At 42.2% G+C, this 60948-nt stretch overlaps 4 protein-coding genes across 4 annotated transcripts; 1 reads left to right on the plus strand and 3 right to left on the minus strand.

Annotated features, from left to right (window-relative positions):
• Nucleotides 1–27425: 27425 nt before the first annotated feature.
• Nucleotides 27426–30782, plus strand: cmtm8b (CKLF-like MARVEL transmembrane domain containing 8b). The gene is made up of 4 exons (XM_030782609.1): nt 27426–27630; nt 28888–29061; nt 29178–29297; nt 30125–30782. The coding sequence occupies exons 1-4, from the start codon at nt 27493–27495 to the stop codon at nt 30233–30235; spliced, it is 543 nt and encodes a 180-aa protein (XP_030638469.1). The 5' UTR covers nt 27426–27492; the 3' UTR covers nt 30236–30782.
• A 1747-nt stretch (nt 30783–32529) lies between these two features.
• LOC115819754 (zymogen granule membrane protein 16-like) lies at nt 32530–35930 on the minus strand. The gene is made up of 3 exons (XM_030783256.1): nt 35927–35930; nt 35190–35316; nt 32530–32848 (listed from the first exon to the last, which is right to left on the minus strand). The coding sequence occupies exons 1-3, from the start codon at nt 35928–35930 to the stop codon at nt 32530–32532; spliced, it is 450 nt and encodes a 149-aa protein (XP_030639116.1).
• A 2228-nt stretch (nt 35931–38158) lies between these two features.
• LOC115819756 (zymogen granule membrane protein 16-like) lies at nt 38159–39096 on the minus strand. The gene is made up of 3 exons (XM_030783257.1): nt 39030–39096; nt 38719–38845; nt 38159–38516 (listed from the first exon to the last, which is right to left on the minus strand). The coding sequence occupies exons 1-3, from the start codon at nt 39094–39096 to the stop codon at nt 38159–38161; spliced, it is 552 nt and encodes a 183-aa protein (XP_030639117.1).
• Nucleotides 39097–43692: 4596 nt separating this feature from the next.
• LOC115819757 (angiopoietin-1-like) lies at nt 43693–57355 on the minus strand. The gene is made up of 9 exons (XM_030783258.1): nt 57002–57355; nt 52758–52913; nt 52477–52598; nt 51511–51743; nt 51076–51212; nt 49636–49737; nt 48797–48963; nt 45593–45723; nt 43693–43853 (listed from the first exon to the last, which is right to left on the minus strand). The coding sequence occupies exons 1-9, from the start codon at nt 57353–57355 to the stop codon at nt 43693–43695; spliced, it is 1563 nt and encodes a 520-aa protein (XP_030639118.1).
• Between the last annotated feature and the right edge of the window lie 3593 nt (nt 57356–60948).

Genomic DNA, 60948 nt, shown 5'->3' on the forward strand with positions numbered 1-60948 from the left:
GTTCTGGGAGGGAGCACAGGTGGTTCAGAGCAGAACGGGGAGCGAGGGAGTGCATGCTAGCATGTGGCACTGATCCAGGACCTCAGACAACATATGCCTGGGTACAGAGAGACAGAGAGAGAGGAAGAGAGAGAGACAGAGAGAGAGAGATAGAGAGAGAGAGAGAGAGAGAGAGAGAGAGAGAGAGGAAGAGCATGTTTGACACAAACACAAATGAGCTCCTTGTATTGGTGCATGTTGCATGTGAATGCATTCTCTGCGTCCTTGTATGAAAGGGTTTTGTTACTAAAATATAAACATAATGCATGCTTTGTGCGCAGGTTTCCCCATGGAAATCAAATCAGTTTTTTAATAATAATAATTTAAGCCTCCAAAAATCGGGTCATCGTACACTGATGGTCTGATGGTGTTACTGATGGTCTGTTTGCGTTCGTAAATTTGCAAATTGATTTGGTCTTAGAAGTTTTATTATGAGAAAATGAAGTCTTTATTCTCTGAGTTATTGATTAGACCAAAAGAGTGTCTGGCACCATAACCCTGTGCTCAGTCATCCTCTGGCAGTTTTCCCTTTTGCTCTAATATGACTGTTGGGAAGCAGCACTGGTGGATTTTTGTTTATTTTAAAAGTGGTTCAGGTAAAAGTGTTGAGCCACTGAAATATATACATCTTTATTTGATTTAACCAAAGCCCTTAACTTCAATAATGTTTAAAAGAAAATGATCAAAAATGAATTGGTTATGCTGCAAAAAATAAACAAATAAACAAAATCAAATAAAATGTTGCTCACCTGACCTCAATTAAAAACACAAATAAATGTATAGCACAGGTAAAGGTGAGAGAGACAGTTCTCTTGTCACAGGCAACAGGAGACGCGCATTATTATAATTCTCATTTGTCTACTTTCAGTTTGTTAAATTGGCTCCAAAACCCACAAAAGCTAATACAACACTATTAGAACCACTATACCAATATGATCATAAGATGATAAGATCCTCTCCTCTCCTCTCCTCTCCTCTCCTCTCCTCTCCTCTCCTCTCCCATGAGCATGGCTTCGAGGCCTGACTGGGCCCTGTCTCTTAAGGCGGTGCTGTAGCCTGTCGAGCCAAAAGCTGGTTGCATTATTATCATATTTCATCAATTATGTAAAGCATGGTCTTCTGAGAAGGCCCTCCACACAGCACCATCAGGTTCCGCCCCAAAACGCATGCAAATGACAGAGCCTGAAGGGGTTGGCTGACCTCCGCCTCGCCTCCCTCACCGCGCACCGTGATTCGCTCTCCTGAGCGTCAGACAGCAGCGTTACCGCGGCAGCAGCGCGATCTGACAGTACTTCACCCTGAGGGGGCAGACAAGGCCTCTGTTTGTACACGCGGGGCGTTCTAGGCAAGCTGTTGATCCCCAAACATTTTAAAATTTAAATTCCACAGCGTGAACCTGATCTAGCAGTCAGCACAAGCCAATTCCATGTCAAATGCTTTGCAATTTTTATGTTGCCTGAGCTGGAAGGGTACAAACGCTTAACAAATATTTATATTCAATGAGAGAGAACCAGGACGGGGGCTGGGGTGTGTGAGGGAAACTGAACAACAATATCAAACCTTCCAAATGCATGAACTGAATGATGATTTGGTTTCAAATGTGAATACACTAAGGTGATTTGGTTTCAAATGTGAATACACCAAGGTGCATTTAGTGTGCTTAATATACAAACCCGCTGCCTCTGTTGGTAAACCAAGTCTTATACGTTTAAGCGTTTGTAAATCTGATGTTGTATTTATTCCAAGTGTACAGTATTGCATGTGGTTTTGCCTGTTTCTCTACACATCTCTGACATATGACACTGAACACAGCAACTGTGAGGGGAGAACATGAAACCATATTTATTTTTTCAATAACAAACATTTTAAGTGTATGTGTCACAGCGAAGTGTACTAGTATCTCATTTCAATAATTACATTTATATTAAATTAACTTTTTAAATACATTTTGACTGCCATTTCAGGCGAATTATTCAAAAACAATTTTCCACCCTCTGTTGATATAACAAATAATAAATAGCAGTGTATTTATTTAAGACTGGTCATCTGCTTGTTAAATTTTGAAGCAAAAATGCCTCCATTTCCAAGTGAATTTCTCGGATGAGACGACCAGGACCATTGGTACCCGAATCATTTCTGCGGAGACTGTGAAATTCTTTGTCTGGCAGATCTAACGTCAGTCTTCAGTGGCAGAGGGAAGGATGTCCTCTCTCAGTCTGCTAACTGGAGACTCCTATTTGCCAGAGTGCACTTGGGTCCTGCCTATCTGAGCCTTGTTTGTCTGAGACTGTGTTAGTGCCCCGTGTTAGTGCCCTTAGACTGTGTTAGTGCCCCGTTAGTGCCCTGAGTCTGTGTTAGTGCCTTGAGACTGTGTTAGTGCCCCGTGTTAGTGTCCTTAGACTGTGTTAGTGCCCCGTGTTAGTGCCCTGAGACTGTGTTAGTGCCCCGTTAGTGCCCTGAGTCTGTGTTAGTGCCTTGTGTTAGTGTCCTGAGTCTGTGTTAGCGCCCCCGTGTTAGTGCCCTGAGACTGTGTTAGCGCGCCGTGTTAGTGCCCTGAGTCTGTGTTAGCGCCCCGTGTTAGTGCCCTGAGTCTGTGTTAGTGCCCCCGTGTTAGTGCCCTGAAAGTAAGAGTGGAGTCAGGACTTTTAGTCAGTGTAATCTCTGATCTGGTTGCACTGTCTCTCCTGCACTGGTTAACAGAGAGAAAAAAAGAAAAAGAATAAGATTGGTGCTGGTGCTGAGTAGGGGCTGTGGGGACACTGGCGTTGTATACATGGTGCTGGGCAGGATTCCGGACGTCTGTGTACCGTCGGCAGAGTCTGACTGGGTCAGTTTCACTTGAACATGTAAGGGACACTCACATATATCAGCTGGGACTGCAGTTTAACCCACATCTCAGTGTAAAGTCTGATCTGGTTTGTCACAGGTCCTCGTACAGGAGCACACCACTGGTTACTGAGGGTGAGGGAATCGCGCTCGTGGGGAGAGAGTTGTAAAAAAAATGATGTCTGTGTATAAAGTAGCTCTGTCGAAAGCTATCCTTTGCCAAAAACAAACATTTTCTTTCATTTTCTAACAGGAAAATACATTTTGAACAAAAAATTAAATTATTTTCTCTGTTTCACTTAGCATGAATAACATCTCTGATCCCCAATCCTCTCTTTTTTCTGAACTCTGACCTATTTTTGGTTTCAGGGGCTGAGGGTTAGGGTTAGGGTCAGCTTTTTGTTGTGGAAGTTACGATGGCTTGTTGGAAAACAAAAGAAACACAGAAAGAGACACCTGTTTTTTCTCTCTAAATTGCAGGTAGGGTTACAGGACTGACTGTGACATGTGACGGCACTTCACCCCTAAGTCAGGGGTCACCTAAGAAACAGGAAGTGATGTTATTCATAAGCTGCTCTGGAAAAAAGCAACAGTTAAAGGAATTTAAACATAAAAGCATTTGGTCGTGTGGAATTCTTCTCTCTCCTGAGTGAGATCTCTCTGTAAAGATAATTCTGAGCCACTTTGGCGGGTAAAAACACCGAACAGTTCCCTTTCCAATAAAGACTGCATCTCTTTTTAATAGTGCTCTCTCTTCAGCTGTGGTGAATTTTGCTGTGACTTATTGCTGTGGGTTTCAGGCTGATAGACAGACTGATTACAGACACGCAGTAAAACTTATCACAGGGAGAATCGACCAAAGCACCAGTAACAGTACAGTCAGACGGACGCGGAGGCTTTTTGCTTTTCCGACGGACCTGGGGGCGGGCAGACGCCTGTCAGTCGGAACAGGAAAGAGGGGAAGTCACATCAGTCGTGCGTTTGCATCATGACGTGGTAGGGAATCCCTCTGTCTGTCTGATTATCAGAGGTAACAGGAAAAAAGAAAATGCTAGGTGAGCAGACACACGCCTGCCTGACTGACAGCCTCCACCGCGGTCTGTCATCAGAACGAACCTGTAATCTGTGGTCACCCGACAAACACTCAGACAGACTGAGGGGAAGGTGAGCTAAAATGAAACTTAAAGGACGAGTTTCTGTTTTGACTCACAGTGAATGTATGGGAGGAGTTTCCCTGTTAAAGTAATGGCTCTTTTCTCAGGTAAACTGAGGTGACTTCAATACATTACTTAGAAACAGAAAGTCCAGAGAGATGAAAAAAAAAACAGTTTTAAAAATGGTTTTGGTATTAGCACCAGTGAACGACTTGCATCATGCTTGTCTGGCATGGAAAAAGAACGGGAGAGAACGAGACAGAGCCGTAGATTAAATCCATACAGCCTCAGAACAGATCTAGGCTCAGTGTTGCAGCAGTTCTGTTTACGTGATTATCGATTGGCAGGTCAGCGAATAGGTCTTCCACACATGTTTACGGGTTTACCGATTGGCAGGTCAGTGAATAGGTCTAGGTCTTCCACACAAACACACCTCCTCCAAGATTCAGAGCGCAGAGCAGACGATGGAGTGAGATAACCATGCCGCGTGTTGTGTGCGTTCAGCCATGCGACGCTAAAAGGTGGTCCCGTGCCGCGGGTCGGGCCAAACGCACACACACGGGCCCTGAACTTGGCACGGACAGAGGTCCCACCTGGGTGGGATTATTCTGGACTGTTCTGAGCGTGAAGGGGATCAGCTGTGGGGAACCCACGTACATTGCCTGGATACACAGAAAGAAAAAAAACACTTTCGGGAATAAGGTCGAGGTCTTCCCTGTGGTGAGGACCCTCTAGAATAACGAAAAAGACCGAAATGTCACAGTGTAACTCTTGGATTGGAATAGACTGTACTCTGTAGTATACTCCTAGTGGCATAAATATCCACATCCATCATCTATAGATCCATTCACATCTATTATCGTTTAATGACAACTCATAACACTTGCCCTGATGTAAAACTTTAAAAATGTAACAATTTTAATATAAAATAAAATTATAATATTAAAGAAATTGGTCGCATATAATTTCATTCTTTATATTTATGCACACACACATTCATACTGATAGACAGTCAAATAGATAGATAGATAGATAGATAGATACATACATAGATAGATAGATAGATAAATAGATAGATAGATAGATAGATAGATAGATAGATAGATAGATAGATAGATAGATAGATAGATAACATTGGCATAACCTTTACATATTGAATTTTGCATCTTCAAAAAAACATGTTATCTAGATGAGCAAAGTTGGCTTCCAGCGTAAAGTTAGTTATTCATTAGTGAAGTTAGGATGGGTGTAGCTGATGGAGTGGCCAGGGAAGGGTCGACAGTCCACTCATCTGTGCACGCGTTACCATTCAAAGTGATGGGCCTGACATGGCTAATATACTTTATGTCCCCATGTTTCATATTTCAGCTCCATAAACAAACCACGGATGATGACTCTGGTATCGATTTCAGCCCTACCAGACAACAGCCTGTGTTAAAACTATAGGAAATCAATGATGGCTTGGCTTTGATGGACTTGCGAATGTTGCTAGTATTGTGAATGTGTGTGTGTAAGTGTGTGTGTGTGTGTGTGAGTGCGTGTGTGTGTGTGCGTGCATGTGTGTATGTGTGTATATGTGTTCAGTGTGGTTAGGGAGGATGTCTATTGAAGGTGACGCGTACTGTGACTCATGTGGTCCCCATGCCATTGGCTCTGTTCCTCTGCTCCCTCCATCACCCTCCGACACTCTGATCTATGCATCTGGATGTTTGTAATGACGCTCCAACTGTCTGTCCTCCGTCTCTCATGCTCTGCTCTACATCACAGGCCAGAGACAGGGGCTGTTGACTTAGCATTGTTAGAAAAATGAAAGGCAAGCTGGCACCATGCTCAAAAAAAAAAGAATCAACTCTGATGTTTTTTTTTTTTTTCTGTTTGTCTTGTTTTTTTTGCGGGGGGGGGGGGGTGCTTGGGGATCAGAAACCAAACCAATTTAAAGCCAAAGGCTATAGGCGCTTTGCCCTGACACATGTTGTTGCTTAAATATTTAGAGTGGTGAATTTGGAATTCTGTTTGTTTGGTAAAGTAAGTGAAGAGAAATTCCCAGAGACCTTTAAAAGGATGGTTGCATGCTTTTTCCATCCGTCGAGATAGCTTTACATGGAGTGGTGAACACATCTAACTTATAGGAGATTTTCACTCAGAGATTGGCCCAATGGTTAACATATCTTACAGGGAAAACAGAGAAAGCTTACTGTGTTTGAAGTTATTAGCCAAGGCCCAGTAGCTAAATGAAGACATTTAAATGATTCAGTCCAGTCAAGCAATCTGATTCATTGTTGCCCAGTGGGGAAGGTTTAGAACAAACAGTTCCTAAAGTTTCTTTTCAGAATATAAAATCAATGGCAAGGTTCAGGTGGGTGAGAACACTGGCGGTGAAAAGTACCCCAAGGTTGAGTGTTGAGATCACTTCAGATGTGCTCACCTTGAGGAACAAGGCTCTGGCTGCTATGTGACATTTCGGTGTTAGAATTACAGTTAATCACTTCTCTGAATATATACCACTCAGATGGAAATGTAAAGGCCTGTTTTTCTCTTTTTTTCTTTCTCTTCTTGTCTTGATAAACAACACCTTACTATGTGTGTATCTATATATTATGTATATTAGCATTAGTATTAATGGCTTTTTTATCAGAACCTTACACTTCACTTGCTGAATCCATGACTGGCACAAATAGCATAAAATCACTATATGAATTTCTTTAGATTATTTTATTATTTTATTATTTAGTATGTTCTATACAGTGCCTGTTCTGTTGTACATTTACAATAAATGTCATAGAACATTTTTGTAACTATTCTTACAAAAGGACAAATATCTAAATACCTGCATTTGACCCTGAACATTAATTAATTTTAGTGCATTCTGTGGGAAACATATTGCTTTGCTTGATGGCTGTAACTTTTAGAGGAAAAACATGCCTCATGACTATTGTCATGATGAAGTATTAATATAATATGGACCTGTGCTTGCTTAGTTACTATATGCTGTAGAATGTATCTGTGTGTTAGAACAATGAGCATTTATTATGTAGAAGACAAGGCCTCTGTGTGGAGCAAACACCAAGTATCCTGTGCTCCATGAGAAAAATGATCTTGCAAACCTCCACACATGACCTTGGACTTGTTTGCCTCACTGTATGAAAAGCTCTGCACTCCTTTACCTCAGTGAGAACTCTGAGGTGTGCTTCTCCCATGCACATAAAATAAAAAAGAAATGATTCATCACATCTTAAATTTGTTGTCTCTTAATGGTGACGAGGATTGGGATGGACTGACCATCTCCTGAAGGTTAACTATTCACGGGGGTCTTAAACTCAGAGGGACTTGGGGAAAGTTCCGCTCTACCAAGGAGGACCGGATCCCACCTGACATTGGGTGCGGGCAGCGGCCAGTGGGTGCTCCATACAAGGATGTGTTGCATTTATTCTTGTATGTCTGGTACATCAGCACCTGTATTGTCTCATACTAGAGTTGGCACATTTATTATTATAACAGAACGTTAAGGCACTAGCACTGGGCTTATCTGCGTATGCTTACAATCATCCCAGGGCTTTAACTTTTTCATTTATTATTTTGTTTAAGTTTTATCTGATGATTTAATTAGGAATATATGTTTGGTTCACACAATTCTGATGCTACCAAAGTCAGATTTGGCCCAAGACCAATCATGATGTTAAGAATATGTCAAGGCAATAGTTACCATGACATTTGTATTGAAATAAATTGCTGTTGATTAATTAATTCACTAAGAACAATGTTGGGATTATTATTGTCATTTTGATTGTTGTTTTCTAAACTAAGTCCTTATATACTTTATAGGGTAATATTTGTGGTTAGAGGGCTGAACTGATTATGATGATATTCAAACTGCTGTGTTGTTGCTGAGTTTATGTTTTTTAACCTGTTACACTTAGATTTTCCTGGTGTTTTCTTATTAAGGCCCAGGGGGGTATTCCAGAAAGCGGGTTTAGTGAAAACTCAGTTAACTCAGAGCAAGTAGTAAACCTCCTAATAGAAGAGCCCTATGACTTTGTTTTACTAGGAGAATAAAGCCAGAGAGCTCTTCTATTAGGAGGTTTACTACTTACTCGGAGTTAACTACACCCCCCAGATGTGAACCCCCCACCCAAAAAAAAAAATCCAAAAACAAAAACAAAAACAAACAAAAAAAACAAAACAAAATAAAAAAGCAAAACAAAAACAAAAACAAAAACTCTTACTTTCACCTATTTGTTATTTTTCCATTTATTGTTTTGTTTAGTTTTTGTTTGTTGATTTAATTGCATTGCAAAAAATGGGAAATAAGGCTGGCAAATAAGAACCGCTCCCAGACCCGCTAACGGGTCCAGTCAAAATAATGGCAGAAAAATGGGATAAGGGTGTAGTTGAGAATGTACCGCTCTGGCACCATGCGACAGGAGGTATATTCCCCATGACAGGAACACTTAGTGCTGACTGCTTAGAAAGGAGTCGAGTTCTATTAGAACAGAGTAAGAAAGGAAGAGAGGATGAGTTGACTGGTGTTTACACAGTTTACACAGTGGGAAGCTGAAGCAAAAATACAGAATAAGAAAGAAAGTCCACTGCTGGGATAAAGGTATAGCAGGCAGGAGAAGACAAGGGAGAGAAAGCTAAGATACGTAGGGAAAAAGAAAGGGAGCCTAGGGACCTGTCTCCCCCATATGCTGACCAACAGGGCGCTCCAGTCCCCGTTCAAGTGCAAGGAGGTGCAGCTGGAGGAGACGAGGATGATGGAGAAGGCGAGCTAGAAGGAGTCAAACACCTCCGCACCGATGCAACAGCCAAAACCAAAGAGGAGCAGTACAAACCAGGACCGTACAGCGAACCATACTCCACCCTCACTGAAACCACGGTCACCATGCAGCCTCTCTCTCCATCTCTACAGAAGGTAAAGACCTCTGGCCTTTTGTCCCTAACAGGCGTCAAGTACATTCCGGGAATGAGCGACATGGCCCCGGTCCCTCCGAGAGGGGGCAGGACTTGCATCTGAAGTCGAAACACCAAACTAGATCCGACTGTCCATTTGCACCCTTTGATGGCCTTCCCAAATGCACAACCTCAGCCTCCTGCTGACCAGCAACCAGCACCTGCCCAACAACCATGGCAATCGTGGGTCAATGTGGTAAGAATGTGGCTGCCTGATGAACTCTAAACCACAGCTAGCGAACTGCCAAACCCTTAACAAAAGAGGGGTGAGGCTTGGGTCACCACTATGGGTGATCTAGTTGAAATAAATAAACCCACTCTTGCAGAAGTAGTGGGTGTGTGTCGTAGGTGTTTTAAACTCAGGTGGAGACAGCTCAAACCAAGAGACTGGACAGCAGGTCCATGTTGGCCACCCAGAGGAGGTGGAAGAGGAGGACGAGGGCGAGGAGGTCCACACCCACAAGAGATTCAGCAGCAACCATAAGGGCAGCGACAACGTGACATCAGGCGAATGATCTGTCACGAGTGCAGGGGCTAAGGACACTTAGGCCCGTGACTGCCCAACCGGACAGGGACCGAGAGAACAGACATTGGCCCCGCCTGACCAGTGGACACATGCGCCACCAGCTCACGTTTCCATGACCGCACCAGGATTCCCTGGGGACCAGCAACAGGAGACAGCGGAAGCAGACCGTAGAGCAGCCATACATGGACTGCACCACCCACTGCTCTGAACACACACATACACGTGTAGTGACATGTCAGCAACATGTACAGCTTGCTGACAATTCTAGATCTACCCCTGAAGTTACAGTAATAGTAATAGGTAACTGTGTGACATTTCTCGTAGGTGGGATTTCATTCAATCACTTATAACCATTGTTGAGTACCCTAACTCACTCTGCCATACCCCCATATTGCCAGTGAAGCAACCAAATGGCAGTTGGAGACCTGTGCAAAAGCTCAGAGCAATGAATGAGGCTGTCCAAACATCCTGCTCCAACTGTCTCCAAAGTCGTAACTCTGTAATGTCTCAAGTTCCATCGGATTCCTGTGTGTTTATGTTAATGTTCCTGATTTAGCAAATGTATTTTGATTCAACATGTTGATGATTTTCTTTTGTGTTCTCCTAATGAGCAGGCCTGCCAAACTGACACTGTATCGTTGCTCTGTTTTCTGGCAGAAAACGGTCACAAGGTATCAAAGACAAATTACAATTGGTGTCACAATCTGTTCGTTATGTAGGTCATATTATAACTCCGAAGGGGCGCAAACTAGGCCCAGAACATATCAAAGCAATCTCGAATGTTCCAAAACCTATAAACCACAAGTCACTCACTGAAAATCTGCTCATTGCTCTCTCTGCGACCACTCTCTGTTGCTGTGTGTAAATGCACAGCCTGCACTGGGTCCACTGATTCTGTTTCTCAAGGTAATGTTATGGCTGATGCAGCGGCCAAGTCTGCTGCCCTCTCTCCTGCCTTCCCTATCTTACAAATGCACCTCTCCGCCCAGCAAAATGCGTTCTCGTCTATTGATGTCTCACTGTTGTAATCAGGAGCTGATAAGACAGAGCTTGCCTCCTGGGCCAAGTACGACTGCATTCTCAACTCCTCTGGTGTGTGGGCGAGCCCAGATGTGCTCCTCACGCTCCATCTGCCCATGTCTAGCCAAACTGACCCGTGGCCCTGACCATGTGTCAGAAGGGGGGATGCTGAGCATTGTAAATAAATTGTGGCACCTGCCAGGATTTCCAACCAGAAAAAGAAAAGTGTAATATGTGTTACTAACAATGTAGGCAGAGGCACTGATATGCCCTTGCCTGCGCACCCAAAGCCCGAGGGCCCTTTTGAACATTTAATGATGGATTTTATTGAACTCACTCCATGCAAAGGGTATAAATATTGTTTGGTCACTGTTGGATGTGTTCTCATAGTGGAAAGTTTATCTTCCCTAAGGTTAAAACTACCCTATCTGAGCCAGCCTCAGCACAACTTCACAACATCCAACCAGGGGATTGGGTGGTGTTAAAGGACCTAAGAAGGAAGCGTTGGCATCAACCACGCTGGACCAGACTGTTCCGAGTGCTGCTGACCGCGCCAGCCGCAGTCAGAGTAGCTGAGAGGGACACCTGGACCCACACCTCCCAGTGCAAACCATTCCCTAAAGATGGAGAGTAGAGAGCGACTCCTGGTGGTAGGAGTCATCATCTTCCTCCTGACGGTCTCGCTGATCTACCAGCTGCCGGATGAGATGGATGTCAGCGCCCAGCCAACGGCACCAACGCTGGGCCGGAGTCGTGCCCCAAAAGAAGATGATGACTGGCTTCAACGAGACGAGACTGGATTCATTGCTACCAGGTGAAGTGCTTGTAACCTCTCCCTGGCAAGCCATGCTGCTGGTCTACAACTCTCAGAGGGTCACACCAGCCAGAAGACAAGACAAAGACCTTCACCATCACCATCCATCATGAAGGACATTATAGTGTTTTTGGTTTGTTGGTCTTTGGTGTTGACATATAATCCAAAAGATGATTACTTTGAGAGCATACTCAACAAAATATGTTACATGCTGCATATTTTTAAATTGTTTATTGCCATGTGAGTGTCAAAAAGGGGAGGATGTGGGAAACATATTGCTTTGCTCGATGGCTGTAACTTTTAGACGAAAAACGTGCCTCATGACTATTGTCATGATGAGGTACTAATATTATACGGACCTCTACTTGCTTAGTTACTATATGCTGTAGAATGTATCTGTGTGTTAGAACAATGAGCATTAAGTATGTAGAGGACAAGGCCTCTGTGTGTCTGTAACACCTGGGAGCAAACACCAAGTATCCTGTTCTCCATGAGAAAAATGATCTTGTAAACCCCAACACGTGTCCTTGGACTTGTTTGTCTCACTGTATGAAAAGCTCTGCACTCCTTAACCTCGGTGAGAACCGCACTTCAGCTCTGAGGTGAGCTTCTCCCATGATCATGTAATAAAGGAAAATGACTCATCACATCTGAAGTTTGTTCTCTCTGAGAATTAGTGACTCTCATTACCGGAGACTCCAAATTTCCCCTTACAGCAATTTCATATGACGACTGATCTTTTGATAGCAATTTTTAAATGGAATAAAAAAAACAAAATAGAGTGTTTGGGAAAAAAGATACAGGCTTTTACACTATGTTATAAGAACTCTGAAATAATAATTCTGATAGTGTGCAAAACCCCACATCAAACTAAACATGAGAATACAGACAGTGTGGGTACAACAGGACTAATCATAAGATACAGAAACAATCACAAATACAACACGACTATGTGTGCTGTCTGGACAAGAAAAGACATCTTATTAAAAAAAAACAAAAAAAAACAAAACAAAACAACCCCCATAAAGTTAAAAAAAAAAGAAAAAAAAAGAAAAGACATATATGTATGTATGTATGTATATATGTGTATGTATATATATGCTGAAGGCATACAGTATTGCAGTATATATTGTAGTATATATAGTATTTATATACATATACCTATACATATATATATGTGTGTGTGTGTATACAATGGCTGTTTTTTCTGTTCTTTTTTTGTTCCATATTTCATTTCCTGCCTGTCTTCTGACTGTCATGCCTGTTTTCCAATTCCCTCTCACTTAGCATTTGTGTTGCCAGAGAGCTGGGAGCCACAAAGGGACCTGGTTCTGACCACAGTGTTAGCACATTCTTTTTGATCGGGCCGTACCAGGCCACGGCGTGTCTTCCCCAACCCCCACCCCCCCCCCCACCCCCGAGTGTCGCATTTGGCTCATGTGGCTTTTATGTTGAATGAGGCACAATAGTCATTGTTAGGCTTGCGACTGTCTTCTTTCTTTGTTCCCTTTGTCAAAAATCATTATGTAGAACGACAAACAGGTTCTCAGTGGCCTGCTTAGGTCAGCGTCAAATTGTTAGGCACAGCCTTACAATCAGGCTGCTCTCTTTGAATAGAGGTTATTGAGTGTTTGCACTCTTGTCTGTTAGATGTATATGAGGGAGTTTGACTCTTTCAGAAAAACGCACACAAACAAAAAGAAAAGAAAAGAAAGAAAAGAAAGAAAATTCTAAGTGAGTGAATTTGTACCAAGAGGACTGACTGTGTGAGGAACTATGATGTCAGTGACATTTTATCAGAAAAAATCGTCATCAAATATGAATGTAGATCAAGCCACCAAACAACAACAGAGTGTGTGCTACGCAAAGGAAATGGTTTGTATTTTTCCTAATTTGAATGATGCAGTAGATTACTGAAAACCTGCTCAACCTTTATGAATACTGATAAATATTACAAGCCTGTGTAAAATAAACAGCCAAAACATGCAACGAGCTTTGTTCTCCGAGGTTTCTCTTTGTGTGTGTGTGTGTGTGTGTGTGTGTGTGTGTGCATGTGTGTGTGTGCGCGTGTGTGTGTGTGCGTGTGTGTGTGTGCGTGTGTGTGTCTGCGTGTTTTTAAAGAGAAAGTGAGGCAAAGCGATCGATATGGTGCAGTATAGAACTCAGCCCAGGAAGGTAATGTAAATTCAGCCAAACCCCAATGGGTCAATATGGCACAATAAGATTTTCTCTCAGACCTGTCTCCTCTAGAAAACACACACACACACACACACACACTTATCATCTCCAGGACAATCTCAGCCGGGCACTTTCACTTGGCTTGGAAAAGGCCAGTCAAGTTCCTGGCAGATCCATCCTTCCCACTTCAGTGACACTCAGGTTGGGAACGTCGGGGGAAATCATTCTGGAATTACGCGTCCTTGGAATTACGCATCCTTGGAATTACGGTGCCCTTTTCATCCTGATGAGCAAATCTTGTAATACAGACAGTAAAAACATTTTTCCTCTTAGCTGAACAATCAGTCTAATGAATTACTAATTCCCTAATTAATCAACACAACCCAAAACAGGTAATCTCTGGCCACAACAGGACTGGAACAGAGTTGAATATAAAAGGCCTCTGTCAACAGATTATAACGGATTAACTGTTTACGGGGGAAAAAATCACCTTTCCCTCAATAAATTCTCATTTAGAAACAATTCAGGGCTGTGATGTGTTGTGATAAATATGTTTACTAATCTAAATCCCAAGAAAAATGAAAAAATCTCCCATACATTTAAACTCTGTTCTGCACATAAAACATAAATTGGAGTGAGTATGTGCATGGACAATTATGCAAACGAGGTCCAAAAAGTAGATGTTGAACAGAGATGGTACCAACCACGCTAAAACAGTTAAGAATAATGACACAATTATGGATTGCTCTCTCTCTCTCTCTCTCTCTCTCTCTTTCTCTCAGTTTCAAAATGGCTGCAGAAATAGAACATGTAATTCAAACGCGGGCTGAAATGCCCTGATTTGTGGAGTTAGCAGGAGTCAGTTGTGTCTCTGACACTGATAATATTGTCAATGTCAGTAAAATCTGCTCCAAAGGAACTTAATGTTTTTCACTGTTTCAGACTCTAGAGAGTGTGCAGCACTGTCCTAGTATGCGTGTGTGTGTGTATGTATGCACCTGCGCTGTGTATCTGTGTATGTGTGTGTGTGTGTGTGTGTGTGTATGTATGCACCTGCGCTGTGTATCTGTGTATGTGTGTGTATATGCGTGTGTGTGTGTATATGTGTGTGTGTGTGTGTGTGTGTATGTGTGTGTGTGTGTGTGTGTGTGTAAGGACCAAGGCGAGCACTAGGTCTACTGCAGACCCATCTGATGTGTGTTATCAGTAGCGGGCAGATGCGGCAGTCCCAGTGGCGTGTGAGAGGGAGCGGGATGGGCCATTAGACTCATAAAACACTGAGACAGACCCATTATCAGCACTTTGATTCTGCACAGCCTGTAATGACAGAGGGCCTGGATGTGCAGGCGGCCAGGCCTCACGGCGGAACTGCGTCTCCGGACAAACCATCCACTCCCATACTGACACGGTTTAGGAGCAAAACATGTCTAAATGGAATTTTTCACTGAGAAAGATTGGGGTTATAGCATCCATGAGAAGTTGATCGTGAAAGATAGAAGAGGTTAAGAGAAATATATGAGTGATGCACATCTTAAGTGCTTAGTGACTCTTTTCTTTCCATAGGGCTGTTTTCTGATGCCACATCACATATTGCCAAGAGTATTCCTGTTACCACCTGCCCCAGGCGGCACGGCAGTCCCTGGCACACCACACACACACACACACACGCCAGTGACTGAACACTGGAAACTGAATTAGGGCACTTCTGATAGCAGTATGATATGAGTGAGTTATCTGGGTGGAGGAATTTACTCTTTAGCCCTGGCCCCAAGCCATGATTACAGTCTAATGCACATATTTACTGTTCAGTCAACACTGAAAACCAATCCCCCATTGAAATAATCTCTATTAAACTAGCAAAGTTATTTCAGAATAGCCTTTTTTAATGACACTGGATGGATCTGAGCTGCAGCTGCTACAATATTTCAGGAGGTGTCGCTGCCAGATTTTGTGAGCTGCCTGATTTTCACGGAAGTATGAAAGTCCTGAAGTCCAGTCTGCAATACGCAGGCAGGGTACCTGACCGATTTTTGCAGAAGTACAAAAGTCCTGAAGTCCAGTCTGTAATACGCAGGCAGGGTACCTGACCGTTTTTTCGCAGCAGTACAAAAGTCCGTAAGTGCGATCTGCAATATGTATGCACAGTATCCAAAGTGAGCACACGCTATATGACATGTTCCGGCAATGCCAGATCTGTACTACTCATGCGCGAACATTTTTTTTTTTTTCAAAAAAAGTGTTTTCATTGAGAGACAGAGTGTTAGCCTATACTCCTGAAAACGTTACTGAAGTACTGCTTTTTTGCAAAGATTCTCTCTCTCTTTAAAAGATACTTATTATCAATAAATTCAGTATTTTTGCTGAGCCATCATATTTCCAGAAATTTATAGTTTACTAGATATTCTAGAAAACTCTACAGTAAATTGTTAATAGTAATTGGTGAATTTCTTAATATAAATAAAGTTGTCTATTTGTTATGTGATAACACTGTCCATTCTTACATTACAATGAATATGTGGTGGATTTGAATGAAGTTGTTTGCATTTTTAATTAAATATAAAACACACAAAGTACATATGTAAGGTGAAACCGTTTCTTTAGGTTTTCCAAAATAAGGACATAATTACTAACCTTGATTATGCACACTCTCACATTTTGTCTTATGACTCCCATACGATTTTTTCTCTCAATGTTGTTAAAAACCCATAAAACAGAGTATATTATATTTAAAATTCTCTCATATTAGAGATCGAATGTCTGTTGTGACAGAAATAAGATGTAATGTTGTAAAAACGCCATGCAAGTCAGGTAATGTCGTAAAGTATTCTTGTTGCACATGCGTGTCGCAGATCGGACTTCTTGACTTTCATACTTCTGCAAAAATCCGGCAGTGACAGGATGGATAAGACCGGAAGAAGAAAAAGAAGAAGGAGAAGAAGAAGAATTAAAATAACCAATTTATTTTTATTTTCAGCGTATTCAAGTGTAATAATTAAAATGAAATTTATATATATATATTATATATATATGTGCATGTGTCTGTGTGTATATGTATATGTATATGTGTGTGTGTGTGTGTATATATATATATATATATACACACACACACACACACACAAACAGATATAAATATATATTCACACATTCTTGATCACACCTATCACACCTACTGGCTGTAATATAATATGCCTTTTTAAACTGACATACTGCGGGACAGGATTAATTAACCCTAAACTCATTGTTAAACTGAAAAAAAGACCAAGAGCCTGATTACTTCTCAGTTAAGCATCAGAAACACTTTCAGTGTTTATTTATCTCCTGCACTGAGGAGAAACAGACTGGTTGGGGTGAAGAAGGGGTGAATAACAGTTCAGCCTTTTGAAGCCTTTTTTTTCCTGTGATCCTAAAGGCTTTATTTTATTATTATTTTATTTTATTTTATTTATCCAAGCTGTTTGATTTATTATTCTGTATGGAACGGGACTGCACTGTAACATCAGAGTTATGGAAAAATAAACTTCACACAACCAAAGTCAAGGCTGACAACAGTGAACCAGAACATATTATTATTATTATGGTTATTATTATTATTATTGTTATCATTATTATTGTTGCTATTATCATCATCATCATCATCATCAATATTATTATTATTATTATTAATAATAATAATAATAATAATAATAATAATAATAATAATGATAATGTTGAATTTTCAGATATACTTGATTCTGGAAAAGATAAACCACATGTTCCATATTGAAAATGTCTTTTGTCCTGAGACACTTCAGTTCATTTAATATATTTTCAGCTATATTTATTTTAGCGCTTATGAAAAAAAAAAGAAAACAAAAAAACAAAACAAAACAAAAAAACACTGTCATATGTTGTTCCGAAAAGAGGAAAGGTTTTTGAGACTGGTTACAGTCTGCTGATGTTTTGCTGTAACACATCAAGAACCTCAAGCTTCAAAATCTATGAGCTGTTCTCACTCCATTAATACTGTTTCTTCACAAAATAAGCCAAACAAGAGAGCTACAGCACACCTTCTCCCTGCTAAATGAAGCCACCACTGGTAGAGCCAGAAACAAAGTCTGCCTCTCATACACACATAAAGATATATAAACACACACACACACACACACACACACAAGTCTCGAGGGGGAGCAATGAAACTTACAAATTGTAAAAATTCAGTACAGACAAAAATGTCTTTCTGATGTAGATTATATTACAGAAGACAGAGAAATACTCATAGCATGTATTTGTATCATTTGCCCATCTGTTTTTTCTAATTCAGGAGCCACTCATTAATGCGCTTGAATTCTGGGGATGCACCTCAACTAGTTCACATTCAGCCCCAGCTCCTCGTCTACAGGGCGTATCGACTGAACCGACAGGAGAAGAGAGAGAGAGAGAGAGAGAGAGAGAGAGCGAGAGAGAGAGAGAGAGAGAGAGAGAGAGAGAGAGAGAGAAAGGGAGGGCGATAGCTGCTGAAATATTCATGTCTCTGGCAGCTCCAGCTATTCGGTGCTCAGCAGGGGCCTGCCTTTGATACTTCACACTTGCCCAGGAAAAATGCAAATGATTTTTCCACTGCATAACGTCGAGAGAATATATCCCCCCCCCCCCCTGCAAGTGATAAAAATCTCCCAAACTCCAAACCTGCCAAAACAATATGAGGGGCAGCCACCATTCTCTCTCTCTCTGTCTCTCTCCCTCTCTCTCTCTCTGTCTCTCTCCCTCTCTCTCTCTCTCTGTCTCTCTCCCTCTCTCTCTCTCTCTCTCTTTTTCGTGGGAGGAGGGGAGATTTTTGTGGAGGGCCATGATTTTGGTTTGGAGACTTCGACATGACCTTTTCTGTGTGTGTGTGTGTGTGTGTGTGTGTGTGTGTGTGAGCTTTATCACCTCTGAATTCATCAGCTGGAGTGAGCACAAATCACTCAGTTAAATCCCTCAGTTTCCATCTGCAAAACAGTGCTGTGCTCCATCAGAGAGAAATTAAGATAAAGCAGTAAACAAGTGGTACAGTTACTACAGCACCACCTCTTTTAACAGCAAAATGTCTTAAAATGAGAGCACCACACCGAGGGTTTTAAACAGGGGCTGCTTTGAGTGTGTCGGGTTGTAAAGAGAAAATGGTGTGAAATTCGAGCTTGTTTCAGAGAGCTGGAGGGGAAATATTGGCTTTGACAGGTAGCACAGCAGGGGGGCGCCTCACTAAAGCTGGGAATCTATTTTTTCACCTCGACGCAGTTTCAGGAATTCTGATTAGTTACACCCCTCACCGTATCGCTTGCCTCAGTGTTTAATCCACAAACCAACCCCCCCCCCCCAATCTATCATTACAGCCTCGCCTCAACAAAACTAGCATCATGAACACCATCCGGATCTCCCTCTCTCTCTCTGGGCTACTCTGCCATTATCGTACCCCATCCAAACTCGCTCCATCTTCCCAGCTACCAACCATTATCACAAATCTGCTCCATGCCCCATACAATCATTCCCACCTCCACCCAAACCTGCTCTATGCCCCATACAATCATTCCCACCTCCACCAAAACCTGCTCCATGCCCCACACAATCATTCCCACCTCCACCCAAACCTGCTCTATGCCCCACACAATCATTACCACCTCCACCCAAACCTGCTCTATGCCCCATACAATCATTACCACCTCCACCCAAACCTGCTCTATGCCCCATACAATCATTACCACCTCCACCCAAACCTGCTCCGCCTTCCCAGCCGTCAGCACAGCGACCGAGGAAACGCACACGTAAACACATCAAAACAATCCATGAAACCTGACAGTTAAGGCTGCTGTTTACAATGGCTGTGCATACATGCCGATACAGCGAAGGCAAAAAGGCTGTGCTGTTACTGATCGGCGATGCTGATGGGTTTGTTAGTAGAGCAGAGTAGAGTAGAGTACATGTGTTTTGTTTTGGTTTTTTTGGGGGGGGGGGGGGGCGTTCAGAGGTGGCTTGGTGTGGGTGGGGGGAGACAGAGTGTAATAATGTCTCTGTCTTTTGTGGGTGCCCACATCAGCCAATTAGGAGGCGACATCTGGGTTAGCTGACTGTGACTGAGGAGGCGGACGGCGGCTGTGTGTGTTTTGTGTGTTGGCAGCTGGGAGGCATTTAGTGGAGCAGATTAGGGGCTCTGAATGCACAGCAGGACCAAGGCTGGTGGATGGGTGGGACACACACACACACACGCGCACACACACACACACACACACACGCACACACACGGCCAATCATCATTCACAGAAACAAATTACTTACACCACATTTGTGCAATAGACACACAAGCACACAAACACACAGCTGCTCAGACACACAAACATGCACGCACACACACTGACACACACACGCACACAAAATCCATGCTCCTGACTGATTTCATATTACTGAAACGTCAGGGATGAAACTGTCAGAAGAAAACACGTAGGTCTCTTAATATATGGCATGAAGTGTATATGAGTGTCACTGATTGGCTGATGGCTCCCAGCCCCCGCGGAGTGATGTGACTCTTATTAATGTGATGAAAAGGGAACACGGTAATTATCCCGACATTACCCGCAGAATCGCGCTCAAATATACAGCCTGCTCCAACACACTCTCCCAACGCCCTGTCAACGCCCAACACCAGAGAAAAACACACTTTCCTCACATCATACGCAGAACATTACAGCACCACAAACACTGGGGAAAAACACAACTGCCTTTTCACTCGACACATAACCAGCATCTTCACAACGTTCACCCAAAGACTGAAGCGCTTGGCAGGATGCTAACGCAGGCACTTCTGCAGCTATGCCTCTGTGAAATCTTACACAATCTGGAACAATCAAAGTGTCAATTCAACATTTAATGCATTAATGAGTCTAGTTGAAATCTTTCCAATAAACATATACTAATGTTAAATATACACCAGCACCAAGGTATTAGTCTCAGAATGTGATATTATCAGCAAGACTACTGACTGATAGAGGAGCTGCTTCCACATATACTCATCTTATTAACTATGTTTCTGGTTCATCTCTATATCTGTGCTGTCCTCAGATGTGGATTCACTGCAGTGACCTGCTGTCGCTTTGCTGGATGCTTAGGTGAGCTACAGTCATGAAACTCTACAGTCTTTGTGACTGAGTGAAAATCATCAGAAGCTAGAGCAGAATAATCTATGATACGATCATCTCCTGACAGCCACTCAGAAACAGAACCACTCAAACCTGAACTCTACCCCTTCTTGTCTCCACAGATCATCACAAAAAAAAAAAATAAAAAAATTCAGCTGATTGGGTCTGACTCAATTTCAAGTTCAGTTTTATTACTGCCATATGTGAACACCAATTTCCCATGGGAACTCATTCCTGTTGTGCCCGTAGAATGCAGGATAGCACGGGAAAGAGAGATTACAGTACGAGTCAGAATGAAAGCCTATAATGTCAGGTCTACAGCACATCAGAATACAAACATCAAATTATTCACTGCCCTCAGTGCTGAACACTCACAAACACAAAATGTAGATTTAAAAAAAAAACTAATACATAGTGGTATTACATTACATACAGACCTACAGATTGTTTACAGATCGTTTACAGACTGACAGATTGTTATGTTAATGTCTCATTTGAATCGTTTAGAAATTAGCATTGAAAAATGTATTTAAATCATTGCAACACAACATATATACAAATATTATGACTAGAGAATGTATTTATAAATATTTTATATGAACATAGTGTTGTATATGGATGTACTGTATAGGAGTGTAAATGCTTTCCTTTGGTTTCTGTGAAAACCTTAATAATTGATTTCAGTAATTAATGGTTTTACATATAAATCCAGTACAGTATGGTAAAGTCATCTGTGAGAGCTAGCCGGTGTCACTTAACTAAGCTCTAAAGTCAACAATTTCTGAAAATTATGCAAAAAACGAGGGTATTCAGTTGAGTTAAGACTGGATTTAAGAGTCTTTGATAATGGTTGGTTGACTGGTGTCCTATTTTGTTAGGGGCCAGATGAGAACTGGCTGTTGTTGGGAGTTTCAGGATGGCAGAATCTAGAGGGGCAAAGGGCAGACAGACCACAAACATTCAGAGCTTCATTTTGAGGGGAAAACTGAGAACGGAAAACATACGGAAAGGTTTCTTGATTTGCATCACTTGAATAAAGTAATCTTAATTTGATTAATCTACCACCTGTTGTGTTGCTACATTTGCACCTGTTCTACTGTTTTCCGTGCTAATAATGTTTATTTTCCTCTGAGCCTTTTAATTGGGCCCTGTTATGTTCTGAGGTTATGCAGTCTTCACACATCTCTGAGAAAGGCTCAAGGTCTCACTGCACTCAGACAAGCTTGTCTGTCTGTCTGTCCACCTGTCTGCTTGTCCGTCTGTCTGCCTATCTGCCTGTATGCCTATCTGTCTTTCTGCCAGGTTTCTTTACATCTGCTGGGTCTCTCAACTCAATCCAGCCACAAAACACAACCCTGACTTTACTTTTGTGGCAGTGTCCTTCAGCCTCTGTGTTTGTCCCATAGATGAAGACAAAGCTCAAAAGAAAGTGTCAATTTAAGAAGGTTCAGTCCCATCCCTGAGGCACAGGGAGACTATTCACTGAGTACTTAACTATGATTCAGGGTTTTTTTTTTTTTAGGGGGAGATTTGAATTAGTAAGCATTCGTTAGAAAGTGTGAGTGTGTTAGCGTGTGTGAGCTTGTGAGCGTGTGCGTGTGTGTGTGTTGCTTTACCGGTGGGGATAGGTAGTACACCATGCATCTTTCTAACCATATGTTGCCTTTTTTACCATATAAATGAATCTGTTTTTTAATTATATGTAATTGTGTCAAAATCAGTCTAGGAAAAAGCAGAGAGGCTGGACTGTTAGCAATCTCATCTCACACTGATCCATACGAGCAAAGCTAAGGCAATAATGAAGTTAAGATAATACTTTATTCGAAGATTATAGACTATAGCTGTTACCTTGTTTGGCACGTGGAATAAAACATGCCCAGTATAATATGCAGTTTCTATTAGTGTTCTACCACCCCCCTGACCCTGACATACTATATGAAATTCACAAAATCATGTTATGGCAGTTAGTGTTCACAGTGACTGATGGACAAATCTAGGTTTAATCCTGTCTCTTTCTGTTCTGTTATGCAGCTATTTCTCATTAGGAATGAGTGCCCGTGGCAAAGCTCCATTCTCGACCTCCACAGTGGCAGAATTCCAGGTCTGAGATGTGGGCTGAGGTTGTTGGCTCTGATTGTCAGAGCACCGCATATTCTCTGCTACCTCTGGTCAAGCAGCGGTCCAATCGGATTTTTTAAAGCCTACACTCTTCCTGCAAACGGCTGCATTGATCACTCTCTCCGAGGTGTTAAGACTGAATGAACAGAGCCAAGGAGCTGAGTCCAGTCCCCGTGTGCCTGGTCTTTTCTCATGGTCTGCTGTTGCTCAGGCGATGCTGACTGATAAGTTTGCATGTATATTTCTGTTATACAGGGGTGAAAGGATTTGCCTGGTCTCTCAGTGGTTTTGGTAAACCCTGTTTGGTCCTTGACGCTGAAATAATTACTCCCCTTGGTGGTGGCTCCCTGTTCACCTCTTCAATGATTCTCCTAATGGCTTACCAATGCACTGAATCCAGGACTTACAATAAAGAAATAAAAGCAGGTCTAGATTCATCAGGGAAGGGATATCTTAATGGAGATACCTTCAACCACCCCCATACCCCCCCCCCCCCACATCCCTCACCAGCCCCCGCACCCTTTTAAAAATCCATGATGCTCCAGGGACCATGAGAGACCTCTCATTCAGGATAAGAAAAAAGACAATTCTGCCTCTTTAATTTCCTTTTTCAATTATGCTTCCAAGACTTTATTGTGCCATGATTACAATTTCCATGGTTGGAAAGCAGAAAAAAGGAAATGTACTCTGTAGATCTACTAGCTTTACTGTTATCAGCTGGTCATGAGAACCATTGCAGACACAGAGACTGTTATGTAGGTTACAGGAACTCATGGACATTTAGTTTATAGTCCAGTATAACACTCGGCTCTCACGATTAGAGTTCTACATAAATTCTAGTCCGCACTCTTAGATTGCATCTAGTTAAATGTAGACACTTGGTGATTTTTAAACCTAACTTGAAATGTTTTTTTTTTTCTTCAGTTTTTTTTATTTATCTGTGCTGTCTCCTGTCCTCATTCTCGAGAAACGATTTCGCAACAAACCAAAACACTGTTGCTTTTTTTTTTTTTTTTTTGCTGAGCGGAATAGATTGTCAAACAGAGGGGAAATATTAATGACTACTATGAAGTTGTTGAAGCCAAGCTCCAGGCTTACTGTCAGTTATGACATTTTATGAATATTCAGTGGTTTCCTGAGGGCACTTTAGGGTCGACAGAAAATAACAAATGTCTAGAGCTTGCACATCCTTCACCTCAGAAACATTCAAACATTAATAAAGAATGATAAGCGTCCACTAAGTGAGTGCTGTATTTATTTGACTAATGATAGGGAAAAGTCTAATGATATGGTCATAGCATTACTCTTATTTGATTCATCATTATGAAAAAACCAATAAAATCAGGACCATTAAAGTTTGTATTGACATGAACAGTGCATTGACACCGAATGCAACACCACTGCAGACTACAAATATTTGATTGACAAATGCTTTATGTGATAAAATCCCAGAATCACAGACCTAGATATGGAGAAATGTCAATACTTTGACCGTACTTCAATGAGGAGCAATGAGAGGTTTATTACATTAACAAATTAAGTCTTCAAAACGGTGGTTATTATATAGATTTTCATTAGTAATTGAGCAATAATAACACATTGTGAAGCGTTGTTTCAACATTAACTACCATGATTAATTATGCAGTAATAATATGTTGTAAAGCACTGTATGAGTGTTCAACTGACACGGTTAATTACACAGTAATAACACATGATGAAACACTCTTAGTGCTTCCCTGCGGTAAAAACAATATAACTTTTTAAAATTATTTGATTGAAATCCCTGCAAGGTGTCATAAGGGAATTGGTCGAGTTTGGAAAACGTTTTAAGCAATGATAATTTTTTTTTTGTTTGTTTCTTTTTAATTCAAAACACTTTTCACAAAATGGACTTCAATGCTGAAGTGTATTTTCAGCTGTACTCAGTTCATATCCACTCTGTGTTTCTTCAGTGTTAGGCACTCTAGCAAACAGAGCTCAAATTCATCCTGTCTGCTTTTCTTTATATACTATGCATTACAACTATTAACTAAAGATAAATCAAAAAGAGGCACATCTGAGAGGACGCTGGTATTACCTATTGATACATTGTGCTTCTCTCCTTTAACTTTAACACAATACAGGCAAAACCATTTTCTAACTGTACCTGTGTTGTTCTGAAGCTCCGGTAAGACAGGATTAAGAGAGGCATGAAAATGTTATCAGCAGAGAAATCCTTAAGTGGCTGTGGGACTCCGTCAGGCTTAGGTGCATTCATCAGAAACAGAGCCTGCTAATACTGAGGCTACTTCGTGATTACAGGCACAATGGGAGCAGGAGGGAGAGGAGGGTTCGGCTGCAGGTTTTTCTGTATCGACTACAGTAAATATGGAGAGTGGAAATAAATCCTTGTGGCCAAACATGCCTGTGCTTTTTTTTAATGCTTCCCATTGTCTGTTTTCTCAGTAATCTTAGAGAATTAATCTCAGCTCTTTGGGGTTTGTTTATGAGGAAGGTATCCCATGAGCCTTTGGTAATGTTGGTTCTTATATCTCCTTCTTGTGTGAAGCAAACCCACACTGAGTACAGACTGTAGTGGGTATGCTTTCTAAAAATACAATTAACCACAGCCTGTCTCGTACTCCAAAGTAATGAATAACAAATTCACTCAAAGCCTGTGTTATATCTTTCTTAATACAAATCATGTAACTATGGATTGTTAAGTTCATTTAACATAAATATGGATATTTACTATGCATATTTAATATGGCACACACTATATTTCAGTTTATAGGCTCCCTCTTTTTTCAGTTCTTTTTTTTTTTTTCCTTGGTTGTTTTAAATCCCCGGATTAATCTGGAGCCTGTGTTTACTAGATATTTGCATTTAAAATGAATATAAATGTGGAAAGTGTATGAAACAGAGGATTTAAATGGAGATGGAGATTACGACTGTTAAACTTAATCATCCAATTGCCTGGAATTAACATTAATCTGCAAAAAGGATGCACGTGGACATTTATTCGTTGACCTTTCGACACTAAAGCTGTGCGCTCTGGAAGGTTCCGTTTCGAACTCGCGTTTGCTTTGTGTTAATTAACAAATTAAGTCTTCAAAATGGCGACTTCCAAATTGTAGTCCTGCCTACTCTCACAGCAGGACTCCAAAAAATGATGACTTCATTGCAGCCTCAGATGTGATGCATCCACTGAAAGCAGAAGCCTTTTACAGATGATTGCATGGCAGCTGTTGTGGACAGGCATCTGGAACCAATGAGGCCCTGCCAAGGACCAGTATTCAAAGACATCCAAACCCACATCACACAGGCAAATCACAGTTAGGCTTGCCACCACGTTCTCAGTCTGATTTAAACCTGTCTGTAGTGAGACATCCAGACTGAGACCAAAACAGAGCAGGAAAACATATTGCAGCTAAAAGCGCCTTCATTAGCATGGTACACAGCAAATCTCTATATGTGGTTGCATTTAAAAAAATATATATATATATATAAATATATATATATGTGAGACTGCACACAGTATATTGTATACCAATCAATAAACATGATACTGGATGTGTGTGGATGTAGAAAGAACTCGATACGGTCACATAAGAGCTTCAGTTTCTGTGCCATTGGCTTGTTTTCATTCTGCGCTTTCATCCATTCAATACTCATATCCATGACAATTCATATTGATCAAATATGAAGAGTCCTCTCTTTGAACCTATGGTAGCCTAGTCAATGTGACTCCAGTGGTTAACGAAAAGGCCCATTCCGTAGAGAGACCACGCCGAACCAGTCCATTGAGACTAATGGACAAGAACAGGGCGCCAGCAAAGTACAATGTTTTTGTGGCATTTTCAGGTCTGTTTAGGCATAAATAAATAATCAGAGACACACTCTTTGAAGTTTGAGAGAGAGACAGAGAAAGAGAGAGAGACTACAGTCTGTAAAAGAACTGAACTCATGTTAATCGAACTGGCTTTGAATATTGCAGTTAAAATATTTGTATATGCACAACAAAGTATTCATAGTGACAGAGATTTTTTTTCTGTTTATCTATCTGTTCTTTTGCTGGTCTGTCTTTCCCTCTTACGACTCAGTTCACCGCTTTACACGTTTAACACTTTACAGTTAACTCTGTTATTGCTGTGAGATTATCCCGGCAGTGTTAATCTACAACAATATCAAAAGAGGACGAAATGAATTCACGGAACAGACTGCACGCAGTAGCCTATTTAAAATTTGTCGTTAAAAACAGTTGCATTGTGTGTTACCTCGCGCCTGAAATCAGCCGAGAAGTTCAGCGGACAAATACAACTAAATGATGAGCAAATAATAAAATGTTTTATTTTTGGCGAAGGTTTTGCCCATAAATATGTCCGCATTTCGTACGTAAATGTGCTGTTAGTTCTCTAAAAGACTGATTTTTAAAATTCAACCAACAAACACTGGAATGTATCTGCCGCCATCTCCTGTTTGACGCCGATAAAACACCGACAAAATGGTGTAGAGGTCAATGGTCGACCAGAAACTTACCCTCTGTGTCCATCATCAGGCCCTTGATGTAGCTGTTAGCAAGTGGAGCCAGTGATGTGGACGTTGTACCGACGTCCGGCGCAAAGGCATGAGCTTACTCCCTTTCCCGATAAAGTGAAACCAGCGTCACCTCTTGTTTCATGAAGTGGACTTTGGTGGTTGTTTTAGATACACAAACGGAATTTCCTGCGTTCTTTGAGGATGGAAGATGACTCGGAGGCAAACAGAGAAAACACGACAGATAAAACTGTCAACATGGAAACTTTTTCCTCCCCCACTTTGGCTTATGATAGGAATTTTGTTCGCACAGTACCGGGGCTTCTTACTTTCGCCGAATTGGTAAGTCTGAAATTGAAACGTATTGTTTATCTACATCCATGTTAAGTTTACTTTTACAATATTTCACTTACACTGACGGACCTTCAGATGTAAGGATGTGTCCTCGGCTACTGGATGCTTGAACCGTTATTACTGTTGCGCACGTGAGACAATTAAATTGTCACGCAACTTACTTTATGACACTGTCATTTGCCCTCGCCGTTATTTTAAAAGTGAAATTAGGAATTTGAAAATTAGGGGTTTCCTTATTTGTAATGCTACTGAAGTTAAGCTATAATATTAGTATTCATGTGTTTTCATACTGCTCTGTGGTGGGAGCCCACACAGATACTGTCGCTCTGTCCGCTCACTACACTAAAAGTGACGGAAACACATTGTAGATAAGTTTCAAAGTACAATCGTCTTTGTCATTCTTCGCTTGACATGACTTGTCATACTGTAATGTCACTGTGAGATAAAAAAAAAAAAAAAAAAGGAAAAGAAAAGAAAACCCCATCAGTATCAAAAGAAAATGTTTGCATTTAAGTAGGCTACATAATATTCAAGTGATAGGACAAATTTTATGACAAAGTTTTTTCTGTCCTCTCAGTTCTATGGAGAGGAAGTGAGCAAAAACAAAACGATTTTGGCAGACTAACTCTTCCTTTTCTCTCTTATTGTTCCTTTTCCTTCCACCATTTACACTCTGAGTCTTATCCAAGCCTTCTCTCAAAACAAATCCCAGCCTGTTCTTTATCTCCAGTTCCCAAATTATTTTTCCCCGTGATACCAAACATCCAGTGAGAAATTCTTTTCTCTCTCAGAACAGGAAACCAGATGGGGAGTTTGCCAGGGAAAATTACATCCTATTATTCAGACCTCAGAAAAACAATTTACAGCAATAAAAATGAGAACTGTGGATTCGTCCACAATGTGTGAAGGTTGTGGGTGCAGCGACTCACTGCTGAGGAAGTCTCAGTGCATCCTGTCCTGGGAGGAATCCGGTCACTCCGTGGTTCAGTTACTTATGTTTACATATTTAGTGCATGTATTCACACCGTAAATATCCACCGCACAGAGCTTTTGATTTCCACAGAGATTCATTTATATATTCCTTGTTTTTTTTTCTTCTGATTGTAACTTGCATTATTTAGGGAGTGATATATGAATTACTTATGTAAAATGTTCTGTGATATATGTTGCGTGATATGTTCAGTTCTGCTGCATCACAGAGGATGTTAGTAAGGTTCTGTCATGTTTGTTTTCTGTGTTGTTCAGGTGTTTGGGCTGTTTGTTTGGACCCTGGTTGGTGGTACTGAGTACCTGAAAGTGCCTGCCCTTGGCTGGGTGATGTTTGTGTCTGTGCTCTACTGGGTCCTCACAGTTTTTGTCTTCATCCTGTACCTGACCATGGCTCACACAAAAATCTCTCACGTGCCTTGGACCGCGGTGGTATGTTTTTTTTTTTATCACCAGTGTAGTTTGCTTTCTTCTTAAAAGTACGTTTCCAGTTTTACCAAGTGTTCGACCTGACGTATCAGATGACTGTGCTCTTTTCCTGTGCACAGGGTGTGATCTTCAACAGCAGTGCTACAGTTCTGTACGCATCAGCTGCAGTGGCAAACATGGCGTCCGTGAGTCAGGCCATCAGGGGGCGCTATTACTACAGTAGTTGGATAGCTTCTACAGTGAGTGAAGTCCCGTTTCTGCGTCGTACCTGATTCATTTAGCAACTGACAAATTTCCACACTTAGCGAAGGCAGCCGTCACGTCCACACTTGACCCGTGTCCTTCCTTCCTGCTTCACACATTCTTTTATTGAACCTGGAATTGAAGGAAGGGAAAAGACTGCCACCGTCAGCCCACCCGAGCCAGCAGGGTGTAAGGTTTTCCTGATTTCCTTCACAATGAAAACCATTTTGACCGGGGAACAGTTTGAACTACTTTATAATGTTTACATATGAACCGCTATATGTGCTGCTCTGGTCTGCATCGCACTGGAAGAAGTGCAGTGCCTTTGAATCTCAGGTCTCTTTGTAGACTGTTTGCTAATTGTACTTTTGAAGATGAAGTGAATCTGGGGGAGGCAGTCTGCTGAAATACGGCAGCTGATCTGTCTGTTGTACTGTTGACCTGTTTAGCACAGTGTTGCCTTGGCAGTGATTCAGAAATCACACACACACACCCTGAAATCAGAAATCAAACACACACACTCTGTATGGCCTTCTGGTTTCACAAATGTACTCTGCTTTTATATTTAGGGGCTTCAAGTCATTTTACACATCTCTCTCACTCTCTCTCTCTCTCTCTCTCTCTCTCTCTCACTCACTCTCTCTCTCACTGTCTCTCTCTCTCTCTCTCTCTCTCTCTCTCTCACTCTCTCACTCTCTGTGTATGTCTGCCAGTGTGTGTTAGAGGAGGGAGAGAGAGAGATGTATAATAATCTCACATGCTTGCATTACATACACGCACTGCAGTGGGTCAATTAAAACCCTTTTTTTTTTTTTTTTTGCAGGTATTTGCTTTCATCGTAACTCTTTGCTATACAGGAAACATGTATTTCAGTTACACATCCTGGATGTCAAAGAGTGAGCCCCAGGAGCAGCAGGACCCCAATAAAAACTAGACCAACACGACGTGAACAGAAACCAGAATGTACCCACAGTCTTGTTAGAGGTACAAGGTTTCAAAAGCTGTTCATTTTTTTAACGTTATTGTAATGAAGATGTATTAAACAAAAAGACTGAAGATAAGATTAGTGAGGAAACACTATAAAACATTTACAGCTTTGGAATATGCCAGAAATCACTTTATAATGGAATGACTTGACAATGTACTATATTATATAACAGTGCTGTAGGTCTTACACGGTGGATTTGTTTAGCACATACTAATGTGTTTTTTAATGATGTTTTTAGAGTTGTTGCACAGTATACACTTTACAATTCACAGCCAACTCTGCAATCATGGACAGGCAGTTTAAATCACCGCTGCCTAGTCAGTCTTAATCCGTTTTCATTAAAATTACGTGAAAATTAATTGACGTTAAAATGAATGTTGATGGGAGTTGCCGAATGTTGATGAGATGTTTGACATTTCACATGTTTAGTCCATTAATACAGACGTTCTTTATGAGCATGACCTGTGTGTCACACTCATCTGGATGTCTGATACATACAGCACGTACTGTTCAGTTTTGGCTTGGATTATGAAATAAAAGCTTTGGTTTTCTTATCGAGTCAATGCTGGTGTCACCAGGTGGCGCTCTAATGTTTACTAACAGATAATGTAATACACCAGAACAGTGCTCCCCGGTCCCACTCATAAAGACATCTGGCCCTGCATGTTTTACATCTCTTCCTGCTCTATTAATCCTTATTCAACTCATCAGCCCTTGGTTAAATAATTAAGAAGAGACTTTGGCAGTGCCAAGCTGTAGACCATGCAGAAAAAAACTGAGACACAATGTTCTAGGAAGAATTGACCCCCCCCACCCCCAGCACCGAGTATACTGTGCCAATTCACAGCGTCATGGAAATGAAAGTAACACAGAACAATACAAAAGCGATGGTGTGATTTAGTACAGCTGAATGGTTTATTCATGGGAAAGAGTTACAAAAAAAACTTGAAGCTTTAATTAGATCTGATCATAATCAGGATGGTTGCTTTTCTGTCAAACTTACACTGCATTGCTGAGAAAACCTGATGGAGAGATGCTTTATCTGTTCAAGTTGAATTTTAGACCAGTTGTTTCCTCATAGCAGACATTTTGCACCTGGTCCAGACAGGTTGGTTCACCTTTTGTTTTTGAATCATCTACTCTTTTGTTTATTGCTGAACTTGATTATCTTTTCTTTGCGTAATCTCCTTGTCATTTATTTGAAGTGGCTCTGTGGGCTGATAGAGTGGGTTATCTTTCCTCCGTGTTACTGTCTCATGTTTGGTCCATCTCTCTAGACCAGGACAGAGATAGCACTGGGTCCTCTCTCTAGACCAGGACAGACATAGCACTGGGTCAGTTCTCTAGACCAGGACAGAGATAGCACTGGGTCATCTCTCTAGACCAGGACAGACATAGCACTGGGTCTTCTCTCTAGACCAGGACAGACATAGCACTGGGTCATCTCTCTAGACCAGGACAGAGATAGCACTGGGTCATCTCTCTAGACCAGGACAGAGATAGCACTGGGTCATCTCTCTAGACCAGGACAGAGATAGCACTGGGTCATCTCTCTAGACCAGTACAGAGATAGCACTGGGTCATCTCTCTAGACCAGGACAGAGATAGCACTGGGTCCTCTCTCTAGACCAGGACAGAGATAGCACTGGGTCCTCTCTCTAGACCAGGACAGAGATAGCACTGGGTCATCTCTCTAGACCAGGACAGAGATGGTACTGGGTCATCTCTCTAGACCAGGACAGAGATGGTACTGGGGAACTGTGCTGGGCGGTAAGCCCAGTGTTTAGTTCAGGGCCTGTATATGTGGACTGTAAATTGTAAATGGGATAAATAGTTTTCACAGTCATACAGTCTCATGTACTCTGTCACATAGTTCCTGTAGAACCACTAGCTTCAATGGCATGTGTGGTTTAATTTTTAATGGTGAAAGAAGTCAGACATCCAAATAAATGCAGCTATACGATTTATTTTTATGAAAGTCAAATTCACTTTCCCTCTGAGTTAACGTCAGCTGACTAGTCAACTTCCAATGCAGACAGAATTATCTTTCACAGTAAAAAAAAAACAAAAACAAAAAAACAGAACAAAAACCCGAATTCTCCCACTCTCAAAGACAGTTCCTCAAAATTATTCACCCATAATCATAATGTTGGTCAGTGCATAAAGGGCAGAGTTTGAGCTTCACACCATATTAAAAAGAGTTATGAGTGATGGTATCTGAAGCAGAATCAGTGGACTCTCTAGTGTGTGCTGTTGGAGTAGAAAGCACCCCAGTGAGCCCCGATGGAAGTGATGCCCTGTCCGTTCTGCCGGCCGCTCAGAAGGCGCAGCTCAGCCCCGTCATGGGTAGGGTAGAAGTTGAAGGAACTTCCAGTGGGTTGCCCCACCTGGAAAGAGCGCCCCCTGCTGGTGACGAACACCAGGCTGTAGATGTAACTGCTGGTGTATTTCCCTGAGATCTGGATGATGGCCTCATCATCGAACAGCGTCATCTCCGATTCATCGCCACTGTTTGTTCCAATCACGGGTGTCCAGCCGTACTCATACCTCAGCTGGAACCTACAAAGACAGATCATCTTTAATGGGCCTCTCTTCTAATGTAATTTAAATGTAAATCTAAATCTCTGTGATCACACACACACACACACACTGTGAACAGTGAACTTGTCCTCTGCGTTTAACCCATCCATCACACTGGTAGTGAACACACACGCAGGATTCCTTGTGCCCAGGGGAGGCTCTGGGGCTAAGTGGGCACACAGCCATGGATGTCGGTTCTGGGAATTGAACCAGCAACCCTTCGGTCTAACCTCTAGACCACGGCTGCCCCACCAGGATGTGAGTTTCAGAGGCTCCGCCCTTACGCTGTACCTGACAGTTAAGTCTTACCACAGACACTCCACTGCAAACAAACTTTTGATTTATTTTATTTTTCTTCCTGTGATAAACAGGAGATTTTTGTAAATGTTATTTTAGGACTGTTCAGTACTCTAGAGAGAATAGTACTCTACAGAGATGGTAAGAATTTATCACACAAACCTCTGAAGAAAGTGTTTCACTCAGAAAGTTCAAACGGTTTGTGTTCGCAATCTTAATAAACCGAATGATCTTGGCACAAATCATGACGGTTTTGCTGATTTTGGCCTGTGACTTTTTGACTGAGTCTGAGATTTCTGTAGCTTCTTCTTTATTTTTTTAACAAGTGTAGGTGAGACGTTCAAGTCTTCCAAGTTTTGTTTTCAACAGAATTTCCTTCGGTAGATACAGTATCAAGTCTGACCACTGCTTTTACCTACCTACAGTGTTTTTTTTTCCACCCGTAGATAAGAGTTTCCTGATTCTACAGGTCTCATCTGGGTGTCCTTCTCATACGTCAAGTGGTATTTATCAGCACGTTTATGCAGCATTACACACATCAGAAAGTTATGCCAGATTTCTGTTTCCTTGAAGCTTCAGTGCATGTTCGTTACTCCTCTCTGAGGTGTCTGTGGTTCGCCAGGCAGTCATGACTCTTAGTTTACACTCGGACTGGTCTCACCGGTCTAAGTACATGACGCACTGTTGGAAACATTAGCAACTTTGTGCTGGATGTATATTTAAAAAAAAAAAGGAAGCGTTCTTCAGAACACTATCAAATGTCTCTCTGTTTTTTTTTTAATTTTTAATTTAAATTTAACTGAAGTTTCATGTATTATGAAATTTCACGGTGATTAAAAAAAAAACAACGTTTTTTCTCATAGAAGTGCTACAGACCAAATTAGACAGTGTTGAATCTGTTTGGTTTTGTTTGTTATCATTAGAAGAGAACAGCGCAGGTGTTTGCTGTGAGCTTTGCCGGCGGTGAGGTGTGCTGTAGTGAGAGTGTGAGGTGTGCTGTAGTGAGAGAGTGTGATGTAGTGAGGGTGTGTGCTGTAGTGAGAGTGTGAGGTGTGCTGTAGTGAGAGTGTGTGATGTAGTGAGAGTGTGAGGTGTGCTGTCGTGAGAGTGTGTGATGTAGTGAGGGTGTGAGGTGTGATGTAGTGAGAGTGTGAGGTGTGCTGTAGTGAGAGAGTGTGATGTAGTGAGAGTGTGTGCTGTAGTGAGGGTGTGTGCTGTAGTGAGAGTGTGAGGTGTGCTGTAGTGAGTGTGTGTGCTGTAGTGAGAGTGTGAGGTGTGCTGTAGTGAGAGTGTGTGATGTAGTGAGAGTGTGTGCTGTAGTGAGAGTGTGTGCTGTAGTGAGGGTGTGTGCTGTAGTGAGTGTGTGTGCTGTAGTGAGAGTGTGAGGTGTGCTGTAGTGAGTGTGTGTGCTGTAGTGAGAGTGTGAGGTGTGCTGTAGTGAGAGTGTGTGATGTAGTGAGAGTGTGAGGTGTGCTGTCGTGAGAGTGTGTGATGTAGTGAGGGTGTGAGGTGTGCTGTAGTGAGAGTGTGAGGTGTGCTGTAGTGAGAGTGTGTGATGTAGTGAGAGTGTGAGGTGTGCTGTCGTGAGAGTGTGTGATGTAGTGAGGGTGTGAGGTGTGCTGTAGTGAGAGTGTGAGGTGTGCTGTAGTGAGAGAGTGTGATGTAGTGAGGGTGTGTGCTGTAGTGAGAGTGTGTGATGTAGTGAGAGTGTGAGGTGTGATGCAGTGAGGGTGTGTGATGGAGTGAGAGTGTGTGATGGAGTGAGAGTGTGAGGTGTGATGCAGTGAGGGTGTGTGATGGAGTGAGAGTGTGTGATGGAGTGAGAGTGTGTGCTATATCGAGAGAGTGTGATGTAGTGAGAGTGTGTGATGTAGTGAGAGTGTGAGGCATAGTGAGAGTGTGTCATGTAGTGAGAGTGTGTGCTGTAGTGAGAGTGTGAGGTGTGCTGTAGTGAGAGTGTGTGCTGTAGTGAGAGTGTGTGCTGTAGTGAGAGAGTGTGGTGATGACGGGGGAGAACACATACCCACGGATGTAGTTGCCGCTGAGTTCCCAAATTCTGACCCCGGTGATGCGACCCTCACCGGAGGTAACGTATGTCGCACCGCTGCCCCCACCCACGGTCGGAGAGTACGAGTATGAATCGCCCAAAGCTAGAGGAAGAAGAGATCAGCCAATCAAACAGCTGGATTCCAGCAATGTCCCACAAACCAACAGAGACCAGGACAAGTGCAGAACACCTTAATTCTGAGCATGAGTGAATCTGACCAACTGGTTCTGACTAGCTGAAAAAATAAAGTCTTTGATTTCGACTGGGAGATCTGTGATGTCTTTTTTCTGACCGGGGAGGGAAAGACTGAACAAAACAGAAATTCAACCCATGCTAATATTTTAATCCAACCCAGAGTCTGCCATACTGAATGGTGAATCTGTCTCCGTTGGAAACAGACTTTCTTGCCCCCTTTTTTCTTTACTCTTATTGGATGTCTGTATTGGCGTCTGGGTCAGATCTTGAGCTGTGTGAGTTAATGTTTTGTATGTCATCCACCTTTCAAACAAACAGATGTCTTCTCTAAACAGACAGATTATAAAAAGCAAATCTTACAATTATTTTCCTTTTTTTCCCCCTTTTTTTTCTTTTTAACCCCTAATCTATCTTTTTGTGGTCATGTTATCTAAGACACATCCCATAATGTTATCTAAGCACAACCCACTCCTCCGCACCCACGTTTTCAGTTTCGTAAAATAGTCATAAGCACTTACGCATTGTCAAGCAGTTTGCACACAGTGCAAGGAAAACCAGCAGGAAGCGCATCGTCAAATCAGGAACGCTCGTCTGCATTCCAGAAAATACACAATGCACACAATTTACGTGCAAAGTCAACACTGAGCTGTTTAAGATCAATTACAGTCATAGAGAATACATGATAAAGTTTCACCCAGCATTTCATTCACATGCCTTATGAACAAGTCTGGTTTTCAAGACTACAGTTTTCAGTGTATCCAACAAACAAAGAACCAAATGACTTAAACCAAACACTAAGAGATCCCAAATCAAAACAAATGACAAAAAAACAAAAAGCAAATTAAAAATTCCCCATGAATTTGTACCCAGTTTCTGAATATTCCCAATCGCTTACCGACAGAGATGCAATATTATTCCTCGATGTCTCTGGCCCCGTTCCCTCTGTGGACCCGTATTTATACCTGTCACGGTGAGAACTCGGCTGCTATTGGCTGAAGACAGATCTACTGCATTCCACTTCACCCAAGTTTCCTTGAAAAGCAGACCGGAGCTTCCTTATGCTTTTGTAAAAGTCCCACATTGCTTTTTAATGAGAGGATGCCTGAATTAGACATGCAGATGCTTCTATATTTGCTCTGCGAGTTTCATTGGATCATTATTTAGTTAATTAGATCATTATTTAAGTAGTGAGTTTCCTTATACATTTGTGTGTTAGACCATTTACCTTATTATTTTTTATTTTATTTTTATTTTATTTTAATACTTTAGTGAAGTCTGATTTTGTGTGGAATATTTTTATTTTAAAACACGTCCCAAAATGGAACAGCCTGTATCTCGACAATGGTCCTTTACTTTCTTGTTTTTTTGTTTTTTGTTGTTGTTGTTTTTTTTAGCTCTTACTGCATTTTGTCCTGTTCTTGTCCTTCACTCAGACATGACAGTGAAGTGCTGACAATATTTCATTTTGTTCTTTTTAGTCTCATGATAACGTTTTGCGTCTCAGGTGGTTCTGGTTTTATTCTACCTTTTAACTCAAAATATTGACAGATAAAATAAGTTTAATATGCTCATATATTGTGAAGTTCGCAAATACTCCACTTAAAACTGTTCCGTCAACGTTGGGGACCATCATTCCTCAAATCCATAAGACTTTAAAAACTGCACATGCATAACGTTATTAATGTGAATGTGATTACACTTCATCACGAGTCATTCGTTAGCCAAACCAAGTAAGTGGCAGATCTCAGTTTGTGGTTTGAACCCATTCAAAAATGGATATGGAATTATATAAGTGCTGAGGGACTTTGGCCATTATTAACTGTCTTAGAGAAAAGGTTTTCAGCTGTTTCCATCAGACTAACTCTGAAGCTAACTGAAGCTAACTGCTTTTTCAAATGCTTCATTTGTGTAGTGTGTTCTGTGTTGGTGACTGAGCTGAGTGGTTTTGTTTAGTAAATGTAACCCATATCTGAACTTCATCTGAAGGGTTACATTCTCTCAGACAAAGGCTGTGTTTGATTTGTTTTCTGGTTCGTTTGAAGAAGAGTCCTTCCTCCTGTTCTGCCACATTCCTAAGGACCGCGCTCTTCAGTGACCACGCCGATTCCTGCCTCTCGTTCTTTCCTAAGTGAGAACTTCCTTGAAAGGGGAATTTTTTATGTGTTGCGTGATTTTACAGAACTGCTCCTCTGATGTGAAGGAACTGAATGTGTAGAGAGCATCAGATCCATGAATGAACTGACTGAATTTTTTGAGGTGTTTAGATATATTTAACTCGTGCTGAAGCTGTTGTGTTGTCATTTATTATAACAGCCCTGTTTGATTACATGGTAAAATAAGAGTGCCAGGCTAGCATGCTAGCTATCTTCAAATGTGATTTGCGTTTCCTTGAAGCATATTTTCTCAGAAACATTACAAGGAAATGCTTCTGACAAATGAATGTTCAAAGAAAAGGCAGAAGACTTGTTTATAAAACAATGTGAATGATCCTTATTATTATTTGCTTGCTTTATTGTTTAAAGAGACAGGAGAACAACTGTAGTTCTGTTGGCATGATTGTCATAACAGAGATATAACCTACTGGCCTGTTTTCAATTTAGCTTTTTAAATAAATACACACATTTTTCCCAAGACAAATTTAGCAATAATTAATTAATTAATGAAAGTGTCAATATTAGTTAAATCTGTCATTTGTGCGCTTGCAGTAAGGTTTGCTGAGGAACAGTAACATACAGGGAAAAGACAGAGGCTCAGTGTACTGTCACAGCAGTGGATACAGATTCAGTTGCAGCTGCATCTGTATCCATGACGACTGTTCCCCAGTGAGCTCCAATGGCAGTGATGCCTCTGTAATCGGAGCGGCCACTCAGAATCCTCAGCTCAGATCCGTCGTGGGCGGGGTAGAAGTTGAAGGAGGTGCCGTAGGGTTGGCCGGCAATGAAAGTGCGCCCCCTGCTGGTGGTAAAACTCAAATACCTGATGTAATCGTAGGCATACTTCCCAGACAGCTGCACAATGGCCTCATCATCAAACAGCTCCATCTGCTGTAAGTTCCCACTGGACCGACCGTACACCGGAGTCCAGCTATAGCCAAATCTGAGCTGGAATCTGAAAATGTTACAGAAAAAAATGTTAATAACTTCAGTTAATAACTTGAATACATTGTATATTCTGATATGGAGATGGGTTGAAATTCAAATGTTGGTGTTTGCTTTGTTTTATTTTTTAATCAAATATTTTTCTCAGCACATGATTGCAAATAAAAGTTTGATGATGACCAAATAACAAATAAGAAAGTGCTGATAATTACCCGTGGATGTAGCTGTTGTAGCGTTCCCACACGCGGATCGCTGTGATACGACCCGCTCCCACGGCACTGAAGACGCTTCCATAGCCACGGCCCACGGTGCTGGAGTAAGAGTAGTATTCCCGTTGGTCTGTGGAAGAGACACGGACCTCACGGTCAGGGTACGCTGCACAGAATAGGCTTATGTCTTCTCATCCTGTACAGCTCTATTGGAAGTCGAGGGCATGAGCAATGCGCGGTGCAGGGGAAACTCAGCCGACCGGAGCGCCACTCTGGGAGCCAGAGGAACCCTGACTCACAGGAGGGACACTCACTGCCGTCGGTACAGGAGGACGGCCGGTTCTGATCTCTCTGCTCAGGATTAAGACACTTAAAACTCATGGTACATGTTACCCTGGTCTCCCATACCAATCCCTCCACCAGTGAGAGCCTTGGAAAAAGTCCAGGCTTGATATCAAACTGTATAGAACACAGTCACACACCAGTTATACTGTAAACAAAGTAATATATATAGTTTACTTGTATCCCTTCCAAATTGCTAAAACTAGTCACCTTAAACCATTTACTTCAGGTTACCACTGCAATGACAGACCTACAGTTTCTTTGAGACAGAGGGATTAGATTTATATGTGTACTTGGTGTGATTTGAACTTCTTTTCAAAACAAAAGGGTTATTAACATTAAAATCATCATTATCATTAGTTCTGTCTGTGCGTATAACCAAATAAACTCCTGATTCTATTACGTTTCATGTAACCGTCAGTAAACCCTGAAACCCAACATCACTGGACAAAAAAAAATTTAAATGACAGTTAATAGAAAAATATATAAAGTTCAACATAAACGAACACTGAAGCTGCTCTGATTTGATATTCTAAATGTGTACTATTCTCTGTAAACAGCCTAGAGATTATGAATTGCCTTACTTGACTTGTCTCCTGCTGAAATATCTCCAGTACAGTCCAGCATTCAATGTCTCTCTGCTCACACAGCTGGTGTCTCAAGACAGCTAATCTTGAGTGTTTTTCTGTGATTTTTTTTTAAATTGGTTTCACTCTTTGTAATAAACTAACTCTTTACTGTAATAGCCCAATAGCAGTTAGAGGAGGATGGGTCACTCCCTCTGAGTCTTGGTTCCCATTAGGGTCTCTTCCTTTCTCTGCTAAAGGGAATATACAGTTGACTCAGACTTCATCACTGGGGACTCTTGGCCTCAGATTTCTTTGTGTTAATATCCAGTGTAAAAAAAAAAATCTATACAAAACAAGAGGTAAACTGCACTGCATTGAAGTGAACTGAACTGGATTTCCCTTTTTTTTTCATCTTTATCAGTCTGGAACATCATAGCTCTGTCCTCTGCATGCAGACATCCTTAGAATTCATTCAGTACACAGTCAGGAATTCTTCAACTGAGACTGGAGCACGGTACATGTTTCTGAGGAGTTTTGGAGACACTGAACTGGATTTAAAATGGTTTGAGAATTCTCAGTGGCTGATGGTTTGTGCTGTACTTACACTGGGCTGAAGCCGTGACACTGAGCAGAGTGAGGATGAGTAGCCCTAGTTGAGTCATGGTAACAATTATGGCTGGATCTGTTTTCTGCAAGACAGACACACCACACACTCATTAACTTTGTTCTGCAATGCAGTTCATCAATGTGATCCTTTGAAATTATATATATATATATATATATTTATTTATTTTTACATTTAAGTCCATTTCTTCACAAGTCTTCACAAGATTTCTGCTCTCACTAGTTAATTATGATAATTATCATGGTAACGCAATCATCTTAGTCATGCAGCATTGGGAAATTACGTTGTTTAAAAATGTTTTCAATTTATTTATCTTTTTAAAGAAGCATCAAGCATTTCTGTCAGAACCATCAGATAATTTTAGGTCAAATTTTATCCTGTTACATGGTTTGGAATTGATCTCAATATGTCAGTGAGGAAATTAATTACAAAATCTACAAGGAAAATATGAAATTAAAAGTAGATTAAAGTGAAAGAGTGCTACTCACCGTTTTCAGGCAACACACAGAGCTGTCCCACACATGCACCTGTCCAGATCTGGCATCAGTGAGATCCTTGAACAAAACTGTCACAATACCGTCTGGCCCTGACTTTTATGTGTTCTGAAGAATTCCAAGTCGGCTATGTCATATGTGCTCTCAAGAATTCCAGGTATGTCAATCAGAAAACGACAGACAACCCTTGAGTTACACCAGGCACAATGCCACAGATATCACAACTATGAACCAGTGTTCTCCAAAGCAGGCTATTTATTAATTAATTCATTCATTCATTTACTTATTTGTTTATTTCATATCCGTGACATGTAAGAAGGGTAAGCATAAAGATGATTATGATGAATGTGAGTTTATGTTGTTTTTGGAGAAGGGCCAGAGAGTTCTCTTGTGTGCTTCTGTCCTGTCAGCAGAAATAAAAATACCCATGAAAAAGGATCATAAAGAAAACAGTGCATGACTCCATCAGTCACTCAAACATTTATTCCTCATACAGGGTATGCGAGGACAGGTAGCCCGCCGAAAATGAACTGAACTGAACTATAACTGCAATAAGGCAATCACAGCACACAGCAAAATCAGGCTGCAACTGGATGACTGCTGGTGTTTGTGTTTAGAAAGCTGTCTTGTGTTTTCTCTGTGTGTGTGTGTTATGTTGCAGATGGAGAGGTTTTCTGTCCAGCTCCTGTTTCTGTAGTCTTAATGTTTTATGCCTGTGAGGCTTGACTCACCTTGACAAGACGTTTTTCTTTTTTTTGTTTTTATTTCTTCATGTTCCCACATGTTAAAGTCAGTATGACCAGAAATGACTTTACTAATGACAGACGTTATGTGAGATCTATATTCATGGTATTTATGTGTACATTCATGCATTCAACTATCATCAGTAAGATTCTGTTTATAATCCTTCACTTCTGAAATAAGCATAATGCTCTTTGGCTTTATTACTTCTATAGTGAAATAGTGCCACAGTGCAAAAACACTTACTCTCTCTCTCTCTCTCTCTCTCTCTCACATACACACACACACACACACAATAATGAATGACATATCAGTTTATCAAGGGAAAATTACACTTACAATGCAGTATGTAAAAAACAACAACCAAAAACAAACAAACCAGAAAAATATAAAACAAACCACAACACAAAGACTCCCTCTCCCCACACACACACACACACACACACACACAGAAACACACACACACACACACACACAGAAACACACACAGAAGCACACACACACACACACACACACACAGAAACACACACACACACACAGAAACACACACACACACACACACACACACACACACACAATCCCACACAGAAACACACACACACACACACATACATGCACATGCACACCTGCACACACACACACATACGCACACGCACACACACACACACATGCACGCACATACACACTCACACACACACACACACACACACACACACACACACGCACGCACAAACACGCACGCACGCACAAACACACACACACACACACACACACAGAAACACACACACAACCCCACACAGAAACACACACACACACACACACACAGAAACACACACACACACACACACACACACACACAGAAACACACACACACACACACACACACACACACAACCCCACACAGAAACACACACACACACACACACACACACACACATACATGCACATGCACACCTGCACACACACACACACATATGCACACGCACACACACACACATGCACACACGCACATACACACACACACACACACACACACACACAGAAACACACATACACACGCACGCACAAACACGCACGCACGCACAAACACACACACACACACACACACAGAAACACGCACACAACCCCACACAGAAACACACACACACACACACACACACACAGAAACACACACACACACACACACACACACACACACACACAGAAACACACACACAACCCCACACAGAAACACACACACACACACACACAGAAACACACACACACACACACACACACACACACACAGAAACACACACACACACACACACACACACACATACTTGCACATGCACACCTGCACACACACACACACACATACGCACATGCACACACACACACACACACATGCATGCACGCACATACACACTCATACACACACACACACACACACACACACACACACACACACACGCACGCACGCACGCACAAACACGCACGCACAAACACACACACACACACACACACACACACACACTCCAACATAACAATCATTGGCATCATAAACCAGAAAAACGTAACCCTATATCCAACATAGGTAAACCTGTCACACTACATGCAAACATTTCTCTGATAAGAAAATCATTGACTGAGGATCACATGCTTATTGTTACATGATCCTTATACCGGACGGGCACCCTCCTCCACTTCCTCCTTTTTTTCCTCAACACAACACATATACACACGTGAATGCACTTGGAAAAGCATTTCTTTTTTTTCTTTTCCTTCAGAATCACTACACAAGCTTTTTATCAGAAGCCTCAAACGTTTCTTTTTTCTTTCTTTTTTTTCCATGTGTGTTCACGTACGTTTGCTGCTATATTGGACTAGCACCTTCACTGTAGCGTTTTGGGAGGAATTCCTTTGCCTGCTTGCTGTAAAAGAAATTAGATTTCCTTCTCAACCAACAGTGAAAAGAAACAAAAAGTAAACAAACAAACAAAAAAAACATTAAACAAAACAGAAGCTGTTTGGTGCAGAGGAACCAAAGGAGTTGCAAAGGGAAACTTCTGTTTAAAAAAAAAAAAAGAAGAAAAAAAAACATTTCTCGTCCATGGGGGGGTTGTGACGAGAAGGCATTCCTCAGGTCTGCCCAGAATGGAGTGCAGTGTGGAGGAAGTGAGGGCGGTGGAAATTTCCACTGAGTGCCCTGTGCGTTAAGACACGCTCAGAAATCCAGAGGGCGGATCATCATGGCGGTGGCACGGAGAGAGTAGCTGGAGCCTTTGAAATAGTGCCACTTAATGCCATTGAGTTTCCCTGTGTTCTGTCCATAGGTGTAATACATGCCATTCAGATTAGAGGGACCACATGCATCAAACCACCAACCTAGAGAGAGAGAGAGAGAGAGGGAGAGGGAGAGATAGTGTGTGTGTGTGTGTGTGTGTGTGTGTGTGTGAGAGAGAGAGAGAGAGAGAGAGAGAGACAGAGAGGGAGAGACAGAACCCCTTTATTGTAATGTGACAGAGTTGCATTTTATCTGTAATGACTTGTTCAAAATATGAGAGAGAGAGAAATGGTTTTCTGTAGATTACTGCATTTCTGAGAGAGAGATTACTGATGCAGGGAATGAACAACAGAGAGAAATAGAAAGGACTGGAATTGCAGTGATAAGAAAGACAGAACTGAGGTGCAGTGAAGAGGAATCGGGAATATATATAAAGGGTAATGTAGTTTGACTGACATCCCCTGTGAGTGGATCTGCATTATGCAGAGGTGTAACAGGGCTGACACGGCGTTGTTCTCTGTGTAACCTGCATTATGCAGAGGCGTAACAGGGCTGACACGGCATTGTTCTCTGTGTAACCTGCATTATGCAGAGGCGTAACAGGGCTGACATGACAATGTTCTCTGTGTAACCTGCATATCTGTGCTGTCTGGCTATGAGTTCCCTGAATGTGCTCCTGTAGTTAAGGCAAAACCAAACGCTCTGTTGTACATTTGTTCTCCAGTGCTCCGTTATTTCTCTTTGTTCCATTGAAAGTTACGGAAGGTTATGGTTTGCGCCTAAAACAAACAGCAAACAGCAAACAGCAGTGTGACAGCATTTTACTTATTGCTTCTTCTTCTCCTTTGACTTTTGGTTTTATCACCTCTCCAGATAACAGATTAATGTCAACTCTAAATGTCACATTTACTGGTCATTATCTGTCTAAAACAGACCAAATAAAGATCGCAGCTTTGACCTTGGGCGGCACGGAGAAGGTCATGACAAAAACAGAAATAGACAGTCTCCCCTCTCCTCTGCAGGCCTCGCAGGCTTGGACCAGTCACCTACAGCCTTCTGTGGGGGCAGATTTTAGCTATTCACCAATACACTGAGTGAACTCTGGCATGTTGGCTGCTACAAACTTTCTCCATCCGTCTAAAGGCGGCTGGATTCTGTGTTATAGGTGAGGACTGACTGACAGAGCTGGCTGCTGGCTCCTCCAGAGGGTTCACTACCTCTCGCTGTTCAGAGATTTGTAATAGCTGACATTATTATTCACTCCAAATTCACCACTGTTAAGTTCACTGTCAGGGCACGACAGAATTTCTCTCTTGGAGTCAACTTAGTGATGCCAAATGTATCGTGTATGTCTACACACTCATGCCCTTCTGTCCTATCATGTTATGATTGAACTGTAAAGCTATCCAGTGGAACTGGCAGTGCAGGTGAGTAATATGCTGTGCTTCTGTGTCTCTGACATATCAAATCCCAACAGAAGTTAAAAACAGCGTTCCAAAAAAGCACTGCCCTATTTCAGGTAAGTGTTTTTTGTGTGTGCTAAATATAAACCTACATCTGATCTGTATGCATACTGTTTCTAATTAAATACAAACAAGCAGCAAAGTCACTCAGTGTGTCCTGATGTGTGTGTGTGTGTGTGTATATGTGTGTGTGTGTGTGTGTGTGGGTGTGCATGTGTGTGTGGGTGTGCATGTGTGTGTGTGTGTGTGTGTGGGTGTGCATGTGTGCGTGTGCGTGTGTGTGCATGTGTGTGTGTGTGTGTGTGTGTGTGGGTGTGGGTGTGCATGTGTGTGTGTGCGTGTGTGATTTGGCCTGGCCTGGTGCTAGCATTACTGACCGCCTGTAAGCATAAGGGCACATTTGCAGATGCAGTTGTCATTGTCAACGTCCTTGGTGCTGAAGTCAGCTCCGTTTATCACCAGACTGCTCTGCCTGCCTGCAGTCCCACTGTGGCTCCTCAGAAATAATCTGAGAGAGAGAGAGACAGAGAGACAGAGAGAGACAGAGAGAGAGACAGAGAGAGGACAAAGTTAAAACAACACAAGGAAGAGGCAGGCCCCTGAACCCACAGACTGCAGTGTAATCTTACCCTTTTGCATTCTTATGGTGCTTATGATCAAAAGCTCATATTCTTTTAGGTCACAGTTAGCCCCTTAAAAAAACCTTGTACTATGACGTGTAGAAAAAGAGAACAGTCTATTAGAGATATGCATCCAGTGTTCTGGTCACAGGGACACTTGGCCTTTGGCTTTCCGTTGCCTTAAGACGGTTTTATAGGGCAGAGATGTCCTCCTACGACCAGCCTGTTAGCGCTGAAACGCCCTGGGGACCGGTGCATTAACGCAGCAGAACTCTGTTTTCAGACGGCTTTATTATTTCTGCTGATTGATGTCTACTTTATGTTCATACGGCTGGAGTAACCCTGCATGCTTCCTGCACAGGCCGCTGACTTATGGAGCCTTTAGCTGGATGAGAACTCTTTGTTCTTAGTCAAGCACAGTGAGGCCCTGAGAGCGGAGCCCCATACTGGTCTGCTTGGACACGGCGAGCACTCTGACCTCCTCTCCCATAGATCAGCGCTTACACAGCGGCCTAGCGGCCCACAGCCGCCCTGACTCAGGCTTAGGGATATTAAAGCAAGGTCTCATAGTACGATCCTGAAGTTCTCAAAAGGAGTTTTTCTGTGTTTTGAAATGACAGTATTTACACTGTAATTACACTATGCACTAGTTCCACTAAAGTTTATCGGGGAGAGAAATCTCTCGGTCTTATTTAGCACTAAGCATCTGGCAAAGCCTGCAATTTGGCCCATGCATAAAAAATACTATGATTTATCGGCTGTTCGTGAATGCGCTTTGGGTTTTTTTTTTTATTATTGACCTTCACAAATGGGAAAATGATAACTTCTCAGAGTTACTCACTCACATCTCAAACAGACATTAAAGCAAAGAGGAAAAACATCATGAGATTTTCTGGCCAGTCATAGCTATGCCCTGTCATTGCCCAGTTTCCTACAGCGCTAGTGAGACTTCTAAAAGGCGTCAGTTCACATTCTGTCCTGCAGGGGTCGCCACCGGAATGGTTGGCTCATACCTGAAGGACCTTGCCTGGCACAGAGTTGGAAAAACTGTGGAGAGCAACAGCAGGTGTGGGGGAAATTTATAGTATGGTCTCTATATTTAGTACCAGCAGCCTTTCAATAACCCCAAAGTAATATGAAGGTACAGATGTACTGAGTAAGCCACATAAATATGAAAGAGTTTTTTAATTACTAATAAATTAAGTGATTTATTTTTATTATTTAAACAAGTTTACAAAATAATGAGTAAGTAGTTCACCACTAATTACTGTAGATAAATAATGATTTCTTATACTAATTCATGTAATGACTCTCACATGTGAATAGCATTACTGCGGTGTTGATTTAAGAGTGTGTTTTTCTCTGTGGTAATATCAGGCATGTCTGTGTGAGTGAGGTCAGTACTGGGAGCTGAGTTTGGCATGTGGCACAAATGGTTTGCCCTGGTCATCGGTCTGTCTGTCTGACTAACTGTCTGTCTGTCTGTCTGACTAACTGTCTGTCTGTCTGTCTGGCTAACTGACTGTCTGTCTGGCTGACTAACTGACTGTCTGTCTGGCTAACTGACTGTCTGTCTGTCTGACTAACTGACTGTCTGTCTGTCTGACTAACTGTCTGTCTGTCTGCCTGACTAACTGACTGTCTGTCTGTCTGGCTAACTGTCTGTCTGTCTGTCTGACTAACTGTCTGTCTGTCTGGCTAACTGACTGGATGACTGACTGACTAACTGACTGGATGACTGACTGACTGACTGACTGACTGACTGCTCTTTGAAGAGATTACTGTTTGACAGCATCCATGAAACTGTGTGAGAGATGGGGCTTGGATGTGTTTCAAACCGTAATTACATTAGGCTCAAATGAATTACTCAGTGAATTTTCCAAGGTCAGATCAAACTCTTACGAAGAGGTACGATTGGTGATTAGTCTTTATCTACTCTTTATAACGCATGAACTATAAGACAGCATCATACTCTGGCATAGACAGTGGAGGAGCAGGCCCTGTGGATGACAGACTATGGGGTAATGGTGCACTGAGTGTGATATCATAAATAAATACTAAAGACTAAACAGCTTAAGTGACGTCACGCAGATCAAAGTCTTCGTCTGTCTACATGGATGAGTTATTGCAAAGTTCTTTTCAGCTCTGGTGACTACATCATCTCTCTCTCTCTCTCTCTCTCTCCCTCTCTCTTTCTCGCTCTTTCTCTCTCTCTCCCTATCTCGCTCTTTCTCTCTCTCTCTCCTCCCTAACCTATCTCTCTCTCCCCCCTAACCTATCTCTTTCTCTCTATCTCTCTCGCTCCCTCTCTCTTTCTCTCTCTCTCTCCTTATCTCGCTCTTTCTCTCTCTCTCTCTCTCTCTCTCTCTCTCCCCCCTAACCTATCTCTTTCTCTCTATCTCTCTCTCTCTCCCTATCTCGCTCTTTCTCTCTCTCTCTCTCTCTCTCTCTCTCTCCTCCCTAACCTATCTCTCTCTCTCTCTCTCTCTCTCTCTCTCTCTCACATGTTTTTCTCATTACTCATCTCTGTGTAGGTTGCTGTTTGTATATATCACTTTCTCTTGCCTATTGGTCTGGCACTAAGCTGTTTTCTTTTCTACTTCATTGCCTGAAAATAGCTCGTTTCCAAAAAACACAAGCTTGCATTGCATCGTTTGACTCCAGAGCCCTTTGTAGTCGTGCTGCTCTCTGGCCCTTGCTTTGGAAGTTGACATATAATCCATCTTCGCCTGAAAACAGTCGGTGTTTGCATGAGTCACACCGAATATAGTCATAAATTCAGATATATATATATACAGGAGCTTTTCCCAACACAGACTGAGCCTGGTCCTCACTGCACAGGAGTGTGAGTGTCCCCCAACGAAAATCTCTCTCATCCAAGGACCACGGGGCCATTAAAAGTCATTAAAAGCTACAGGTAGGAGTCTTGCTCAGACGAACACCTGGCTTGTCTTGTCATACCTGTAGTTGCGTTTTTCGCTGGCGATCTGAAAGCGGTCGTACTGGGAGAAAACGTGTTGGCCGTCCCAGTCAGTCAGTTCCACTCTCAGCGTGTACTGTCTCTGATTGGTTAACTGGAAAACGAACTCATTTCCCAGCCAATGCTCTCCAGAGGGAGTGCCAAAGCCCTGCAATAGTACAGACGAGACAGCAGCCAAAAAAGTCATGGATCCCACGATTTCGACAGATTTGAGAGACATTACATCTTTTTTTCTAATGTTAGTTCAGTCGTCCCAGATTTTACATCATCAAACTGTTATGTGCAGTTCTTAGGCGCGTTACACTGGAGTGTAGGACCTGGGTGTAGTATTTTGGGACTGTACAATCTAGCATAGCATTAAATGTCGCATTGGTTCACCTTCAGTCACCATATCAGTATAATTAAAGAACCCCAAAGAGCCACCCACAGGCTAACAGTGTGCTTTCCCTGAGAGATGGAGGTCATGCTCTCTTGCTGGGTGTGCCAGACTACTCCACACCTTCTTAGCATGTCACTGATCACACATGCTCTCTCTGCTGCTCTGAATCTATACCATCAGAAACTCCATTTCCCACAATCCCATGTCTAGGCCCTATGGTAGAAGTCTATCTCTGCCTAACACCCCTCCAAAAAAAGAAAGGAAGCAGGTAAAAATGAAACAGGGTCGTAAAACAAAATGCTTCAGAGCAGCTCACTGCATAGCAGTTCTGAGTTTATCCAGCAGGTGGGGAGAGAATTTTTCTTCATATTCTTGGTTCTTTGAACTGTAAAGTAGACCACAGTAACCATAGGTAGGCATAATGAAATAAACGTAAGTTACCATTTTGTACTCTTTCCATGTCCTGTGGAAGTCCAGCGTTCCGTCTTTCCTGTTCTGAATGACGGTCCAGCCTCCACCAGCGGACTCCATGTTACAGTAGACCTGATCAAAGAAGACATAACACACTAAAACCTAAAACTCATCAGCATTCATCCATCTAATAAACTCATCACTATGACCTCTCTGTTAATCCATCCATCCACTAAACTCATCACTATGACCTCTCTGTTAATCCATCCATCCAATAAACTCATCAGTACAACCTCCCTATTAATCCATCCATCCAATAAACTCATCAGTGCGACCTCTCTGTTAATCCATCCATCCAATAAACTCATCACTATGACCTCTCTATTAATCCATCCATCCAATAAACTCATCACTATGACCTCTCTGTTAATCCATCCATCCAATAAACTCATCAGTACAATCTCTATTAATCCATCCATCCACTAAACTCATCACTATGACCTCTCTATTAATCCATCCATCCAATCCTCAGTCAGCACTGAGTGCCATCAGTCCCCCATAGTCACTATAGGACAATCACTTGAAGCACTTTCCAAAGTACAGAAGACAAACATGCAAGTCCTCTTTCTTTCTTTCTTTCTTTCTTTCTTTCTTTCTTTCTTTCTTTCTTTCTTTCTTTCTTTCTTTCTTTCTTTCTTTCAATATGACCACCTAAATAATTCCTGAGGTAACCAAAAACAACAAGATTTGTTATTTAACTGAGCGCCAAACACAAACTCTGAAATGTATATAGTGTAAAACAGCCCTGTACGGGTCAGTGGGTCTCCCAGTTCAAACGGAGCAGGGAATGCATATAGATAGCACTGACCAGGTTTAGTAAAGGACATTCTAATGCCTTCACCCAGCCCAGACATGAACCCTGAGGCCAGAGACTTGGCAGGGCTGTGCAGGGCCGAGCCGTTTATCTCCTGCTGCAGAGGTCCGGCCGTAAAGTGCACCCAGCTGATGCCACACATAGACCTGGAGAGCACTGTGAAATCCTCTGGCACCGAGCTCTACTGTATAATAGTCGTCCCAGTCGAAAATAAAAAAAACTTTTAAAGGTTAGGCTGACGGCCTGTCTAAATACAGATTAAGACGAAGCATTTTTTTTTTTATATAATTGCTTTATTTCTGGAGCTCATACTAAGTCTGCTTTGAGTGCAGCGGACTGATGACTAGAAGCACTGCCAATTTATTGGAGGCCGGCTTCTCAAGTGTCCTTATTACCGTAACTCTCTGTATTTTGAGCTTTTTTAGGTCAACTGGGTGGGGTGGAGGTATATATTTAAAAACACTTATTTCAAAAAGAAACATAATACATATCTAGATTGTAATTTTGAAAATTAGCCAAGTAGCCAATATTTTTGATATTACTTTTTGCTGTCGTTCTCTTTGCCATCTATAACATACCACACGAGTTTTCCTCACCTTCTTGGTGTCTTCCATGGTGATGTGAATGGTGTAGACCCCACTCCTGTTGAACCCTGCCCGGAAAAGATCCGCACAGTCGCGGAACTTTCTCTGCTCATCCGCCTGTTTTAAGGTGGTCGGGATCACTGCTTTATCTAGACGACAGAGGAGAAGATACACAAACAAGGGTCAGTCTGATGCACTGAACTTGTGCTTTACTGATCTGTTAAGACCAGAGTAGAAAGTTTTAGTACAGAAACCCTGGCTATAGAAACAAGGAACAAATTAAATGAATCTCTCGACTAAACTAGGTCTATATATTTAATGGGAGTAGTGAGTGAGACATTCACAGATTTCAGACAGGGATCTCATCTTCAACAGATAACTTTCTAAAACTGTCTTGGCTTTTGACTCTAGGCTTGACTGTGGTTCAGTGCTCTAGTAGCTACAGACCTTTGTCCCTGGAGCAGAGCTTAACCAGGCTGGCAACTGCATCTTGGAGCAGGAGCTGCTGGTTCTGTAAGGCAGTGCAGTTGTTGGTGGTCTGCTCCAGACTGAGCTCCAAGTTCTGGATCACTGTGCTCTGATTGGCCAGCAGCCCCTGTAGTTCTGCCCGCTCCGCTTTCAGATTGGCCAGCTCCTGACGGTGGCGGGCTTCCATCTCCTGCATCCTCTGCTCCAGTAGCCTACAGAAGAAGTGAGGTGGGGAAAAACAGTGCTCTGAACACGTTGTTGAAGTCACCCACCTACAGAGTTGGAGGCAGACGGAGCTGGTATACAACAGCATGTTTCCCTTCTATGCCTGAGTCATTTAGAGTCCAGCTCAGCCTGATTCTGACTCTCCTGGGACTTCCATATACGACTTTACACTGATAGCTCAGAGTGAACGTACTGCAGGCTTTTAGGGGAAGATTTACTGAACTGAAGTACAAGAACTGATTGCTTTGGCTCTTTGCCAGACAGAGCTCCCAAGCCGTAATCCGCATTTGCGTGTGACCGTAGGAGTTTCACTCTTACTATGCAGTCACCTCAGTGAAGGAGTGGAGTGGAGAAAGAGCACAATTCTCTGAGTTCTTCTTCTCACTATGACATAAGTGTCTAAGTACCACTGAGTGTGTATAACAGTTTGGCCCTGAGCTGACTGCTGACCTCTGATCTTTGACCCTGGGGTTAAGGAGTCAGGTGAGCTTGCGAGTGATCCAAAGCTCCTGAGTTAAAGGTTCAGGTGTCAGGATGTGTTTTGGAGGGAGCAGGGTTCAGACACGGCACTGTGTCAGGGGAGATTCACCCACCCACTGATTTAGAATTTAAGATGTGTAAGTGTCAAATCTTTGCCGTACGATGGCTCAGACTGACGGATCTGGTGGATCTGATCGGTTCACTCAATCGAATTCCACCGAACGACTGAACAGCGTATACCTGTTCTGCTCATACAGCTTGCTGATCTCAGTGGTTTGCCGTAGCAGTTGAGTTTCGAGTTTGTTGGTGGAGAGAGAATTTTCCAGAAGCTGAATCTCCAGCCTTGAAGTCTGATTCAGGACCTACGATGACATCAAAACACACAACAGATGTTGATTTTCCCTGTAACAGATTTGAATTCCGTTGATGTCAAACACAGTTAAAGCAGGAGTCACGTTTGTGAGTCAGAGATTATCGTCCGCCGTCTGGGCGTTGGTGGTACCACAGTATCGGGTCGGTACCTGCGTTTCCATGTCTGTCAGCCTTCGTGTGTGGTGGGCCGTCTGGGAAAGAATGCTGGTGCCCAGATCCAAAATGGCGGCCGTATGGTTCTGCACAGCGTCGTGTTGCAGCTGATTCATTCCCGCCTGCAGGCTCTCTTTCACATAGCCTTCAATCTGTCCACAGCACAACACAGAGAAAAAAAAAAATCAGAGTCACGCTTTTAAAAGGGGCCAAAGCAATGCTTATGTAAATGACTAATTATTCTCCATGGTTGTTCGTCTCAGTCTGGAGTTGGCGTCTCGTTGAGTGGATACGTCGGAGGAAAAAGGTTGATGGAAGGGCCTTTTTCAGCTGCATGCTATCTGATGCGCAAGTGGTTCTTAAATACATCAGCGCTAACAGTAATTTAACAAAAGACGCCTCTTAAAACGAAGTCACCACGGGTAATGACGCGTTACTGTAAAGCAAAACTTTTATCATTTATTAACATTCACTTATTGTCATTTATTAATCGTCTTTTAATCAGCAGTGATTGAATATATATTAAATAAACATAAAATACACATTGTAGGTCAGTCTTGAGTGTACTGGTTCAGTGTCCAGTCCGTCATGTTCCATAATCCCAGTGATGTGTGAGAAACCACTGATGGATGGGGTGTGGAAACATGGCACCTTCTTGCATAAGCTTTGCATCGTGAGTTATGTTAAATGGACCCAGTAGAGAAGTCTGGAGAGCTCCAGTCAAAGCCAACGCTACAGTAAAGTGCACTGTAGAGCAGAGCGCACATCAACTCTGCCATTTTTCACACACATTATTCACATCTTTCACCTCGAAGTTGTTTGAAATTTTGTTCATTTGTAGCATGAGAGAAACCACGGGGCATCTCAACGCATCCAAGATATAACTTTAAAAAGATACGTGTCAGTAATAATGTCCGTTTGGGGGATATTTTTGTGCGTTTGAGCAGACAGACCACGTCAAATTCACGTTATTAATTCCACTCGAAGAAGCAGGAGGGTCTGGTCATAAAACGACTCTGCTGAACATGGCATATTTACCCAGAAACCCCCCCCAAAAAAGGGAAGAAGACATCTTTAACGGACCCCCGGAGAGGCAACTGAGCGAGGTTTCACTCCCAACGTAGTGATAAAATAGAGATCCACTTGTTTGATCTGGCATGGGGAGAACTTCAGCGTTGGTCTGTGGATTTCAGACTCGTTCTCTCAGGCAGTTTTCTCAGACTGGTCTTCATCTTTTGGCACATCACTGACTTCAGTATGTTCTACAGGTCAACCGAGGAGATCAAGGAGATGCTGAGAACCAGTCTCCCTCCAACCACAGCCCAAAAAGCCAACGTATACACAACTTAACTGTTCTACCTGTGGGTCCAGAGACCACATGAGAGACGCATGTCCAAACAGGCACATGGCCATAGACTTAAATAATATCAGTTTAATGCTTAAAAAACTGGAAAATGAATAAATAAATAGAGAAGAGTGCAGTGCGCCTGACAGCTCAAATAATCTATAGTATCCTAACGGTCTGTTCCTACCATTTTGTTCGATATTACAATAAAATATTTAACTTTTTTTTTTTTTACTTTTACACATAAAAATACTTTTTCTGACCTCTGGATAACATTGGTGAGGGAAACTTGGTTTAAGCTCAATAAATAAAACCTCAGTAGAAATGTGTTTGCAGGAACTCAGATGTCTCATCAACGTCCCCTGCCCTTCATTACTCCTGACTCACATCCAAGTACATTCATCGTTTCAGATCATTTCTCAATGAAGCCAGAGGAACGGGAATACGGCGCAGCGTGTTGCAGTGCCGGTGTTATCGCCTCAGGCTGAAGCTTCACCAAACAGGAGCTTTCCTTCAGTGTCAGATTTGACCTGGTTAACGGACATTCATTCAAACAACACGACTCTCCCATCTCAGAGTGTTTACACAGGCAGACCTGCCCGCTCATTATCAGTTAAAACTGCATTTCGATTTTTCTAAAGAAGTGTCTTATTTCTGGAAGAGTGCTTCAGCGTTCGGGTCTGGAATGTGTAACACTTAGTAGAACAGTGGTGTCAGAAACGGTTTATCTGGACCACGACATGGTCTGGGCCTCTCTCCACACAGAACGAGCCAAACTTAATGGATCGAAAGTTAGGAATGAAACGGATGTCCATTCATCTTCAGAGTTCACTCGAAGATCTGTAGATGTCTGACAGAAAACTGATAAAAGAGAACTTCAAGAAACTGTCAACTCCTTCCTGCATCCACATGACATGTGTGGGTTTTTTGGTCACTGTGAACTGAAAGCTCATTGAAGCCTGAGGAAGAGTCTGACACCACAGCTGAAAAAGATGATGAATCATCCCAGGGGAAGGAGAAGCCAAAAAGAGGAGGGAGGGGGGGGGGTTGTTTTCATCGTAAACAGAAAAGAAGGAAAAACGACAGAGAAAAGTTTGCTGAATCTGCACCTATTTCCCATAAATAAATGAAACTTGTGTTGTTTTTCCTGTTTGTACACCGAAATGATTTAAACCACTATAAACCACAACTGCAAAGACCCTTTCACTTAGAATTTATTTTATGCTGAATTTCTCTGAGCCAACAACGTTAGGAAAGAGTTCAATGCAGTCTCCTGTTTTTGTTGTTTGTTGTTTGTTTGTTTTCCACAGGTCGGAACTGAGCCCAAATAAATCCTTTGCATTTTTTTTGTGTAAATCAAGACAATTGTGAATCATTCAGAAACAGGTTCTTTCACAGTTTGACTCAGGGGTTTTGCGTAAGCGTCTCAGAGAGAAAGAGAGAGATGTTCATCATTACTGAGGCTCTTCGTCCTCCGTCACTTCATACTGCCACGGGGAACAGCCCTGGCACTATTCTGGATGAAAGGCTGACTCGATCTGGAGCCCAAAAATGAGTCTACTGCTGGCATGATATGACGGGATGTGAAATCAGCACAAAGTGTGTGTGTGTGTGTGTGTGTGTCTGTGCGTGTGTGTGTGTGTGTGTGTGTGTCTGTGTGTGTGTGTCTGTGCGTGTGTGTGTGTGTCTGTGTGTGTGTGTCTGTGTGTGTGCGTGTGTTTTAGTTTAAGGACAAGCCGTCCCCTAGGAATTCTCCCCATGGCACGAAAACTTGGAGTCCCATCTTAGACGACCACGTTTTAACGACGTCATCACTCAAAAGCAAACACGGCCCTGGCATCAATCTCTCAACCCTCCGGCTGGGGCCGTGCAGCGCGGGACAATGAGTCCTTTGACAGTGCTCAGGGTTTTTTTATGGATTCTGTAGGGCATTCCTCAGGACCAGTACAAATGAAGCAGGTCTCAGGACTCGTCTGGCTGATGCCGGGCCGAGAATGAGGAGCTCCAGTGGTTTGAAGCCGGAGGGAAACTGTTGCAGAAGTGAAGAAGTCAACCCTAAGCAAACTCCAGCTGAAACCGGCAAAGGTCATTTGTTAAGGGTTTTTTTTTAAAAAAAAACCCATTTATTTATTTGTTTGTTTGTTTATTGATGTAGGACACTCTGCAGAGGTAGCACTTGGTATTTTTCATATCTGTTCACATCTACCGGGGTGTATCTGCAATGTCTCCCGCAGCACCACATAAATCTCCCCAGGAGAAGAGGAGGAGACAGTGAGGGAACGGGGTAGTGGAGTGACTGACTGCAGGAGCGCTCACAGGGGCCGATGCCAGAAGGCAGGAGACTAAACAGGGATCGCAGAAATGATGGATCCAGTGGGTTGTACAGGGCCAAATACGTCCAGTGATAATTTATGTGGACCGTGGGGTTAAAGCCTGTTTTATGATAAAAAAAAATGTACGCAGCACATACCACTGTCAGAACATTAATCTCACATGAGTTATGTCCATTTGAGTGACTTTATTGAAGGCAGCGGAGTAATATCACTGACAAGACAGAAAAAAAAACCAAAAAAAAAACCCCACACACAGTTATTGCTCTGAAGAACATGCCAACTGATATAGTGCTATGGGCATACCGGAGAGAGAGAGAGAGAGAGAGAGAGAGAGAGAGAGAGACAGAGAGAGGGAGAAACATGAACTGATTAGAATTTATTTAAACATTCTCCGTGATTCTCACAAGTTTTTTTTTTTTTTTAAAAATCTCTTGTGTGTTGCAAGGTTAGGGTGAACACACATGAGAAAGATCTTGCAAGCACATATTGTTCCCACATTTTCACATTCTTCTTCATATGGAAAATTTGTATATACACCAGCAATATCCACTCAGACACATACCCTTTGCAGCCACTGGGTGTTGTTCTCCATGGCAACCTCCAGGTGCTGGATCCTTTGGCTGTATAGGCTCTGCTTCTCCTGGGAGACATCTCTCTGGAAACCGTTGCCATAGTACCGTTTGTCCCCCCTCCCTGGCCAGCAGGCGGTCTTAGTGCCATCGTTTTCCGGCAGAATGAAGGTGTACGTGCACTCACCGCGCTGGACTGAGTCATACCGACGAGTGACCCGGCCGCTGCCACCAACAGAGTTACCTGTCAAAGTCTCCACGGGCGAGTTCTCCACCGCAAATGCTCTGAATGGCACCATGGAAAGCCAAAGCAAGAGAAGGTTCCAGAAAGAGTTTCTCCACATCATGTGTGCAAATAAGACCAGGACAATGGGTCAAAAATCCTCAGTTTTCTTAAGTCAGATAAGATATCAGTCTTGTCTGTCAATGAAAAAAAAAAGAAAGAAAGAACAAAAAAATTGTATATATCTATATGTAAAAAGATTCAGTCCACTAAGTTGGAAAACTCCTGAGTGGAAACTCTTTGTCCAGAGAGCATCTCCATTCACCAGCAGTCTTGAAAAAGCTGCAGCTTCTTTGGTTGCTGAATGTGTTGCATAGTTCTCTATGAGAAGTCCAGGCATGTGCTGTGCATGTGTGTGTGAGTGTAACCGGTGAAGGAGTAAGTCAGACAGTGTGTGTGTGTGTGTGCGCGTGTGTGTGTGTGTGTGAGTGTAAGAGTGAGTGTGTGCTGATTTATCAGAGCAGCCGGCTGTGTTGACTCTACTGCTCTCTCCTGTCCTCTCACAGTGCTAACGGGAGCTGTGTGTGTGTGTGTGTGTGTGTGTGCTCTGTACAGTAAAAACACACTGTAGGCAACCTCTGTGCCTCCCATAAAGACTGACAGTGCAAGAATGTGAGACAAAGAGAGAGAGAGACAGAGAGAGAGTGAGAGAGTGCATGTCGATCTATGTATATTCATGTGTGCTCTCCCCTTAAAGCAAAAGGGAGTGAGATTAAAAGGCAATGAACCAGTAAGACAAAGAGAAACACAGAGATAAGCATTTCTATAGCATTCTGCCTAATACACACACAGACAACCAGCAGGGGTTCAATTTAATAGACTTATACTGAGGACAGATGTACAAACATTGCTTTAAGCTGAAGCAAAATATGAGAGCAAGTCTTTGAAACATGTACAGATTCCCAGCAGATCATTTAATGAGTGTATTTTACATGTGTCACTCCAAAGAGAAAAAGACTGCGCTTGTTTGTTTTTTTGTTTGTTTTTGCGTTATGTTTAGAGAGGAGAGACAGAGAGCGGTAAGACAGCTGGTCACAGACGGGATGATATGGATCCGTAATGTGACACAATGTGTTTACAGTCACAGAAATACTCATGCCTCCAAATGTCTGAGGGCATATTTGGACCAAAGATCAGGACTCTGTTTGGATCATTTAATGATTTTTTCTTTTTTTTTTCAATTAAATGATCCATTCTCAGATCCAGTTGCATTTCAAAAATATAAACTTTCAGACTTTGACAAATAAACTTGCAGCTGTAGTTACTGATGCGTTGTTGGTTTTCATCCCCATGGGCAAAGAGGACACTTCGATAATAACAGACCTCCTGAATTGCAGAAATATTTTTTATTTGTTTTATGATTTTGAGAAAATATTTTTTTATTAAACGTTCTCTGAACCCAAGTTCAACCCTGTTCATTTTCAACAGTATTACAAATACATAGTAAATGCTGTTGTTGGCTCTTGGCAAGACATACTAATCAAAGTTTCCTCACAATACTGAGAGGTCCGTCATAAAATAAGTGCATTTTATAATCCTGAATGTGAGGACAAGCAGGTGTTGATGAACCAGCAGAGCAACACTGCCTGACCACTGGATTCCCTTTAACACACTGATCACTACAACAGGACAGTTTTCTGTAGACACACGTCACATGGCTGATCACTATAACAGGACAGTTTTCTGTAGACACACATCACATGGCTGACACTATAACAGGACAGTTTTCTGTAGACACACGTCACATGGCTGACACTGTAAGAGGACAGTTTTCTGTAGACACACGTCACATGGCTGATCACTATAACAGGACAGTTTTCTGTAGACACACGTCACATGGCTGATCACTATAACAGGACAGTTTTCTGTAGACACACGTCACATGGCTGACACTGTAAGAGGACAGTTTTCTGTAGACACACGTCACATGGCTGATCACTGTAAGAGGACAGTTTTCTGTAGACACACGTCACATGGCTGACACTGTAAGAGGACAGTTTTCTGTAGACACACGTCACATGGCTGACACTGTAAGAGGACAGTTTTCTGTAGACACATGTCACATGGCTGATCATTGTAAGAGGACAGTTTTCTGTAGACACACGTCACATGACTGACACTGTAAGAGGACAGTTTTCTGTGGACACACGTCACATGGCTGACACTGTAAGAGGACAGTTTTCTGTAGACACACGTCACATGACTGACACTGTAAGAGGACAGTTTTCTGTAGACACACGTCACATGGCTGACACTGTAAGAGGACAGTTTTCTGTAGACACACGTCACATGACTGACACTGTAAGAGGACAGTTTTCTGTAGACACCCGTCACATGACTGACACTGTAAGAGGACAGTTTTCTGTGGACACACGTCACATGGCTGATCACTGTAAGAGGACAGTTTTCTGTAGACACACGTCACATGGCTGATGCTGTAAGAGGACAGTTTTCTGTAGACACACGTCACATGGCTGATGCTGTAAGAGGACAGTTTTCTGTAGACACACGTCACATGGCTGATGCTGTAAGGGGACAGTTTTCTGTAGACACACGTCACATGGCTGATCACTGTAAGAGGACAGTTTTCTGTAGACACACGTCACATGACTGACACTGTAAGAGGACAGTTTTCTGTAGACGCACGTCACATGGCTGATCACTATAAGAGGACAGTTTTCTGTAGACACATGTCACATGGCTGATCACTGTAAGAGGACAGTTTTCTGTAGACACACGTCACATGGCTGATCACTATAACAGGACAGTTTTCTGTAGACACACGTCACATGGCTGATCACTATAACAGGACAGTTTTCTGTAGACACACGTCACATGGCTGATCACTATAACAGGACAGTTTTCTGTAGACACACGTCACATGGCTGATCACTGTAAGAGGACAGTTTTCTGTAGACACACGTCACATGGCTGATCACTATAACAAGACAGTTTTCTGTAGACACACGTCACATGGCTAAGAGGACGGAGTGAGAGTTTTTGGTGCTTTCTTCCTACGTCTCAGACAAGAGCCTTCCACTTACCACCAAATGTTTACACTTGCTGTAAACTGTCCCCTGACCTCAGTGGCCAGACTCAGTCAAAAGTTTGAGTGCATTTTTCTAACCAGGTCAGTTGGCTTTGGTTCGGGGCCAATGAGAATTTCATTGTGCTTTTGTAAGTCATTTGGTGATCTTGCACTAAACATAATTAAGGTAATAAACTATTGGTAATTTGCCCAGTGCAATCTGAATTCCTTTTTCTTCAATGTAATTTAAGAATTATTTATATTTGGTGACTTCTCTGTGCTCTTTCAAGACATTTTTACATGTTTCACAACAGACACTTAAGGTTTGAATGCTCAGGCAAAACATAGGATTAAACACAAAGTTACAAAACGTAGCCCTTTTCACAAGGCCCTGAAGAGCTGTGAATGTTTCCTGAGTATGGATTAAATAATTCACACATTAACGCAAGCGTCAAACGTAAACGACATGCACATTTGGAACAAAAGCAGCTCTGTTTCATAATCTCAAACTATCGCTGATTACTATGGACATTTATGGGAGAAGATAGCGCCATAACACATCATGAAGTGGTCCCTGTGTGGATATTAAACAGCTGTTGTTATTATCCCAGTATGCAGAAAATGTGAAA

Source organism: Chanos chanos, chromosome 8 (genome assembly GCF_902362185.1).
Source record: "Chanos chanos chromosome 8, fChaCha1.1, whole genome shotgun sequence".
NCBI classification, from domain to species: domain Eukaryota; kingdom Metazoa; phylum Chordata; class Actinopteri; order Gonorynchiformes; family Chanidae; genus Chanos; species Chanos chanos.

What these genes read in the sequence shown, in the direction of transcription:
- LOC115819754 (XM_030783256.1), bottom strand. An exon ending in AGCGGCAACTACATCCGTGG is followed by an intron (nt 32,849 to 35,189) that starts GTATGTGTTCTC and finishes CTGTCTTTGTAG; the next exon opens with GTTCCAGCTGAGGTATGAGT.
- LOC115819756 (XM_030783257.1), bottom strand. Translation starts at nt 39,096, where the DNA reads ATGAGTTTTAAGTGTCTTAATCCTGAGCAGAGAGATCAGAACCGGCCG. An exon ending in GTCCTCCTGTACCGACGGCA is followed by an intron (nt 38,846 to 39,029) that starts GTGAGTGTCCCT and finishes TCTCTTCCACAG; the next exon opens with ACCAACGGGAATACTACTCT. An exon ending in TACAACAGCTACATCCACGG is followed by an intron (nt 38,517 to 38,718) that starts GTAATTATCAGC and finishes TAACATTTTCAG; the next exon opens with ATTCCAGCTCAGATTTGGCT.
- cmtm8b (XM_030782609.1), top strand. Translation starts at nt 27,493, where the DNA reads ATGGAAGATGACTCGGAGGCAAACAGAGAAAACACGACAGATAAAACT. An exon ending in ACGTGCCTTGGACCGCGGTG is followed by an intron (nt 29,062 to 29,177) that starts GTATGTTTTTTT and finishes TCCTGTGCACAG; the next exon opens with GGTGTGATCTTCAACAGCAG. An exon ending in GTAGTTGGATAGCTTCTACA is followed by an intron (nt 29,298 to 30,124) that starts GTGAGTGAAGTC and finishes TTTTTTTTGCAG; the next exon opens with GTATTTGCTTTCATCGTAAC.
- LOC115819757 (XM_030783258.1), bottom strand. Translation starts at nt 57,355, where the DNA reads ATGATGTGGAGAAACTCTTTCTGGAACCTTCTCTTGCTTTGGCTTTCC. An exon ending in TGACAGACATGGAAACGCAG is followed by an intron (nt 52,599 to 52,757) that starts GTACCGACCCGA and finishes ATGTCATCGTAG; the next exon opens with GTCCTGAATCAGACTTCAAG. An exon ending in AGCGAAAAACGCAACTACAG is followed by an intron (nt 45,724 to 48,796) that starts GTATGACAAGAC and finishes TCTCTCTCTCAG; the next exon opens with ATTATTTCTGAGGAGCCACA.